The sequence below is a fragment of the Capra hircus genome, chromosome 15 (genome assembly GCF_001704415.2).
Source record: "Capra hircus breed San Clemente chromosome 15, ASM170441v1, whole genome shotgun sequence".
In the NCBI taxonomy this organism is placed as follows: Eukaryota; Metazoa; Chordata; class Mammalia; order Artiodactyla; family Bovidae; genus Capra; species Capra hircus.
The window spans coordinates 35,313,491-35,385,579 of NC_030822.1; the positions used below are offsets into that span (position 1 = coordinate 35,313,491).

A 72,089-nucleotide genomic window follows, 5' to 3' on the forward strand; every position below is an offset into this window, starting at 1 on the left:
GCCCTAGTGCTGCATTTGGCAAGTTCTGATTGTAAAAAAAAAAAAAAAAAAAAAGATAGACACAGTAGAGTAGGAGAAGGTGAGGCTTCTATACTTCTAAGGCTGTGTTGCTTGTTCAGGGCTTTTGGAGAGGCATTTGCACTGAAGATTTCCTTCTTCTCCAAGGCAAACCATTAAATATCACAGTAATCAAAGTCTATGCCCCAACCAATAATGCTGAAGAGCCTGAAGTTGAATGGTTCTACGAAGACCTAAAAGGCCTTTTAGAACTAACACCCAAAAAAGATGTCCTTTTCATTAGAGGGGACTGGAATGCAAAAGTAGGAAGTCAAGAAACACCTGCAGTAACAGGTAAATTTGGCCTTGGAATGCAGAATGAAGAAGGGCAAAGACTAATAGAGTTTTCCCAAGAAAATGCACTGCTCATAGCAAACACCCTCTTCCAACAACATAAGAGAAGACTCTACACATGGACATCACCAGATGGTCAACACCAAAATCAGGTTGATTATATTATTTGCAGCCAAAGATGGAGAAGCTCTATACAGTCAACAAAAACAAGACCAGGAGCTGACTGTGGCTCAGATCATGAACTCCTTATTACCAAATTCAGACTTTAATTGAAGAAAGTAGGGAAAACCGCTAGACCATTTAGGTATGACCTAAAATCAAATCCCTTATGATTATACAGTGGAAGTGAGAAATAGATTTAAGGGACTAGATCTGATAGATAGAGTGCCTGATGAACTATGGATGGAGGTTCGTGACATTGTACAGGAGACAGGGATCAAGAACATCCCGATGGAAAAGAAATGAAAAAAAGCAAAATGGCTGTCTGGGGAGGCCTTACAAATAGCTGTGAAAAGAAGAGAAGCGAAAAGCAAAGGAGAAAAGGAAAGATATAAGCATCTGAATGCAGAGTTCCAAAGAATAGCAAGAAGGGATGAGAAAGCCTTCCTCAGCTATCAATGCAAAGAAATAGAGGAAAACAATACAATGGGAAAGCCTAGAGATCTCTTCAAGAAAATTAGAGACACCAAGGGAACATTTCATGCAAAGATGGGCTTGATAAAGGACAGAAATAGTATGGACCTAACAGAAGCAGAAGATATTAAGAAGAGGAGGCAGGAATACACAGAAGAACTGTACAAAATATATCTCCATGACCCAGATAATCACGATGATGTGATCACTAATCTAGAGCCAGACATCCTGGAATGTGAAGTCAAGTGGGCCTTAGAAAGCATCACTATGAACAAAGCTAGTGGAGGTGATGGAATTCCAGTAGAGCTATTTCAAATCCTGAAAGATGATGCTGTGAAAGTGCTGCACTCAATATGCCAGAAAATTTGGAAAACTCAGCAGTGGCCACAGGACTAGAAAAGGTCAGTTTTCATTCCAATTCCAAAGAAAGGCAATGCCAAAGAATGCTCAAACTACCGCACAATTGTACTCATCTCACACGCTAGTAAAGTAATGCTCAAAATTCTCCAAGCCAGACTTCAGCAATACGTGAATCGTGAACTCCCTGATGTTCAAGCTGGTTTTAGAAAAGGCAGAGGAACCAGAGATCAAATTGCCAACATCCGCTGGATCATGGAAAAAGCAAGAGAGTTCCAGAAAAACATCTATTTCTGCTTTATTGACTATGCCAAAGCCTTTGACTGTGTGGATCACAATCAACTGTGGAAAATTCTGAAAGAGATGGGAATACCAGACCACCTGACCTGCCTCTTGAGAAATCTGTATGCATGTGAGGAAGCAACAGTTAGAACTGCACATGGAACAACAGACTGGTTCCAAATAGGAAAAGGAGTACATCAAGGCTGTATATTGTGACCTGCTTATTTAACTTATATGCAGAGTACATCATGAGAAACGCTGGACTGGAAGAAATACAAGCTGGAATCAAGATTGCCGGGAGAAATATCAATAACCTCAGATATGCATTTGACACCACCCTTATGGCAGAAAGTGAAGAGGAGCTAAAGAGCCTCTTGATGAAAGTGAAAGAGGAGAGTGAAAAAAGTTGGCTTAAAGCTCAGCATTCAAAACACGAAGATCATGGCATCTGGTCCCATCACTTCATGGGAAATAGATGGAGAAACAGTGGAAACAGTGTCAGACTTTATTTTTTGAGGCTCCAAAATCACTTCAGATGGTGACTGCAGCCATGAAATTAAAAGATGCTTACTCCTTGGAAGAAAAGTTATGACCAACCTAGATAGTATATTCAAAAGCAGAGACATTACTTTGCCGACTAAGGTCCATCTAGTCAAGGCTATAGTTTTTCCTGTGGTCATCTATGGATGTGAGAGTTGGACTGTGAAGAAGGCTGAGCGCCAAAGAATTGATGCGTTTGAACTGTGGTGTTGGAGAAGACTCTTGAAGGTCCCTTGGACTGCAAGGAGATCCAACCAGTCCATTCTGAAGGAGATCAACCCTGGGATTTCTTTGGAAGGAATGATGCTAAAGCTGAAGCTCCAGTACTTTGGCCACCTCATGAGAAGAGTTGACTCATTGGAAAAGACTCTGATGCTGGGAGGGATTGGGGGCAGGAGGAGAAGGGGACGACTGAGGATGAGATGGCTGGATGGCATCATGGACTCTATGGAAGTGAGTCTGAGTGAACTCTGGGAGATGGTGATGGACAGGGAGGCCTGGTGTACTGCGATTCATGGGGTCGCAAAGAGTTGGACACAACTGAGCGACTGAACTGAACTGAACTGAAACCAGCTCTCCAACAAATGCTAAAGGATATTTTCTAGACAGGAAACACAAAAAGGGTATATTATCCCAAACCCAAAACAATAAAGTAAATGGCAACGGGATCATACTTATCAATAATCACCTTAAACGTAAATGGGTTGAATGCCCCAACCAAAAGGCAAAGACTAGCTGAATGGATACAAAAATAAGACCCCTATACATGCTGCCTACAAAAGACCCACCTCAAAACAAGGGACACATACTGACTGAAAGTGAAGGGCTGGAAAAAGATATATCACGCAAATAGAGACCAAAAGAAAGCAGGAGTGGCAATACTCAGATCCAATAAAATAGACTTTAAAACAAAGGCTGTGAAAAGAGACAAAGAAGGCCACTACATAATGATCAAAGGATCAATCCAAGAAGAAGATATAACAATTATAATTATATATGCACCCAATATAGGAGCACCGCAATATGTAAGACAAATGCTAACTATGAAAGGGGAAATTAACAATAACACAATAATAGTGGGAGACTTAAATACCCCACTCACACCTATGGACAGATGAACTAAACAGAAAATTAACAAAGAAAGGCAAACTTTAAATGATACAATAGAACAGTTAGACCTAATTGATATCTATAGGACATTTCACCCCAAAACAATGAATTTCACCTTTTTCTCAAGTGCTCATGGAACCTTCTCCAGGATAGATCACATCCTGGGCCATAAATCTAACCTTGATAAATTCAAAAAAATAAAAATCATTCCAAGCATCTTTTCTGACAATAATGCATTAAGATTAGATCTCAATTACAGGAGAAAAATATTAAAAATTCCAACATATGGAGGCTGAACAACACGCTTCTGAATAACCAACAATTCACAGAAGAAATCAAAAAAGAAATCAAAATATGCATAACAACGAGTGAAAATGAAAACACAGCAACCCAAAACCTGTGGGACACTATAAAAGCAGTGCTAAGAGGAAAGTTCATAGCTATACTTCAATTAAAAAATATATAAGGAAAAAATAGTGGATGAATAGACTGAATTTTATATCTATGAACTAGGTAAACTGGATATTGGGTCTTCTTTAATCAAACAGTTTGATTTTAAGAGTTCCTTTCTCTCATCCTTTATTATGAATCTCCATTTAGCTGGATTCTTACATGGAATGAGGGTTAGCATATGTCCAGGGTTGGCCTGGAGTGTGGCTTAGGTGTTTTGACCACTCCATTAGCGGTGCTGAGTGCTCAGGTCATGTGCAATACCTTGCTTTTACTGCTGACACCCTGTTTTTGCTCCCAACTCTCCAGAAGTGACAGTTGGGTTTTTTGGTCTTTTTGTATCTTTTCATTCTGAGTTTACCCCAACTGTGCATGCATGCAGTTATTTGTAGTCTCTTATAGTTTCTTTGTATTTATTGCTCAAGGAGACATTTGTCCAGGTGCCAGCATTGCAGTGCTGCAGCAGAGTTCCAGGTTCCAGTCTATCCTGATGCTACTCATCATCTATAACCTGAGGAGAGCGAAAAATTTGTTTTTGATATCTTATAAATATAAGCTTTTGTGCCTCAGTAACAACTTGTGTGTTACTTTGTTTTGATCACAGAAGGAAAATCTCCCCATAATACAATGTCAATACTGTCCCCAAAGTCTGAGCCTCTTAGTTTTCACTGGAAGCACCTGCTTCCTTGACCTACTTGAGATTTCACTTTACAAAGCTCTGTCCATTTCCTTTTCTTCTTCATCTCACAGTAAAGAACAATAAATTGAGATTTAATTCCCCTGTTCCTTCACAACATTGGGAACTACTATTTAAACAAAAGCATGCACTTACATAATAGAAGACAATAATAATCAACATTTTAACTGGGAATAATACATTTCTCAAAAGTGAAAAAGCAATCTGTGGAGATCCAGCTAAGTTCATACAATATATAACTTTTTTCTTTGTTATTTCAAGAGGAACTCCCCAAAATCTCATACTCTCAAATGTTTTCCTTTCAATATATGAAGAATGGCTTGGTTTAAAGGTGCATAACTGGATGCCAACAGAAGTGTCTACAAATATAAAGATATAATATGCTTCCGAGGTAAATTTAAGCTACTGTCTTTTAGGAAATATTAAAAGTCTGTGAGTTTTAACAATATTATGTATTAATATCTACTCGTGTATTTATATCAAATACACATATCAGTGTAGGTAAAGATATAGATATGGGTATGGATGATGGGTATTGATAAAGATTCACCATAAACATAACATTAGAAATATTTTCATTAATTTTGATCAGAAAATTGCTCTATGTAACCAGTCCATCATACCTCTGCAAAACTCTCATCTTTTACTCTCTTAAAAAATTGATTGTCAATGCCATCTAGCCATTTTAATGCATTTATATGTGTTTAAACTTTAAACTTAATTGTTTTCTTGGCCTTTGATTTTGTTTGATACTTAATTTCTGATTCATTAAATATTCACTAAGCAAACAGACTGAAAAAATATATTCACACATGAGAAAATGAAAGATGATACATAGATGAAAAAATAACAGGAAACATTAATTGACACATTCAACAAAAATTTGTTAGCCATCTCTATGTGTCAGAATGTGCTAGGCACAAGGGATGAGGGTGGAGCAAGTGGCTTATGTCCGTATCTTCATGGATCTTATAAGCTAAATCCACATTCCTCAGAGTTTGTGGTAGAATTAACACCTTCTGTCTTTTTTAGCTCCTTAAAGACATCTTCCTCCCTGAAGTCACTGCCAAAGCTGCCTTATAGCAACAGCTCCCTCTCTACTGAAGTTTCTGAGTTCCTCCTGAACTGTTTTGTCAGGTCCCCCAGCTGACATCTCTGGCTGTCCCTGCTCCTCAGCCTCCTCTTCCTCCTAGCCATGGGGGCCAACGCCACCCTCCTGATCACCATCCGGCTGGAGGCCTCTCTGCACGAGCCCATGTACTACCTGCTCAGTCTCCTCTCCCTCCTGGACACGGTGCTCTGCCTCACCATCATCCCCAAGGTCCTGACCATCTTCTGGTTTGACCTCAGGTCTATCAGTTTCTTTGCTACTTCCTCCAGATGTTCATTATGAATAACTTCCTGCAAGCATTTTTTTCACACATTAAAAAATATTTATTGAAAGTCATTCATTTTGTACTCAGTGTAGTACTATAAAATGGGAAACTAACAAAATAAATCTCGATCTCAATACTAAAAGTACATGGCCTAGAGGGAAAAGGAAAAATATGTAAAGTTAATTATACTGCAATGTTACAAAAGTTTGATTAAAACACACAAACAAATAGGGCACTTTAGAAGACCAAAAGAGGTTTTCATTTCTCTAGGTGACACTGATCTACCTCTGTGACCTCCTCTTTCAATCCACACCATCTAAACTGCTTCCCAAGCACTTTCTCAAAAATATAAACTACATCCTGCCTTTGAGACTTCTTACTTTTGATCCTTTGTTCACATGGCTCTTCCCCTCAGGTCCATTCAGTTTCCTTGACCACAGTATTTAAAATAGTATCCAACAATATTCCCCCAAAACACAAAAGATTTCCTATTGCCCTCTGTTTCACTCTTCTGCATAAAGCTTATCACTATCACAAATTTTATTCATTCATTTGTTTATTCTGATTACATTATCTAAAATTTATTTCTTAAATTAGTTTCTTTAGGCAGAAGAAAATGATGTCGAATGTAAATATGGATTGACACAAAGGAACAATGAGCATCAAATTTTGCTACTACATGGATGAGCACTTTATATTTTTATTCTATAAGGATATTTTGTTTAAAATTCTCTGTTTAAAGAAAAATAATCAAAATGGAGTTTGCTGTTTATAAGACATGAAAGAGCAAAATGTATACCAGTAATAGTACAAACAAAAAGGGAGAAATGAAAGTATATTAGAGTAAGGTTATTATGTTATATATATATTATATATACATATATACATAATGATATATCACTTGATGGTAGGTTGTAATTAGTTAGAGATGTGTATGATGATCTCTGAAGTACTGCCAAAAATAATGGGTATAACAAATGGGGAAAAAATAGACTGATTTTTTTTTAATTACTGTTTTCAACCCAAAAGAAGGAAGAAGGAACAAAGAATAAATGCCAAAAGGATAAACCCAAGCATAGCCATAGTCACATTAAGTACAAATGAGCAGACTAAACACCTTAAATTTCAATTAATGCAGAACTTATTGGATTAATTTTTTTAAAGACCCAATTAAATGCTGCCTACACAAAATACACTGCAGATATAAACACAAATAGTTTAAAAGTAAAGAAATCGAAATATATACTATATCAATACTAATCTAAAGAAAAATTGAGTGACTATATTAATGCCAGAAAAAATAACTTTCAAGTCAAGAACATCAGTACAATACACAATATTTCAAGTTGACCAGGTGGTCAACAACTGAACTCTGATTGATTATTTTCTTTGCAGCCAAAGATGGAGAAGCTCTATGCTGTCAGCAAAACAAGACAAGGAGGTGACTGTCGCTCAGATCATGAACTCCTTATTGGCAAATTCAGACTGAAGTTGAAGAAAATAGGGAAAACCACTAGACCATTCAACTATGACCCAAATCAAATTCCTAACGATCATACAGTAGAAGTGAGAAATAGATTTAAGGGACTAGATCTGATAGACAAAGTGCCTGATGAACTATGGACGGAGGTTCATGACATTGTACAGGAGACAGGGACCAAGACCATCCCCAAGAAAAAGAAATGCAAAAAAGCGAAATAGCTCTCTGGGGAGGCCGTACAAATAGCTGAGAAAAGAAGAGAAGTGAAAAGAAAAGGAGAAAAGGAAAGATATACCCATTTGAATGCAGAGTTCCAAAGAATAGCAAGGAGAGATTAGAAAGCCTTCCTCAGCGATCAGTGCAAAGAAGTAGAGGAAAACAATACAGTGGGAAAGACTAGAGATCTCTTCAAGAAAATCAGAGATACCAAGGGAACATTTCATGCAAAGACGGGCTCGATAAAGGACAGAAATTGTCTGGACCTAACAGAAGCAGAAGACATTAAGAGGGGGCAAGAATACACAAAAGAACTGTACAAAAAAGGTCTTCACGACCCAGGTAATCATGATGGCATGATCACTCACTTAGAGCCAGACGTCTTGAAATGTGAAGTCAAGTGGGCCTTAGGAAGCATCACTACGAACAAAGCTAGTGGAGGTGATGGAATTTCAGTTCAGTTCAGTTCAGTTCACTTCGGTTCAGTCGCTCAGTCGTGTCCGACTCTTTGCGACCCCATGAATTGCAGCACACCAGGCCTCCCTGTCCATCACCAACTCCTGGAGTTCACTCAGACTCACGTCCATCGAGTCCGAGATGCCATCCAGCCATCTCATCCTCGGTCGTCCCCTTCTCCTCCTGCCCCTAATCCCTCCCAGCATCAGAGTCTTTTCCAATGAGTCAACTCTTCCCATGAGGTGGCCAAAGTACTGGAGTTTCAGCTTCAGCATCATTCCCTCCAAAGAAATTCCAGGATTGATCTCCTTTAGAATGGACTGGTTGGATCTCCTTGCAGTCCAAGGGACTCTCAAGAGTTTCTCCAACACCACAATTCAAACGCATCAGCTCTTCTGCACTCAGCTTTCTTCACAGTCCAACTCTCACATTCATACATGACCACTGGAAAAACCATAGCCTTGACTAGACGGACCTCTGTTGGCAAAGTAATGTCTCTGCTTTTCATTATGCTATCTAGGTTGGTCATAAATTTTCTTCCAAGGAGTTAGCGTCTTTTAATTTCATGGCTGCAATCACCATCTGAAGTGATTTTGGAGCCCCCAAAAATAAAGTCTGACACTGTTTCCACTGTTTCCCCATCTATTTTCCATGAAGTGATGGGACCAAATGCCATGATCTTCATTTTCTGAAAGTTGAGCTTTCAGCCAACTTTTTCACTCTCCTCTTTCACTTTCATCGAGAGGCTTTTTAGTTCCTCTTCACTTTCTGCCATAAGGGTGGTGTCGTCTGCATTTCTGAGGTTCTTGATATTTCTCCCGGCAATCTTGATTCCAGCTTGTGCTTCTTCCAGCCCAGCATTTCTCATGATGTACTCTGCATATAAGCTAAATAAGCAGGGTGACAATACACAAAATTGACATACTCCTTTTCCTATTTGGAACCAGTCTGTTGTTGAGCTATTTCAAATCCTGAAAGATGATGCTGTGAAAGTGCTGCCCTCAATATGTCAGCAAATTTGGGAAACTCAGCAGTGGCCACAGGACTGGAAAAGATTTGATTTCATTCCAATCTTTAAGAAAGGCATTGCCAAAGAATGCTCAAACTACTGTACAATTACACTCATCTCACACACTAGTAAAGTAATGCTCAAAATTCTCCAAGCCAGGCTTCAAAAATATGTGAACCTTGAATTTCCAGGTGTTCAAACTGGTTTTAGACAAGGCAGAGGAACCAGCGATCAAATTGCCAACTTCTGGATCATTGAAAAAGCAAGAGAGTTCCAGAAAAAAAACATCTATTTCTGCTTTACTGACTATGCCAAAGCCTTTGACTTTGTGGATCACAATAAAATGTGGAAAATTCTGAGAGAGATGGGAATACCAGACCACCTGACCTGCCTCTTGAGAAATCTGTATGCAGGTCAGGAAGCAACAGTTAGAACTGGACATGGAACAACAGACTGGTTCCAAATAGGAAAAAGAGTATGTCAAGGCTGTATATTGTCACCATGTGTATTTAACTTCTATGCAGAGTACATCATGAGAAATGCTGGACTGGAAGAAGCACAAGCTGGAATCAAGATTGCCAGGAGAAATATCAATAACCTCAGATATGCATTTGACACCACCCTTATGGCAGAAAGTGAAGAACTAAAGAGCCTCTTGATGAAAGTGAAAGAGGAGAGTGAAAAAGCTGGCTGAAAGCTCAACTTTCAGAAAATGAAGATCATGGCATCTGGTACCATCATTTCATGGGAAATAGATGGGGAAACAGTGGAAACAGTGTCAGACTTTATTTTGGGGGGCTCCAAAATCACTTCAGATGGTGACTGCAGCCATGAAATTAAGACACTTACTCCTTGGGAGAAAAGTTATGACCAACCTAGAGAGCATATTAAAAAACAGAGACATTACTTTGCCAACAAAGGTCCATCTAGCCAAGGCTATGGTTTTTCCAGCAGTCATGTATGGATGTGAGGGTTGGACTATAAGGAAAGCTGAGTGCAGAAGAACTGATGCTTTTGAACTGTGGTATTGCAGAATACGATTTAGAGTCCCTTGAACTGCAAGGAGATCCAACAAGTCCATCCTAAAGGAGATCAGTTCTGGGTGTTCATTTTAGGGCCTGATGTTGAAGCTGAAACTCCAATACTTTGACCACCTGATATGAAGAATTGACTCATTTGAAAAGACCCTGACGCTGGGAAGGATTGAGGGCAGGAGGAGAAGAGAACGACAGAGGATGAGATGGTTGGATGGCATCACCGACTTGATTGATGTGGGTTTGGGTGGACTCCAGGGATTGGTGATGGACAGGGAGCCTGGCGTGCTGCAGCTCATGGGGTCACAAAGAGTCGGACACGACTGAGCGACTGAACTGAACTGAACTGAAAATACTAAAAACACATAATTTTAAACTTTCATGTGGCCAAATTAAAATAAAAATGAAAAGTTACATTAATTTTAATAATGTATTTTATTTAATCCAATATATACAAATAAATATTTCTACAAATAAAATAAATAATTTAATAATGAACATTCTTTTGCTATGATCTGGATCTTTGAAATCCAGTATATTTTACATCCAAAGAATATTTCAGTTGGGACTATCTGTATTTTGAGATAACCATGTGTGGCCAATAGCTACCTTATTGATCAGAACAAGTTGCTTTTAAAGGCAAATGAAAAATGTGTAGTAGAGAAGTTGAGTTGGGGGAAATTTGTCTTTCTTTGAAAAGAATTACAGCTGTATTCTTTCTTTTGGCTATGGTTTTTCTTTCTTTATTATGTTTTGCCATGTGGAGAAAAAGGAAGCCAGGATTTTAGAAGATACATGATGACATCTTCATCTTAAAATGCTGGATGACATGAACCCAAATAACAGGCATTAATGTGTGAAGATTAAAATAAGAGAATACTCATTTGTTTGCTATTTACAACACGTAGTCCTCAAATCCTCAAAATCGGCAGTGACAGAGTTGAAATGGAGCCATGCATAAAATTTGGAAGTCACAGAACCTAATGAAAAATGTAAATAGAAATTTTACTATTTACTCATGATAAGTAAAAAACATTAGTGCTAGAATAAGCAATAGATGTAAATATCAAAGATATATCAGAAGGTAGATGATAAGCATCATCATTTGTAATTTCTGAACTTTATACTGTTTACACATGCTTATGTATATATATATATTAAATCAGCTATTTTGTGTTTTATTATTGTAATAAATATATTTTCTATGAAATGTTTAATAGTGAAAATATTATAATTTATTATTTATTCTAATAACTGCAGATGGTGATTGCAGCCATGAAATTAAAAGACACCTACTCCTTGGAAGGAAAGTTATGACCAACCTAGATTGCATATTCAAAAGCAGAGACATTACTTTGCCAACAAATGTCCATCTAGTCAAGGCTATGGTTTTTCCAGTGGTCATGTATGGATGTGAGAGTTGGACTGAGAAGAAAGCTGAGCGCTGAAGAATTGATGCTTTTGAACTGTGGTGTTGGAGAAGACTCTTGAGAGTCCCTTAGACTGAAAGGAGATCCAACCAGTCCATTCTAAAGGAGATCAGTCCTGAGTATTCATTGGAAGGACTGATGCTAAAGCTGAAACTCCAATTCTTTGGCCACCTCATGCAAAGAGTTGACTCACTGGAAAAGACTCTGATGCTGGGAGGGATTGAGGGCAGGAGGAGAAGGGGACAACAGAGGATGAGATGGCTGGATGGCATCACTGACTTGATGAACTTGAGTTTGAGTGAACTCTGGGAGTTGGTGATGGACAGGGAGGCCTGGCGTGCTGCGATTCATGGGGTCGCAAAGAGTCAGACATGACTGAGCAACTGAATTGAACTGAACTGAGTATGAACAGGAAACCTGTCTCTTCAAACCAAATAAGCATTATCCATAAAATTCAAAGCTCAGATTTTGTTGATGAGAACTTGCAGTTTGCTTATACATTATCCATAGTTAGACCTTTCCTCATATATCCAGAAAGAGTGAGATAGATAAATATTTGAGACCAGACCCAACTGACACAGGATATTGATCTTGAGCTGGGAGAACAATGCAGAGGGCATACAGACAATGGTGATGGCCCTTCAGGCCAACATTTTAACATCACATCATCTATCAAATATGCATTTATGTCTAATTTAGTCAAACCCTTGTTATGGTGCTAAGGTTTCAGTAATGAGCAAATTGGCAAGGTCCATATGTATAAGAGCAAAGTCTCTGAATTTGGAAGAAACAGAAGTTCAAGAAGTAGTGAGAAATATCAATAGGTAGGAAGAATATAGCCAAGGAGAACATAATATATGGGTACAAAGCCATGGCCACTTGCAGAGAGAACATTATAAACAGTTTTTTGCAAATAAATTTGACAGACATTTGACAACTAAACAAAATGAACAGATTTCTTAGTGACACAAGTTATTAAAACTGAGATTGATAATTAATATTATATGTCAAATTAGCTGGGCCATGAGATGCACAGATAGTTGGTCAAATGTTATTCTGGCTATCATTCTCGATGTTTCTATGAGGGAGTTTTGAATGAGATTAACATTTAAATCAGTGGACTTTGAGTAAAGCCATTCATAATGTGGGTGGGCCTCATTCAATCAGTTGAAGGCCTGAATAGAACAGAAAGATGGTGTCACTCTGAGCAAGAGAAAATTCTCCACCTGACTGTTCAGACTTCTTCTGCAACATCAGCTCTTCCTGGTTCTGCAGCAGATGTCCTTCAGATTAAAACTGGAGCATTACCTCTCCTGGGTCTCCAGCCTACCTGCTCACTCTGCCAACTTTGAACTTTCCAGCCTCCATATTGATATGAGCCAATTTTTTTACATATATAAAAGTATATATATATATATGTGTGTGTGTGTGTGTACATACACACATATATATACATATATACATACACATACACTGATGCAGGAATAGAAAATCTGAATAGAATGACACCTACTAAAGAAGTTCTATTTTATAACCTTTCCATAAAGAAAATTCTAGTCACAAATACTTCCATGATGAATTCTAATAAACATTTAAGGAAGAAATAATATTAATTTCCAAAAACTCATAAAAATAGAACAAAGGAAATGTTTAGTCATTTTATGAGACCAGAATTACTCTGAAAACAAAATGAGGAAGAAATATTGTAAGAGCATTTCTAATCAATTTCATTCATAAATGTACATATAGAATCTTAGCAAATCAAACAAGTAGTATATTTAAAGGGTAATATAGTATGACCAAGCAAAAATTGGCCTAGAAATGCAATATTGACTTAACATTCAAAAATCATTCATTGTAATTATTTGAATTAAACTAAAACAATTTTGAAAAACAGAGTGAAATTCAATTCACCTTGCCAGATATTAGTATAAATCACAAAGCAATTGTAACAAAACATTGCAGAACTGATTCAAATGTGACCAGATATTTCAACTTAGAGGATATTTTGGACATGAGATTCTTGTATATAAGAATATAGCAAATGTCATCACTGACAACATAAATCACTACTGTAGATATTTATTACTTAGTATATTGTGTTAATAAAATTGCACCCTCATTTGCAGAAAATGAAGCTGGTTATATATGTTAGAATAACCACAGAGGCGGTATTCAAAGTCTTTTTTTTTTTGCATTCTTTTTTTTAAATAAATTTATTTATTTTTATTGAAGGTTAATCACTTTACAATATTGTATTGGTTTTGCCATACATCAACATGTATCTGCCACAGGTATACACGTGTTCCCCATCCTGAACCCCCCTCCCTCCTCCCTCTGTGTACCATCCCTCTGGGTCGTCTCAGTGCACCAGCCCCAAGCATCCAGTATCATGCATTGAACCTGGCCTGGCGACTCGTTTCATATGAGTAGTACATACAGCGTGAACGCTAACAGACCAGAGTGAATAGGCATTTACATAACTAAAGGCCATCTGCTTGCCAAATATTTAACCCTTAACCAGGCAATGGCATCCCACTCCAGTACTCTTGCTTGGAAGATCCCATGGACGGAGGAGCCTGGTAGGCTGCAGTCCATGGAGTCGCAAAGAGTCGGACATGACTGAAGCGACTTAGCAGCAGCAGCAGCAGCTTGATCCTAAATAAATAGGTTAGTAGGACAGTGGTCACTTCAGTCGTGTCCAACTCTGTGAAACCCCATAGACGGCAGCCCACCAGGCTCCCCCGTCCCTGGGATTCTCCAGGCAAGAACACTGGAGTGGGTTGCCATTTCCTTCTCCAATGCATGAAAGTGAAAAGTGAAGTGAAGTCGCTCACTCTTAGCAACCCCATGGACTGCAGCCCACCAGGCTCCTCCATCCATGGGATTTTCCAGGCAAGAGTACTGGAGTGGGGTAGGACAGTGGTGGTAGCGAGTGGGAGAGGGATAGTCTCTCTCATGGGCCTTTGAATGGCAGTTGTTTGTAAACAAATGATATCTTAATGAACAAAAAGAAATGACTGTACTAGAGTAGGCAAGTGAGTATCAGCCTCATGATATACAATATAAACCATAAATAAAGACATAAAAATTAAAGATAAGACGAGAGCTTATAGAAAATATAGAAAAATGACTTTGCAAACTTGATGAGAGTTTTAACTAATCATCCAACAGTAGAAACTACTAGGAAAGCTCTAGTTAAGATTGCCTATATAGAAATTGAAGATTTCTATTTAACAAAAATATTGTATTCAAAATTAGACTGCTGATCAGGAGAGGCTATTAGCAATCTCTAAAGATAGAATTAAGTGTTCTAAATCTTCAGTCTTAAAATATACAAGGAACCATCAAGAAAAAAAAAAAGAGCAAAAAAAGGTAAAGAATATATGAGAAGGAACACCAGAATGATTTAAATTTTTGTTTATAAAAGCTTAACAATCCAAAAAATTAAATTAAAATGGTGAGGACTCTTTTCAACATTTTATCTTTTTTTAATTGGACAACAGCTAACACTGCTGTGGCTATAAGAAATCAAGGAACTCAATCCAATTCTGAAAGGAGTGCACAGGCATCATAGAGAAATCTGGTCTCCTAGGTTTATACCACAGGGAAATTTGCACACATACATTTTTTAGAAATGGTAAAGACAACATTCCTTGTCATGTAGTGATAGAAAGGCCCTGATCTAAATGTTGGCTTTGTTAATAAAAAGTATACATACAATAGAATACTACTCAGAGTTAAAAGAAATTATTTGGATTTGCATATTTTACTTTTCATAGTTTTTTTTTACATAGTTGAATGAAAAAATAAGGAACAGGATGAGATTTATAATATAATACAATATATAAAAATTAAACATGACCACTGAGAAAAATTCTTTCTTATGGATAACTTATAGATAAATAAACAATGAAGCTGAATGAGCAAGGACATGTATTAATTAAATAAGGCTTATGTCTTTTGAAGGGAGCAGAAATTAGGATTGAGATTGCATGATGAAAGTAAAATAAAGTGTTTCATTATTAATATTAAAAAGCAAAAACATTAGCATAAAGCTAAATCAAGGTCATGATATTAGTGTGTCACAATGTGAAGAGATCCTCAACTCTAGGACCCAGAAATCCCAAAGGAAAACAAATAAATAAATAAAGGACAACTTCATTTTCCATAACAATTATGAGTTAAAATCAAATCACCAGAGTTCCTTGCAGTCCAGTGGTTACAACTCTGCACTTTCACTGACGTGGCCTGGGTTCAATTCCTGGTTGTGGAACTAATAACCTGTAAGTGTCCAGCATAGCAAAAAGAAAAAAAAAACTTGCAATTAAAAATATTGTATTGCATTGGGTAATCTTTCATATCAGTAAAAATGCAATGAGAGTCTTCTCTGGAGAATGCATCTTATTTCTCAATAACTAAGTTTTCATTTGTTTCATTTCACTTTTTTCATTGTAACATTATAGTTAAGGTCATAATAAGAAATCATCTATCCATTCAACAGCGTTTATATGTGTGTTTAGTTGCTCAGTTATGTCTGACTCTTTGCAACCCCAAGAACTCCTCTCTCTGTGGGGATTCCCCAGGCAAGAATACTGGAGTGGGTTGCCATGCCCTCCTCCAGGGGATCTTTCCAATCCAGGGATTGAACCCAAGTCTCCCACATTGCAGGCATATTCTTTACTGTCTGAGCCACCAGGGAAGCCTTCAATAACATTTATGGACAGTACTTATTCTCTACTGAGAATGAACTTGAAGCCCACAGTTACTTGTGAATGAACTTATTGCATCTCTGGAAAGGAATGAGAGCATTCCTATATATAAATGTGTGAATATATGGGTGTAAATATGTGAGTTCTTGATATTCAGAGAAATAACTCATAGTATGTCTTATATACAACATAGCCAGTAGGTCTGAGCTCCCACAGGCTCTTTTTCTCAGGCTGAGACAGAAACATTATCTTCCTTAACTGCGTTCCTATCTGCCCTGGAGGGCCTTATGAGCTTGCTTGTCTTGATTTCTACCTCCACCTCAAGGGAAAAGGAATGGACAGTTACTCCAAGGTAGAGTCCCTGAGGCCAGTGTGGTTATAACAATCTCAAATTATATTTGGTTAGAGTCCCAACGTCAGTGGAGCCAGAACCCATGATTGTACATCCTCTGAAAGTGAGTCTGGGAAGCAAACCTGGAGGGGGGCTGAGAGGCATGGACACCAAGATCAGCCAGAAGGCAGAGGGGCCCTATGTCTTCAGCCCAGATGTGTATTCCTGTCCTTCCCTGAGTCAAGAGTGCTTGAGGGGTTTGAACAAAGGTAGTGAAACTGTGTCCTGTGTGACAAGAGGACCTTTCTTAACTGCCTTGGCACATCTAGGGGCTTCATATACTAAGGATGAATGTAAGCTGGATCTTGTCCATGGAAAATTAACTAATGTCTTCGAATAGCTAACAAATCAGAGAAGGCAATGGCACCCCGCTCCAGTATTCTTGCCTGGAAAATACTATGAACGAAGGAGCCTGGTAGGCTGCAGTCCATGGGGTGGCTAAGAGTCGGACACGACTGAGCGACTTCCCTTTCACTTTTCACTTTCATGCATTGGAGAAGGAAATGGCAACCCACTCCAGTGTTCTTGCCTGGAGAATCCCAGAGACGGGAGAGCCTGGCGGGCTGCTGTCTATGGGGTCGCACAGAGTCGGACACGATTGAAGTGACTTAGCAGTAGCAGCAGCTAACAAATAGTACCTAGTAGAACAATTCAGCTGTTTTCAGTCTGAAGTCTGGAAATCTAGAAACCCGACAAGAGAAAATCTGTGCATAAATACTTGATTAATCAGAGGGGAGAAAGATACTCTACACAGCGACAGACCAGAAAACAAGGGTGTGTATGAGAAGGAGTAGAGGGAGAATAACATATCTCAGTTCAATCCAAAGAGTGGTTAAGACTCCGTGATTCTCCTGCGGGGGTATAGGTTCGATCCCTAATCGGGGAACTAAGGTGAGGGAACTAAGATCCTGCTGCTTGAGGGTTGAGTGGTGAAAATAGAATTTATAAAAGCTAAAATGCTAATACTAGAAAATCTAGTAACTTTTCTGTCTCCAGATCCACCCCATAAGTTTAAAAGACAGACTGATGGTAGTATTTCACATTTATCCAAATAATATGGAGTGGGCAATCCTTTTCATCCCCTCCAAATTTCAAAGTCTATGCTTCCAGGGTGCTGTGACATAGTTCCATACTGGACTCTAAACTTGAGTTAGTTTCCTGCATTGGTCTCCAGCTTCAGCTGGCTTCCTCAGCTTGACCCTGATGGAGACAAGAAATGATTAGCTCTGGGGTCTCAATCCTATCCTTGCCATAGGCTATCTCTGATTACAGAGGAAATTGAAGAAAGGGAAAAGGTATATGCATATCTAAGTAATCCAAGTACTTTAGTCCTATAGATGAGTAGATAGATACTCAGTGCTTATTGAATAAAGCATTGGTTGAAGGGAAAAAACAGAAAGAATGAGAGAAAAAAAGGCAAGAAATCTTTAAAAAGAAAGAATAGAAAATAAAATGGGCAATTCCTCATTTCTGCTCTCTAGAAATTCTATTGTAGTACTAGAAATAATCTTTCCAAAACTATCCAGGAACTTTTAAAATACTGCATTTCTTGTAGGTTTCCTTATGGGTCCTTGTTCCCTGTGGCTGAGATGTTTTCATGTGACTAGATCCTCCAGAAATCAGGCAGGATTATTTAATGTAGTTTAACTATGGTGAGATTTGGGATTGTGTTAAGAATAAAAATGCTGTAATATTACTACATGAAGGTATGAGCAAAGGAAGAGCTAAAACACAAAATTCAGTACAAAATGACAAGTCCTGTTTGAAGGAAAGTGTGTCAGAATTTGACATGGAAATTTGCATGTGTTGTGGCAAAATTAACTGGTATAAATACAACTCTTGCTTTGTGTACTGTCTCAGAGGCACAGATGAGACCATTTTAAAACCACTTTGTAATTTACCAAGATCGTGTAAGCATTGCTATTCTTAAAAGCTGTAAAAGAACTGAGATTTAATGTAAACTCCAATGGATCTTGAAATTACTTTTGCCCCAAAGAGAGGGACAGTTCCTGGCAGACCCTATTAAGACAGACCTCCCTTGATATTAAATCAGAACATAAAAAGGAATGAAGAGAAGAGTTGAGGAAGAGGAGGATAAAGTCCAGTATCTTTGCTAACCCAGAAATTTCCCAGGGCCAATTGGTAGGAAGGTTGGAGTCTAACAAAAAAACAAAGTGAACAGGATTGGAAGTGTGAGACCAAGGACATGCATAGGTGGAAACTAATATGTGTTTTTAACATTTACATCAAATTAGGTATTTTTGATTGAATAATCTTTTCAGCTTTGGGTTCATGCTTCTATTAAAAATCCATTCCTATCTACTGAGTTCTCATTCCAAAATTACCTACTACTATATTCAACTTTCAAAAATTATATTATCCTAGAGGAATAGTTGCTCTATTTGAGGACATTGAGGAACCAAATACATTATCATAGCATTATAGGTGGAGAAGGCAATGGCAACCCACTCCAGTACTCTTGCCTGGAAAATCCCATGGAGGAGGAGCCTAGTGGGCTGCAGTCCATGGGGTTGCTCAGAGTCGGACATGACTGAGCGACTTCACTTTCACTTTTCACTTTCATGCATTGGAGAAGAAATGGCAACCCACTCCTGTGTTCTTGTCTGGAGAATCCCAGAGGCGGCGGAGCCTGGTGGGCTGCTGTCAATGGGGTCACACAGAGTCAGACACGACTGAAGCGACTTAGCAGCAGCAGCAGCAGCAGCATTATAGGGCTTATTATAATAGGAATCCTGACTTTCCAACCAATGTTCTTTAACTAATTAGATGTAGTACAGCTAAGAACTGAGTTGAAAATCAAGTAGAAATTTGCATCTAGATTGAAAGTTTTCCTGTCTGTGTGGTCTTGGTATTTTCTCAACCTTTCTGCCTCTCCTTCCCCCTCATTTGTAAAGTTACATAAGACATGCCTCCTGGGTCATTTTAATAATTGAGATAATGCTCCTAATATAGAGAGAAGAGTTTGATCCTGGGCTTTCCAGTTTGGCTCAGGGGTAGAGAATCCCACCTGCCAATACAAGAGACTCACGAGACACAGGTTTGATCCCTGGGTCCAGAGGATCCCCTGGAGGAGGAAATGGCAACCCTCTCCAGTATTCTTACCTGGAGAATCTCATGGACAGAGGAGCATGGCAGACTACAATTCACTGGATCACAAAGAGTCAGATACTTCTGAGCACACACACACATGCACATGTATTTTAGCACAATGTCTAGTAAGTATTTGAAGTCCACTTGACTCACCGCAAACAATATTTGCATTTTACCAGCTAGCTAAACACATGTAAAACAGTGAAGTTGATATATTTATGAAACAATTTATACCCATGGGATGACACTGGAGCAGAATCTTTGTAGACAGATAGAGGGACTATATACAGCATGACTTTAAAGACTCCAGGAATGCTAATATCAGACATTTTGTAGGCATTCCTCACTGCAACAAGCAGCTCATTTTTTGCAGCTTTCTTTGAACTTGCCTTTAAAATTCAGCAGGAGAGTAGTCCTGGGAACACTTTACCTTCATGTAAGTTTAGTGAGCTTGCTCAGTCGTGTCCAACTCTTTGCGACCCCATGGACTGTAGCCCACCAGGCTCCTCCATCCATGGGATTCTCCAGGCAAGAATACTGGAGTGGGTTGCCATTAGTCCTCATCTACTCTCAAAATATTCTGCACATTACTCTGTTATTATCTTATCATTTATAACTGACAATCCCAAGGGAATTTTCACCTGAGAACAAGGATAATACTTAATCTTTTTGTTCCCTCTTTATAAAGAGCTTTTTAAAAAAAAAAAAGCTAAATTAGAAGAAAGGAGTGACAGCACTGGACAGTGTATGGTATGAATGTAGGAGGCATTATCTGGTCAATTGGGCAAAGAGATTCAGAGAGGAATCACTAAAGACCTCCACACTGCTAAAATCTGGGGACCTGATCTGTAACAATCCTCAGTTGTAAGAAAACATCTTATAGCTAACTGTTCATAACTCATTCTACTTTATAAGATATTTTCATTGAAAAATAGAACTATTTCATAAATGAGGAGACACAAAAATTGCAGAAGATGAAATGAATTTATTTTCTGTGTGCAACATGAAAAAATCTTCATTTAAAGCAAAATAATCTGATAGAAACCATAAGTTTGCTCCTGAACTTTTCTCCCATTGTTAGCATAATCAGAGGCTAATTTTGATCTTAACTTTTTAGATCATAAAAGGAAGTCTGTAGAAACAAAATCCACAAGATGACATCTCACAGAAATGGCTCCACTGAGGTTTCAGACTTCCTCCTGAATTGCTTTGTCAGGTCCCCCAACTGGCAGCTCTGGCTGTCCCTGCCCCTCAGCCTCTTTTTTCTTCTGGCTATGGGGGCCAACGCCACCCTCCTGATCACCATCCGGCTGGAGGTCTCTCCACGTGAGCTCATGTACTACCTGCTCAGCCTCCTCTCCCTGCTGGACATGGTGATCTGCCTCACCGTCATCCCCGAGGTCCTGGCCATATTCTGGTTTGACCTCAGGCCCATCAGCTTTGTTGCCAGTTTTGTTCAGATGTACATCATGAATTACTTTCTTGTCATGGAGTCCTGCACATTCATGATTATGGCCTACGAGCGCTATGTGGCCCATCTGCCATCCACTAAGATACCCATCCATCATCACTGAGTAATTTATAGTCAAGGTGGCCATTTTTATCTTAGCCAGAAATGCACTTCTGACTATGTCTGTTTCCATCCTCTCTGCTCAACTCCATTATCGTGGGAGAAATGTCATTGAGAACTGCTCTGTGCGAATATGTCTGTCTCCAGACTCTCCTGTGATGATGTCCCTATCAATCGTCTCCTCCAGTTTGCTGGAGACTGGACTCTGCTGGGATCTGACCTCATCCTCATCTTCCTCTCCTACACCCTCATACTAAGGGCTATTCTGAGACTCAAGTCAGAAGGAGCTGTTGTAAAGGCCTTAAGCACATGTGGCTCCCACTTTATCCTGATCCTCTTCTTCAGCACCATCCTCCTGGTCTTTGTCTTCACTCATGTGGCAAAGAAGAAAGTGTCCCCTAATGTGTCAATGTTCTAAGTTCTAGCTCTAAGAGTCTATGAAACCATGCCCTGCTTTAAGACAGGCACTCATCTTATCATTTTCATCTCATCATCTCTCTTATCACTCATCTCATCCAGTCTCTTTTCTTCACTTTTTCCCTTTAAGCTATTGGCATGGACCTTCATACACACCCTCATGACAGTTGAAAGGAAATGGGAAATTCAAACATCGTATCAAGGGTAACTTCCAAATACCACCACGTATGATTTTGTTCAAATCATAAGGTCAAATGATCAGGCCAAAACCCAAGATCATTTATATATTCACATCATTTATAGGTCCCAGCCTACATTCATCTGCTCAGAGAAGCTTATGGCTTTCTCTATTGGTAGGGCTCCATGTATGTTTGCCTCTTGGTCTAAAAGCCAGGAGACCCTAAGAAACAAAGAGCATTTTCCTCTGAAAGCCCAAGTCATACTATGTAAATCTTCATCTTTTCTTTAGGACTGACATGTTCTCAAGATTACCAACACAGGAAAATATCAATTTGATTCAGGGAGTTTCTGCTTTCTGACCCCCAAATAAAAATGCTTAAATTCCACTATCAGTACAGTTCCCAAAATCTGGACCATTTAGCTTGGAGTAAAATATTAGATGAATCGCTAATCAATTTAAGGTATAGTTTTCCATACTTTGTCAATTTCTTGACTCCTCCATCCAGTGTTGCCAAGAAATAAATCTTTAAATTTTTCTTTGGTTTCATGACTTTTGAACTTCTATTAGTAACTATTTGAAAATGAAAATGTGTTTGTATCAGCCTAAATTGGGCTTACCAGGTAGTTCAGTGGTAAAGAATTGGCCTGCCAATGCAGGAGACACAAGTGAAATGGGTTCAATCCCTGTGTTGGGAAGATTCCCTGGAGAAGGAAATGGCAACCCACTATAGCATTTTTGCCTGGAAAATTCCATAGACAAAGGAGCCTGGTGGGCTACAGACCATAGGATTGCAAAGAGTTGGACACGACTGAGCATAACAAACAATAATAAACAATAATTTCAGGTGCTATTAGGTTCAAATTCCATTTTTACAAGACACTCTCTATTATATAAATGAGTATGACTAACTAAAGTCTCACTCTTACAAACTTTACTATTTCAGAAGAAGGTCTCAGTTCAACATGTTTTTTAACTAAATATCAATGAGAAGGGTTCTCAAAAGAAAAAGGAGATCTACTTCTAAAGCAAATTTAATTAGCAGCTATTATGAAATAGATAATTCTTGCAACCTCTAACTGATTTTTTCCAACATCTTCCCACTGATGGTCTAAAAATTTATGAGATTTTATGACTCACATCAGCTTAAAGTAAACACAGACTTTCCAATAAAATTGCAGACTGAAACTTAGATGAAATGAATTCACAGAACTGAAGAATTTACCACAAGCTATATCTACCAAAACAGAGTTTAAGAATTTTTTTTGTTTTATTTAAAACTCTGCTTTATTTTGCCTACTTACAGATTATTTTAATGTGAGAAAAGAAATTCTGTATAGCTTAAGAAATCTAAGCCAAATATCTATGTGAAAAACACAACAGAGAGTAAGAATGGCTATATCCCATTCAAAATACATAATATGAATTAAGATTTTTTTTTTCCAGTCACTGATGTGAAACTCAGGGAAGTGGATAGGAAAAGTTAGCTAATCAGACAAAGAAAAGTTTACTCTCAAAAAATGCCCATAATGATAAATGATGTGTCTGTCATTTGTTTTTGCTTTACCACAAATAGAAAAGGAAGCCAGTGAATCAGGCTTCTTTGTGCTAAAATAATGACAGAAGATAGAATATTAGAAAATAGAGTGAAAAGACTAAAACAGGGAAAGTCTTTTGTATTAGCATTATGCATATCAGACACGCTCAAATCCTGCAGTGACAGCCCTGAGGCTGAAGATAAGCTGTAAATAAATCCAGGAGACAGTTATTCCTAATTAGTTTTTATTGGTGAATAATAAGGATTATTAACATTAGGATAAGCAATGGAGAAGGAAATGACAATCAGTGTTCTTGCCTGGAGAATCCCAGGGACCAGGGAGCCTCATGGGCTTCCGCCTATGAGGTCACACAGAGTCGGACATGACTGAAGCGACTTAGCAGCAGGAAGCAATGGTTGTTCATGTTTAAAGACAATTCTCATAAAGGAAACATGTATTTTTATCTCGTTTAAATCTTGCTTCATCAGATTTTCATAATCTTATACATCAGTATTTGAAATTGGCTGATTTTAACTTTTTATAATCTAATGTTTGGAAAAAATACAAATAGGAAATGAGGTCCTTTGAACCTTAGAACAAATATCCAGGTAATGTTAAAATGAAGGCTATATTGGCAATTTTAACATTACTAATAATTTAAAAGTCTTCCCCTATACTGATATATGTATCAAATGGATATCTTAGAGCATCAGTCCCTAACCTTTTTGGCACCAGGAACTGGTTTTGTGGAAGACAATTTTTCCATGGCTAAGGGATAGGAGATGGTTTCAGAATGATTTAGGTACATTGTATTTATTTTGCACTTTATTTCTATTATATTTATATCAGCTCTACCTCAGATCATCAGACATTGGATCTCAGAGGTTGGGGACCCCTGTCTTGGAGGACATGCCAACTGACACTGGAGACTGATCTAAGCATATATTTCAGAATGTTTCCAGAACATGACAGTGACCATACACACCAAATTTTGAGATTAGTTGTTCCCTTACCTATGTATTCAACACCTGAAATATTGTCAGATGTATCAGGATCTAGGATTTGAGGATAAGGTCATGAGCAAAAGAGACTTAAATCTAAGTATATTTACAGGGAAATTAAAGAAATAAATAAATTCAGAAAATGATAAGTGCTATAAAGAAAAAAGGTAATACAACATGTTAGCATGATCTATGAGAAGTATGCTACCTTGGATGTAATTATTAAGGAAGTATTCCCTGTATAGGTGGTCTTTGAATTGAGATTATGAATGTTGGAAAGTTCATCATTTGAACATAAGGAGAATACTGTTCCAGTTAGTTGGAGCAATTAGTACAGAGTACTAAGCAAAGAAAAAGCAGAAGTCTAAGAAGTAGTAGAAGTCCTAGTGGGGGATACAGCCATGGGGAGGATAAGGCAGAGATGACAGGGAAGACCTGTTCACAAGTAGCAGAACTTCTGGCTCTAAACAAACAAAGGAAGATTGACTATGAGAAGGTGACTATCGTTGTAGGCCTGTCAGAATACTGGAGATCTTTTCAAAAGTAGAGTCTTTTGGAGAAATTTGGTATGGAAATAGGGTTCAGTCTTTAAAGCCAAACTTCTGATAGCATATGTAAAGAAAAAAAAAAGCTCTGCCATTGATGGCAATTCTGCTTTTCCAATTGTTCTTGCAAAAAAACTTTGGTGTCACCTTTTATTCCTCTCAATCTTTTATAACCTTCTTATGGACTCTCGGTAAATCTTGTGACCCATAACTTCAATTTTCACCTTAGTTCAAAAATCATTATCATTTCCTACCTGGATTATTGAAGTAAACTCCTCATTGGTTTTTCCAGTCCTGCCCATACTCCTCATGTTCTATTGGAAGCACTGTTCCATCCCTGCTCTGGAAATTACATGTGAAGGGATATGGATTGTAAAGACTGAGTAGTATGTGGAAGGCACTAAATACTTATTTAATGAATGAGTAATTGAGCTATCACAATGGCAAGAGGTCAGAATGAAGAAAATAATGGATACCAAAACATATATTCAATGAGGGTTTCAGGAAAGGGTTACTGAGGGTAAATATTGTGATAGTGGTTGAGGAAGGTTTAAATAAAAGATAAGGGTAGCAGCACGGATGTTACATGGTGTTCCTTGTGGTCTTCAGTTGAAACCATCACTGACACACTCAAATTTCCATAATCCTTGATCTTTGACTCACATCTCTCAGAACTGGTACTTGAATAGCTTGATAATCCCTTGCTTGATTTCCTGGGTTCGTACTCCATAAACAATGGGGTTCAGGGCTGGTGGGATGAGATGGTGCAAGACATTGAGAAGAATGGGTACCTCTGGGGACACTTTTTTCCCTGCCTTATTTGTGAAGATGAAGACTAGCAGCAATGTATAGAAGAAAAGTATAAGAATGAGATGGGAACCACAAGTACTCAAGGCTTTGGTGGATGCACCTCCTGACTGCAAATGCATAACAGCACTCAAGATGAAGCAGTAGGATAGCAAGATAAGGATCAGATCAGAACCCAGTAGGCACCAAACACTCACAAATTGGTAGAGCTTATTTAGGTGAATGTCTCCACAGGAGAGCTTTGCTACAGAAATGTTGGCACAGATACAGTTTTCCACTACATTGCTGGCACAGTAATTGAGTCTCGCAGCCAGAACTGGTGTAGGCAGCGTGGCCAGCAAATTGCGGAAGATGATGAAGATGGCTGCATTGATGACAAACTGTTCCGTGATGATGGATGGGTAGCGCAGTGGGTGGCAGATGGCCACGTAGCGGTCGTAAGCCATGACCAGAAAGGTGGAGGACTCCATGGGAAGGAATGTATTCATGATGAACATCTGCAGGAAGCAGCCCATAAAGCTGATGGGCTTCATGTCGAACCAGAAGATGAGCAGGACCTGCCAGAATTATTATTTTCAAAAGCAGTACATTCACTCCCACCCTAGGGTACCTGACTAACCCTTGGATAATCCTTTGATGGCTTCAACCACTCATATCCCTAAACCACAGTCTCATAATCCTAATGGGGACAGTGTCCTAATTCTAAATGCCTTCTACATGCATCCCAACTTCCAGAGCCCGATTTATACACTTTTCAACTATAGATCACACCATTTTGTTTAAAAAAATTTATTTCTAGTCTGTCTTCTCTTGATCTCTATAGTTCTTACCCAAGCTTCATATGGACACATCTGCTCATCTAAATGTATCACAAGGACGTCAAATCCAATAAGCCTAATACTTATATTTGGACACCCACCAACCTCTCCTTATACATAAGAAACATCTTCCAATTATGCCTCCTACCTCAGTATATGACAAAAATATACATCTAGTTACATTTTTTAAGTTTTTTAAATGTTGATCAGTTTTAAAGTCTTTATTGAACAATAAGTATTGTTACAATATTGCTTCTGTTTTATGTTTTGGTTTCTTGGCCTTGAGGCACATGGGATCTTAGCTCCCCCAACAGGTATCAAACCCACTCCATCTGCACTGGGAGGTGAAGTCATAAGCACTGGACTGCCAGGGAAGTCCCTAGTTATGTTTTAGAAAGAAAAGTCTTGAGCCCTTGAATATAAGGGTGGGGTGATTCAGAGTCAAGGAGAATCTCCTTAGAAGTAAAGAGAAAGTCAAAACTTGGAATATCACTGACTCAGACATTGAGAGAGGGCTTCTCAGTTTGAAAAAAAAATGTGAAACCTTAAAAATCATAGGCATTGAAAATGAGAGGAGACATATCTGGAAGCTGTGATAGACCTAGTATGATACTGTTGGCAACTCATTGAAAATTTTACAAGAGTATTTACATCTGCAAAGCAAGGTAGTGTTTAGAGAAAGATGATTGAATACCCAGGAGTAAATCCAGGGAGGGTCTGACCTTAGGGATGACTGTGAGGCAGAGGATGACATCCAGCACAGAAAGGATGGCAAGCAGGTAGTACATGGGCTCGTGCAGAGATGCCTCCTGCCAGATGGCAAGTAATAACAGAAAGTTGGCCCCAAGGGCCAAAACTAGGAGAGGAGCCAGGACTAGAGACAGCCAGTGCTGGGTATCCTGCATTCCTGGAAAGCAGATCATCAGGAATTCAGTCACCTGGGTCCCTGTGTGGTTGAGAGATAACACCATGGCTGGCAGGTAAGCCTGAAACTGACTGAAAGAAAAGAGATATGAATTCAGGGTTTGATTGTTACATTAGTAATCCCCTGACTGATTTATCTGCCTTCATTCTAGGCCATCAAGTTTCTCCATAATTCTATTGACATAAAATCTGTCTAAAATTTAAATTGGATAAAATCACTCTTTGTTAAAACATTTTCCTTAGCATTCATGACTTTACGTATCAAGAATAACTCCCTTCACATGAGTATGCTCCAACTCCACACATATAGACACAGCCCCTTATAGAGCATGTTTTGTTTTGTCTCACCTCCGTGTTTTAGCACATATCATATCCTTCTCCTAGAATTAACTCTCTTGCCCTTAAATAAATAGCTTCTGTTTGCCTCATTCTATCTGTGCCATGAGTTACACCTCTTAGAAATTTAAGGAAAAGACAATGTTTTTTCTTGTTACTCTTTGCACATATATATATAATTAAATGCTTCTTCCACTTCTTGTTCTCTGTGACCCTTAAACATCCTGAGCATGCTACTATTAAAGCATTAACAAAACTTCCTCATATTCCTTCACATTTCCTATTTGTCTTCCAAAAACTCTGTGTTCCATCTGCCAGCAGTGGAATCTTATCTCTTTATTATAGCACAAATAAAAATACCACATATCTGGTAACACAGTTAGCACTCAATAAGTACTATTAAGATAGGAGACTGATAGACTGTTGAAAGCATCATAACACCTTGCACTCATTTAACTTATTAATGCTATCTCCACATCTTGCTCTACCATTAACCACGGGCATTGTTGCTTAACACTCATTAAAAATCTGAACAAAACAAAATGGGTAAATATTTTAGTGCTGAGAGGAAAAAGAGAACAATAAGTACAAAAGACAGCTGCACAGTGTCTTATTTGCATGAGTCTTTGGTAAGTAACTGCTTAAAACAAACAAATTGTTTATCATTTCCTGAAAAAAGAAGAAAAATTAAAGAAATGAGGTTCTAAGAAAAGGGAAGAACTGAGGAATACTTAAACATGCCCCAGAATAAAAGCTCACAGACAGAAGGGTCAATTCCTTTAGAGTATCTTCTTAACCATCCAGGATCCTGCTGGTAAAGTAGTTTCCAGGTTGGGCTGTTCTCTCTCCTGAAGCAATAGATGGATTTCGGAGCACACACACACTAAATCTCCCTATCAAGGTTTGGAGATGTTTATTTTTCTTGACCCTGTAGTATGGGCATCTCATCAGGACTCTCTTTTATCTAGACCAGCAGTTCCTCAATACTAGTGTGCGTCAGAATCACCTGGAGAGTTTGTTGATGCACAGGTTGCCTGACGCACAGAGGATAGTCTGCAGAGTTACCAACTTTGTAGGTCCATCTGCAGGGAAGCTCTGCTCAGCTTTAGACACCAAACTGATTATTTCTCCCATTAACTTTAGACATTTAAGTACAATTCTGACCAATCTCTACTCTCCCTATTTGAAAATTATCTTCCTCCCATGGACTCTCTGGGAATTCTCTAGGTTTTTTTAATGGTTTTGTCTCTTCCTGGACCTACAGTTCTTAGCCACCTCTCCTGGTGGTTCATTTAGGTCATTAGGATCAGGGACAATTTTTTTAATTAATTTATTTATTTTAATTGGAGGCTAATTAGTTTACAATATTGTGGTGGATTTTGCCATATACTGAGATGAATCAGCCATGAGTGTACATGTGTCCCCCATCCTGAACCCCTCTCCCACCTCCCTCCCCATCCCATCCCTCAGGGTTGTACCAGTGCACCAGATTTGAGTGCTCTGTTTCATGTATCAAACTTGGATTGATGATATATTTTACTTATGGCAATATACGTGTTTCAATTCTATTCTCTCATATCATCCCACCCTCGCCTTCTCCCACAGAGTCCAAAAGTCTGTTCTTTAAATCTGTGTCTCTTTTGCTGTCTTGCATATAGGATCATCATTACCATCTTTCAAAATTCCATATATGTGCGTTAATATACTGAACTGGTGTTTTTCTTTCTGACTTACTTCACTTTGTATACTCAGCTCCAGTTTCATCCACCTCATTAAAACTGATTCAAATGAGTTCTTTTTAATAGCTGAGTAATATTCCATTGTGTATATGTACCACAGCTTTCTTATCCATTCATCTGCTGATGGACATCTAGGTTGCTTCCATGTCTTAGCTTTTGTAAACAGTTCTGCAATGAACATTGGGGTACATGTGTCTCTTTCAATTCTGGTTTCCTCAATGTGTATACTCAGCAGTGGGATTGCTGGGTCATATGGCAGTTCTATTTCCAGTTTTTTAAGGAATCTCCACACTGTTCTCCATAGTGGCTGTACTTGTTTGCATTCCCACCAACAGTGGGTTAGGTTTCCTTTTCTCCTCACCCTCTCCAGCATTTATTGTTTGTAGACTTTTTGATAGCAGCCATTCTGACTGGCTTGAGATGTTACCTCATTGTGGTTTTGATTTGCATTTCTCTGATAATGAGTGATGTTGAGCAACTTTTCGTGTGTTTGTTAGTCGTTTGTATGTCTTCTTTGGAGAAATGTCTGTTTAGTTTTTTGGTCCATTTTTTGATTGGGTCGCTTATTTTTCTGATATTGAGCTGCTTGTATATTTTTGAGATTAATTCTTTGTCAGTTGCTTCGTTTGCTATTATTTTCTCCCATTCTGAAGGCTGTCTTTTCACCTTGCTTATAGTTTCCTTCGTTGTGCAAAAGTTTTGAAGTTTAATTAGGTCCCATTTGTTTATTTTTGCTTTTATATCCACTACTCTGGGAGGTGGGTCATAGAAAATCCTGCTGTGATTTAAGTCAGAGAGTGTTTTGCCTATATTCTCCTCTAGGAGTTTTATAGTTTCTGGTCTTACACTTAGCTCTTTAATCCATTTTGAGTTTATTTTTGTATTTGCTGCTAGAAAGTGTTCTAGTTTCATTCTTTTACAGGTGGTTGACCAATTTTCCCAGCACCATTTGTTAATGAGATTGTCTCTACTCCATTGTATATTCTTGCCTCCTTTATCAAAGATAAGGTGTCCATAGGTGCATGGATTTATCTCTGGGATTTCTATTTTGTTCCATTGATCTATATTTCTGTCTTTGTGCCAGTACCATACTATCTTGATGACTGTAGCTTTGTAGTAGAGCCTGAAGTCAGGTAGGTTGATTCCTCCAGTTCCATTATTCTTTCTCAAGATTGCATTGGCTATTCAAGGTTTTTTGTGTTTCCATACAAATTGTGAAATTATTTGTTCTAGTTCTGTGAAAAATACTGTTGGTAGCTTGATAGGGATTGCACTGAATCTATGGATGGCTTTAGATGGTATACTCATTTTCACTATATTGATTCTTCCAATCCATGAACATGGTATATTTCTCCATCTATTTGTGTCATCTTTTGTTTCTTTCATCAGTGTTTTATAGTTTTCTATCTATAGGCATTTTGTTTCTTTAGGTAGATTTATCCCTACAGCAAATTAGCAAAGAAACACAAACTTTAAATGATACAATGGACCAGGTAGACCTAATTGATATCTATGTTTTTTCTTCATGGCAGTTGGCACAAATTCAGACATTAACAATATGCCTCTAATAATTCAAGAAGGACTGCTCTCTAGTCAGACTCCCAGACTTCCATGAGCTCAGTTGACCCACACTCTAATGTGCTCATGCTCTTCTGATATCAGTGATCTTCAGGGTCTTCACATACTAACAGCTGCAGCTATAATAACATTCTCTGAAGTAAACAGTAAGTAAAGTTGAGGACCAAACTGCAAGTGTCACTTATGCTTGGCTTTCCAATGTACTGTTCCCAAAAATACTTACAGAGAGAGTCTGTGCCAAATAATAGTAACCGTTCGACAACCCAGCTGCTTTCAGACAATGTGTGACTCCTCCTCTTGGCCTCCCACTCTGGCTTTACCCAGATGAAGATGCTGTGTCTATAACAGTCACTGTTATGCAGCTGGAAACATGAAGAGTTGGTTTAAGAATACTGCTCCCTTGGGTTCCTGCCTCCCTGCAGATACACACACACTTTCAGTATAAAAAGAGAGAATTTTGCATTTAAACTCAGATGAAATGAGAAATCAGTGACCAGCTTACATTTTCTCTTGAGATGTCTGAGAGTTACATAAACTGAGATATTATTGGTGATGGAAAGAAGTATCACTCAGAGACTTGGAAGATGTATTTAAGAGATCCTTTAAAAAGACAAATGTCATTAGATAAGAAATGACTTCCTCCTACATATTAGCTACATTCTAGAAAAACTGTTTTTTTTTTAAATAAGTACTTTATGATGATTTATTTTACTATTGAGTGAAAGTGTTAGTGGCTCAGTCATGTCTGACTCTTGGCAACCCCATGGACTGTATAACCTGCCATGCTCCTCTGTCCATGTAATTCTCCAAGCAAGAATACTGGAGTGGGTAGCCATGCCCTCTTCTAGGGAATCCTCCCATCCCAGAGACCTAACCCAGGTCTCCTGCATTAAAAGCAGATTGTTTACCATTTGAGCCATGAGGGAAACTATTAATTTTTAGTTATTAAATTTTATAAATATCTTTTTTAATTTATTTATGTTTTAATTGAAGGATAATTTCTTTACAGAATTTTGTTGTTTTCTGTCAAACCTCAACATGAATCAGCCATAGGTATACATATATCCCCTCCCTCTTGAACCTAGAAATATCTTTACACAGGAAAAAATATGTCACTTAAGTAAAAACAAATATATGGATAAATAGAAACTTTCTATTCTCTAGTTTCACAAAATTTCACCCAAAAAATGAAACAGCAATAGTAAGGTGAATAATTGCAGGGATGTGTAGTAAATCTGTAAGCACACGTAGAAGGACATATCCTGAAAATAATGAGCTCGGAACAACTGGAAAAGTGGTCATATAGGAGAGCACTTGAGAAGTTTTGTACTGGGTTAGAATTAGTTTTGGGAATCGTGAAACAGAGAAGAGAGAGCAGTTTAAAGCTATTGTTTTGATGAAAGACAATACCATGGAAGTAAATTATTTGATAATTTTTTAAAGAGTGACTAACTTCATCATGGGCTTCCCAGGTGGCTCAGTGGTAAAAGAACACCCCTGCCAATGCAGGAGACACAGCAAATGTGGGTTTGACCCCTGGGTGGGAAGTATCCCCTGGAGTAGGAAATGGCAACCCACTCCAGTATTCTTGTCTATAAAATTTCATGGACAGAGAAGCCTTGCAGGCTATAGTCCACAGAGTTGCAATGAGTTGGACATTACTGAGCCACTGAGCACACAGCTTCATCATAGACCAGCTATACTAGAGAATATCCTCAAATGATTTATAAAATAACATATACTGCTGTTGCTGCTGCTGCTGCTGCTGCTGCTGCTGCTGCTGCTGCTGCTGCTGCTAAGTCACTTCAGTCGTGTCTGACTCTGTGCAACCCCATAGACGGTAGCCTACCAGGCTGCCCTGTCCCTGGGATTCTCTGGGCAAGAATACTGGAGTGGGTTGCCATTTCCTTCTCCAATGCATGCATGCATGCTAAGTCACTTCAGTCGTGTCCGACTCTGTGCAACCCTATGGACAGCAGCCCACCAGGCTCCCTTGTCCATGGGATTCTCCAGGCAAGAATACTGGACTGTTCAAAAAGGGGTATGGTCACAAAAAGGAGCAAATTAATCCTAGGACTACTGACCAAAATCTGAGTCTCCACTATTTTTAGGGTGATCATGGAAGGAATTGCAAAGAGTAAAACCACTTATCTTTGTTCAATTAATCCACTAATTTGTAAGTCTGAATTCTATGGGAAGACAAGGTAGCACCAGGACAGGATATAAGAATTGACACAACAAAGCTGAAAGTAGAATGAGAAAGTCAATTTAACTATATATCCAAGATAAGCAGGTCTAATCACACTAGGACCACAGCCTTGTTCAACTCAATGAAACTAAGCCATGCCCTGTGGGGCCACCCAAGATGGGTGGGTCATGGTGGAGAGGTCTGACAGAAGGTGGTCCACTGGAGAAGGGAATGGCAAACCACTTCAGTATTCTTGCCTTGAGAACCCCATGAACAGTATGAAAAAGCAAAATGATAGGATACTGAAAGAGGAACTCCCTAGGTCAGTAGGTGCCCAATATGCTACTAGAGATTAGTGGAGAAATAACTCCAGAAAGAATGAAGGGAGGGAGTCAAAACAAACAAGCAAACAAACAAAAAATACCCAGTTGTGAATGTGACTGGTGAGAGAAGCAAGGTCTGATGCTGTGAAGAGCAATATTGCATAGGAACCTGGAATGTTAGGTCCATGAATCAAGGCAAATTGGAAGTGGTCAAACAGGAGATGGCAAGAATGAACACTGACAGTCTAGGAATCAGTGAACTAAAATGGACTGGAATGGGTGAATTTAACTCAGATGACCATTATATCTACTACTGTGGGCAGGAATCCGTTAGAAGAAATGGAGTAACCACCATGGTCAACAAAAGTCCGAAATGCAGTTCTTGGATGCAATCTCAAAAAGGAAAGAATGATATCTGTTCGTTTCCAAGGCAAACCATTCATATCACAGTAATCCAAGTCTATGCCCCAACCAGTAATGCTGAAGAAGCTGAAGTTAAACAGTTCTATGAAGACCTACAAGACCTTTGAGAACTAACACCCAAAAAAGATGTCCTTTTCATTATAGGGGACTGGAATGCAAAAGTAGGAGGTCAAAAAACACCTGGTGTAACAGGCAAATTTGGCCTTGGAATGCAGAATGAAGCAGGGCAAAGACTAATAGACTTTTGCCAAGAGAATGCACGGGTCATAGCAAACACCCTCTTCCAACAACACAAGAGAAGACTCTACACATGGACATCACCAGATGGTCAACACCAAATCAGATTGATTATATTTTTTGCAGCCAAAGATGGAGAAGCTCTATACAGTCAACAAAAACAAGACCAGGAGCTGACTGTGGCTCAGATCATGAACTCCTTATTACCAAATTCAGACTTAAATTGAAGAAAGTAGGGAAAACCACTAGACCATTCAGGTATGACCTCAATAAAATCCCTTATGATTATACAGTGGAAGTGAGAAATAGATTTAAGGAACTAGATCTGATAGATAGAGTGCCTGATGGACTATGGCAAAGGTTCATGACATTGTACAGGAGACAGGGATCCAGACCATCCCCATGGAAAAGAAATGAAAAAAAGCAAAATGGCTGTCTGGGAAGGCCTTACAAATAGCTGTGAAAAGAAGAGAAGCAAAAAGCAAAGGAGAAAAGAAGAGATATAAGCATCTGAATGCAGAGTTCCAAAGAATAGCAAGAAGAGATAAGAAAGCCTTCCTCAGAGATCAATGCAAAGAAATAGAGGAAAACAACAGAATGGGAAAGACTAGAGATTTCTTCAAGAAAATTAGAGATACCAAGGGAACGTTTCAAGCAAAGATGGGCTCGAAAAAGGACAGAAATGGTCTGGACCTAACAGAAGCAGAAGATATTAAGAGGTGGCAAGAATACACAGTAGAACTGTACAAAAAAGATCTTCATGACCAAGATAATCACGATGGTATGATCACTCACCTAGAGCCAGACATCCTGAAATGTGTAGTCAAGTGGGCCTTAGAAAGCAGCACTACAAACAAAGCTAGTGGAGGTGATGGAATTCCAGTTGAGCTATTTCAAATCCTGAAAGATGATGCTGTGAAAGTGCTGTACTCAATATGTCAGCAAATTTGGAAAACTCAGCAGCGGCCACAGGACTGGAAAAGGTCATTTTTCATTCCAATCCCAAAGAAAGGCAATGCCAAAGAAAGCTCAAGCTACTGCACAATTGCATTCATCTCACACAATAGTAAAGTGAACTTCCTGATGTTCAAGCTGGTTTTAGAAAAGGCAGAGGAACCAGAGATCAAATTGCCAACATCCATTGGATCATTGAAAAAGCAAGACAGTTCCAGAAAAACATCTATTTTTGCTTTATCGACTATGCCAAAGCCTTTGACTGTGTGGATCACAATCAACTGTGGAAAATTCTGAAAGAGATGGGAATACCAGACCACCTGACCTGCCTCTTGAGAAACCTATATGCAGGTCAGGAAGTAACAGTTAGACATGTTGCTTGGATGTGGAACAACAGACTGGTTCCAAATAGGAAAAGGAATACGTCAAGGCTATATATTGCCACCCTGCTTATTTAACTTATATGCAGAGTACATCATGAGAAACGCTGGACTGGAAGAAGCACAAGCTGGAATCAAGATTGCCAGGAGAAGTATCGATAACCTCAGATATGCAGATGACATCACCCTTATGGCAGAAAGTGAAGAGGAACTCAAAAGCGTCTTGATAAAAGTGAAAGAGGAAAGTGAAAAAGTTGGCTTAAAGCTCAACATTCAGAAAATTAAGATCATGGCATCTGGTCCCATCACTTCATGGGAAATAGATGGGGAAACAGTGGAAACAGTGTCAGACTTTATTTTTTTGGGCTCCAAAGTCACTGCAGATGGTGATTGCAGCCATGAAATTAAAAGACGGTTACTCCTTGGGAGAAAAGTTATGACCAACCTAGATGGCATATTGAAAAGCAGAGACATTACTTTGCCAACAAAGGTCCGTCTAGTCAAGGCTATGGTTTTCCAGTGGTCATGTATAGATGTGAGTGTTGGACTGTGAAGAAAGCTGAGTGCCGAAGAATTGATGCTTTTGAACTGTGGTGTTGGAGAAGACCTTTGAGAGTCCCTTGGACTGCAAGGAGATCCAACCAGTCCATTCTGAAGGAGATCAGCCCTGGAATTTCTTTGGAAGGAATGATGCTAAAGCTGAAATTCCAGTACTTTGGCCACCTCATGTGAAGAGTTGACTCATTGGAAAAGACTATGATGCTGGGAGGGATTAGGGGCAGGAGGAGAAGGGGACAACAGAGGATGAGATGGCTGGATGGCATCACCGACTCGATGGACATGAGTTTGAGTGAACTCCAGGAGATGGTGATGGACAGGGAGGCCTGGTGTGCTGTGATTCATGGGATCGCAAAGAGTCAGACATGACTGAGCGACTGAACTGACTGACTGAAGATAAGCAGGAGAGAATGGGAATGCACATGGTGCCTGAAATATGATAGAAAAGTCAGGTAGGACAAGATGAAGTCAGAAGTTGACAAAGTACATCTGAAAAAAGAATACTCATTTTCGCTTAAAATATGCCCATACACACACACACACACACACACACACACACACACACACACACACACGAGCCATTGTTAATTTTCTTTTATTCATTAAAAAGAAGGAAAGAACTATGAGACATTCATGTTCCAGAGAAATGACATTAGATAAGTAACGAGATCTGGCAGAACTAAGGGAGACAGCTCTATTCACTCAACTATAAGAATCGAAGTTTCGGAGCCAGCTTCTACATCACCACAAGAGATACATCCATGGCACAAACCAGTTTGAACTGTGTCAGGTGGAACTAAGAGATCTAACATATAGCAAAGTATTAAGCAATTAAAGAAACTGAGAGCCATTGAAAATGATTACAGTAACATTTATTTCTCTTTTTTCTTGTAACTGAAGTACAATATTAGTTTTAGGTATACAACATAGTGATTTGCTATTTTTACACATTACAAAATGATCACCATGGTAAGTCTAGGTACCATCTGTCACCACGCAGAGTTATTACAATACTATTGGCTATATTTCCTACACTGTGCATTACATTTATTTTATAGATGAAATTTTTTATTTCTTAATGCCCTTTATCTATCTCACCTGTTCCTACCCTCACAAACACACACACACATATACACACACGCAACACACACAACACACAATGCTCATCCCTTCTGACAGTAACCAAAAATCAGATGTTGGCAAGGATGTGGAGAAAAGGGGACCCTTGCACACTATTGGTGGGAATGTAAATTGCTGCATCTACAATGTACAAAAGTTGACAAGTCCCTCTCAAAAATACTAAAAATAGAACTACCATATGATCCAGAAATTCCACATCTGGGTGTTTATCCAAAGAAAAGGAAGACACTAATTCAAAAAGATACATGCACCCTTATGTACATTGAGGCATTATTTACAATAGCCCAGATATGGAAGCAGCTTGAATGTCCATCTATACATAAATGGATAAAGAAAATGTGGTTATATATAAACAACTATTATGCAGGCATTTTTTAAAAGAATAAAATTTTGCCATTTGAAACAAAATTAGACCTAGAGGACATGCTAAGTGAAAGAAGTCAGACAGAGAAGGGACAAATACTACATGATTTCACTTATATATGAAATCTAAAAAGTAAGACCAACAAACAAAACACAATAGAAGCAAACTCATAGAAACAGTTTTTCTTTATTTGAAAAATAATATCACTCTAGTTAAGCTCTTGTAACTATGGCTTGATAAGTCCCTCTTACATAGATAAGGCCAGGGGAAACATTCAGGTAACTCCAGAATGCAAAAGACTAAGTTTCCAGTAAGTGAAATAGAAAGTAGGAACAAAGTTACGGATATCTTCATAATCAACTCTAACACTGGAGAAAGCAACATCCAAACTTATTCCCGCAGTCATGCCTCAGGATAATCATTGACTGTTAGCAATTTCTGTTCCCAAGATTAGGACTCTCACATTTTACCTCTTATAACCTCCTGAGCAGTTTCTGGATTCCCTGCTTGATCTCCTTGGTTCTCACACCATAAACAATGGGGTTCAGAGCTGGGGGGATGCGGTGGTGCAGGATGTTGAGCAGGATGGGGACATCTGGGGGAATCCTCTTCCTGGCCAGGTTAGTGATGACCAGGACCAGCAGGACTGTGCTGAAGAAGAGGATGAGGATGAAGTGAGAACCACAGGTGCTCAGGGCCTTAGCAGCAGCTCCCTCAACCTTGATCTTTAGCACAGCTTTCAGGATACAAGAGTAGGAGAGAATGATAAGGATGAGGTCAGAGCCCAGTAGGGTCCAGCCTGCCACAAACTGGTAGAGCCGATTGAAGGTGATGTCATCACAGGAGGGTTTGGACACAGAGAGGTTAGTGCAGATGCAGTTCTTGATGATGTTCTCTGCACAGTATCTCAGTCGGGAGGAAAGAATGGGGATAGGCATAGTAAGAAGGCCATTCCGGGCCACTACAAAGATGGCAGCGCTAGCTACAAATTGGTTAGTGATGACAGACGGGTAATGCAAAGGGTTGCAGATGGCCACATAGCGGTCATAGGCCATGACCATGAATGTGCAGGACTCCATGGTCAGGAAACTGTTCATGATGAACATCTGGAGGAAGCAGCCTGAGAAACTGATGGCTTTATTGTCAAACCAGAAGATGGCCAGGACCTTGGGGATGACGGTGAGGCAGAGCACCACGTCCAGCAGGGAGAGGAGGCTGAGCAGGCAGTACATGGGCTCGTGCAGAGAGGCCTCCAGCCGGATGGTGACCAGAAGGGTGGCGTTGGCCCCCATGGCCAGGAGGAAGAGGAGACTGAGGAGCAGGGACAGCCAGTGCTGCCAGCTCTGGTAGTTAGGGAAGCAGATGAGGAGGAATTCGGAGACTGGGGGAGAGGGAGTAGTTGCTGAGTGATCCCATGTAATTTTGATCACAGCTGACCCTTTGGAAAATCTGAAAGACAAGAGAAAATCCATTCCGACAACATGACTACCTATGGGAAAGTAACTTATTTTCCAAAGAAGCACTGAAAAATGATAATAGTGGAGTGAGTATTTCATAAGTATAAACACATCACTTTTAAAATATAAACTCATTTATTCTATTAAAATTCTACAAATAAAATGATAGTAAAATGACCATATTTCCGCTTTAGCTTGAATAATTCCCATTTTTCCCCTTCTCATTGTTCACAGTTTCCCAACTTCTGAATCTCAAATCTGAATTTATAGCTGAAGCTCTTAGCCACTAAAATTTCTGCCTCTATTTGCAAAAACACTTATATAGGCCTTGAGGCTGTATCAGCATAGGCCCTGCATGAATGCCTATTCTTGTTCTTCCAGCAAGAGAGGACAATACAGGCAAAGCAGAAACCAGGCCTATGTGCCTCGCCAGAAAATACCAGACTTTAGAATTATGACTATCATTTTACAGAAAATTGCACCTTAAAGAGTTCTAAAAAGAAAAATTTTGCAATAAGATGTTGTGGGGAGGGAGGTGGGAGGGGGGTTCATGTTTGGGAACGCATGTAAGAATTAAAGATTTTAAAATTTTAAAAAAAATTAAAAATAAATAAAAATAAATAAAAATTTAAAAAAAAAAAAAAAAAAAAAAGAATGTATGGAAAAGTCTCCTAATGCAAGCAGTTGGGAGAAGAAAAAGAAATTTTAGGCGTCAATGTATGTGCATGCTAAGTAAGTCGTGTCTGACTCTTTGCGACCCCATGGACTGTAGTACTCCAGTCTTCTCTGTCCAAGGGATTTTCCAGGCAAGAATACTGGAGTGGGTTGCCATGCCCACCTCCAGGGGATTTTCCCAACCCAAGGATGGAAACCAGGTCTTCTGCAGCTCCTGCATTGCAGGTGGATTCTTCACTGCTGAGCCACCAGGGAAGCCCCTTAATAGTCAACAGTTTGGGTTTACAGGTACTATTATAGGAGTGAGTGATAGCAGCTCGTGCTGTATTTATCTGACCACACATGGATTCCCCATCATTCACAAACACAGATAAACAGATTTCCACATGTTCCTGGCCTGGTTCACTATAACCACTTATGAATAAATCTAAGATACTTATGAAATCACCTTATAAATGGTTGTCATACTAAAACTTAGAACATTGGTTGATGGGCCCCAGTGACATTTTGTTTTTGTTTTTTTGTTTGTTTGTTTGTTTGGCTGTACCACACAGCATGCAAGTGTCCAGGGATGTAATTATGTAATTCTCTCTCCAGGGATGAAAGCTGCGCCCCCCTACAGTAAGCACAGAGTCTTAACCATTTAATGGCCAGGGAAGTCCCTGTTTTTAATACTCTGAGGAATCCCAAACTCAGCCAATTTTTATCAACAATGGCAGTGGTCCTAATGAGTTTTGGACCCTCCTAGATTCAACTTCCTTCTCCTTTCTGAGAAAGTAGAAGCCTGTTCCTCCAAACTAAGAAGTAAGTGTGAATATCTGAAGGCAAATTTCAAAGTTGGAAGAAACAAATTTGCTCTTCTGTTTTGCCTCATATGTTATCACTTTCCAGACCGCCTATAGCAGCACTTCTAACAGAAATACAATGCGGGCCACATGCACAATTTTAAATTTCTAGTAGCCAGCTTAAAAAATTTAAAGGAAACATGTGAAGTTAATTTTAATAATATGTTATTTTACTCAACATATCCAAAATATTGTTACTTTAACATGTAATCAATATAAAAAACTGTTAAAGAGATGTTTTACATTCTTTGTTTTTTGTATGAAATATTTAAAATTAAGTGTGCATTTTACACTCACAGCACCTCTCACATCTTCTGACTGGGTACTGGCTACAGGATTGAACATCAGTCTCTAGAGTTTGGGGAAAGCTGAATGTTTCTCTCTCTCTCTCTCTCTCTCTCTCTCTCTCTCTCTCTCTCTCTCTCTCTTTTTCTTTGCTTGAACTATGGTTTGCTCTTGGTGTTGGTCACGTGGCATTTACGATTCCTGTATTACATATGGGAACTCCTTTCATTTGGTTCTATTTCTGGGTCAGCTCAAAATTATAGTTCTTATTTTCTTTTTCAGTACACCCCATCAAGTTTCCTTTAGAAATTTCCTAGCAAAGTGATCCTTCAGCTTCATGATGGGAACACCTCCTTTAGGACAGAGATAATCCATACCTCCAGAGCTCTCATCTTAGATAAAACAGACATACCAGAGACTAGGGCTTCCCACCAACACTAACCTCCCTGACTCAGACTAGATATCAACTTCCTCCCATCCTCCCTAAACCAGTGATGTTATTTGATTTTTTTTAGAATCAATGTAACTATTCAGTAAAGAATGCCAAAATGTCCAGATATCTCCAAATCTGGTCCTAGGAACACCATTCTTTCACATAAGATATATTTGGAAGCTGGAACTAGGTTTTGTTAACAAAGCATGGCAAAAGAGCTAAGGTTCAAAAGGTAAAATTGGAACCTTAAAACAGCTGTAACTTCAGACATAAATCCAGATAAAAACTCTTTATTGTGTTCATCAGACCATACGAACTTACCAGATTCCACTTACCTTAAGGAAATACATAGATTTCTACAAACTCATCTGCTTTCTTTCCAGCTGGTTATTGTGTTCTTTTCCCTGGATCAGTGAACTGAAAATATTGACTCTGCACACAGAGCCAAGTCCTCTGGAGAGCATGAAGGCTCGAGCAATAGAAAAGCTCTTCTGTCTTAGCTAGAGAAATAGTAAAAAGCACTGGGGGGACACAGCAGGATGAAACAGGAGGGCAAGGCAGGGGTAATCAAGGCAGCTGAGATTACTGGCACTTTCTCTTCTGGTGCTTCTAGAGCAATCTTCAAGAGCAGGGGCTGAATTACAGTTGAAAATATAAACTCTTGCTCTCCAGTTGCCACAGGAAATAATGAATGTATAAATTTAGTTCAAGAACACTTACTCAGACAACTCAGTGGATAATACACAGCTTACACTAGAAACACTTTGCTCCCATTTGAAAGCTGTGATGTACCACGTTTTTGGAAAGTGGTAGACTGATTATGCAGAACCAGACCTGCTTTAGTTCTGCTAGAAGAATTTATTCTCTCTGTTTATAATGAATACCTGAAGCTCTACATGCCTCATCATCCCATCTTAATTATTTTCCAGGATACAAACCAGACCTACCAGCTTGAGGAGACTGATCTGTGAGCTACTGTGATTTATGACTGTTTGCTGCACCTTCTGGTCCAGCCCTCCAGAGGATCCAGAGGCTATTTTTATCTCCATGGACTCTACTCTGTCCCTTCTTTCCCACAGCCCACAGTGGGGCTAAGACCATTTTAGACATCTGAACCTAGAGCATAGGCCCATTTCTTGTGAAGGTAAGGAGAGGAGGAGAAAAAGAAAGTGGTGAGGGAGGAATGGGGTAAAAGGAAGGGGAGAACATGGAGTGGAAAAAACACATACACACACAAAAAAATTCAATGTGGAAGTTGTGACAAATAGGTAGAGAGTTGAACCAGGAAGACTTGTGGGGAAACTGGGGCAGTCTACATAAGGAGTATAAATGTTTGAATAATAAATATTCAAGACTGAGGACAGAGAGAAATTTATTTCAGACATTAAGTGTACGCTTAGAAAAGTCACATTTAGATGAGGATTTAACTTTGTTGTCATTGTTCAGTCACTAAGTCGTGTCCAATTCTTTGTGTCCCTATGGACTGCAGCACACCAGGCTTCCCTATCTTTCACTATCTCCCAGAGTTTGCTCAAACTCATGTCCATTGAGTAGGAATATTATCCATTCAGTTCAGTTCAGTCGCTCAGTCGTGTCCGACTCTGCGACCCCATGAATCGCAGCATGCCAGGCCTCCCTGTCCATCACCAACTCCCGGAGTTCACTCAGACTCATATCCATCGAGTCAGTGATGCCATCCAGCCATCTCATCCTCTGTCGTCCCCTTATCCTCCTGCCCCCAATCCCTCCCAGCATCACAGTCTTTTCCAATGAGTCAACTCTTCCCATGAGATGTCCAAAGTACTGGAGTTTCAGCTTCAGCATCATTCCCTCCAAAGAAATCCCAGAGCTAATCCCTTTCAGAATGGACTGGTTGGACCTCCTTGCAGTCCAGGGGACTCTCAAGAGTCTTCTCCAACATCATAGTTCAAAAGCATCAATTCTTCAGTGCTCAGCTTTCTTCACAATCCAACTCTCACATCCATGCATGACCACTGGAAAAACCATAGCCTTGACTAGACGGACCTTTGTTGGCAAAGTAATGTCTCTGCTTTTCAATATGCTATCTAAGTTGGTCGTAACTTTTCTTCCAAGGAGTAAGTGTCTTTTAATTTCATGGCTGCAGTCACCATCTGCAGTGACTTTGGAGCCGTAAAAAATAAAGTCTGACACTGTTTCCACTGTTTCCCCATCTATTTCCCATGAAGTGATGGGACCAGATGCCATGATCTTAATTTTCTGAATGTTGAGCTTTAAGCCAACCTTTTTCACGCTTCCTACTTTCACTTTCATCAAGAGGCTTTTGAGTTCCTCTTCACTTTCTGCCATAAGGGTGATGTCATCTGCATATCTGAGGTTATTGATATTTCTCCTGGCAATCTTGATTCCAGCTTGTGCTTCTTCCAGCCCAGCATTTCTCATGATATACTTTGCATATAAGTTAAAAAAGCAGAGTGACAATACACAGCCTTGACGTACTCCTTTTCCTATTTGGAACCAGTCTGTTGTTCCACGTCCAGTTCTAACTGTTGCTTCCTGACCTGCATATAGGTTTCTCAAGAGGCAGGTCAGGTGGTCTGGTATTCCCATCTGTTTCAGAATTTTCCACAGTTGATTGTGATCCACACAGTCAAAGGCTTATTATCCATTAAAGAGGGTCATTTCCTTATGGTGAGTGCATGCAAAATGAGCATGAAGTGTAATGTGCTACAGATGTATTACTTTCCCTTATTATCTACTGCGCAGTGGCTTAAATGGACGTAGGAAAGGACAAATGAAAGATTTAGTATTAATGATAGGACAATAAGGGCATTAAAATCTGACTCACTCACTGGGTTGGAGAAGGCAATGGCAACCCACTCCTGTACTCTTGCCTGGAAAATCCCATGGACAGAGGAGCCTGGTAGGCTGCAGTCCATGAGGTCGCTAAGAGTCAGACACGACTGAGTGACTTCACTTTCACTTTTCACTTTCATGCATTGGAGAAGGAAATGGCAACCCACTCCATTGTTCTTGCCTGGAGAATCCCAGGGATGGGGAAGCCTGGTGGGCTGCCGTCTATGGGGTCACACAGAGTCAAACACGACTGAAGCGAGTTAGCAGCAGCAGCACTCACTGGGTGACTATAAGCTTCATCTGAATACACGCAGAAACAAAAGGGAAATGCCTTAGAAAGCTTCTGGGTGCCAGCAAGAAGACTGAGGGAGCTGGACAGGATGCTGAGACACAATTTGTCTTTCCCACCTTACCTGAATTCCAGGACTATGCTTGCAACTGTGTATTTCAGATGACGGAGTATAGCTGGACAAGATACTATGTCTCGTACTTTGAACCTAACTCTATGTCTTCTGAAGGGAACCTTGGATTGGATATCAGCTTCATCCTATCTGACAATGCTAGTAACTGACCATAAGTAAAGTGTAGGGGTAGAGATAACCCTGCTATACTTTATTCTTCCAACTTTGCCACCTCTTTCTGAACAGAAACAGGGATCCCAGGGGCATCTGCTACTACCTGGTTAATGTATTGTCAGCATGCCAGAACCAAAAATCCTCACTCAGGAAGAGTCTAAACTAGGAAGGATAATCAATCAACGAAAGGAGAAATCATGACAGGCAGGATGGAGGCAGACAAAAGTGACAATAGCAATGAATGATACCGTCACTCTTTTCTACTGAGAACATTTCACAAGCAAAGAATAACATCTTAACAGCTTTTCTCAGAGGAAGCACCAAGTCATAGATGGTTCTGAGAGAAGTTGCAGGAGCTATTCTTCCCTAAGAAGGAAAATTACACTAAATTAAGGACTCCATGGGATCTGAAGAAAACATGATATATAGCATTGTGAGCTCTATTTATCTCTTTGGTTATTTTACAGATAAACTGATAGGTATACTCTTTTGTACTGCTCTAGGCAGGGCTTGCAAAGCTGTCAAGTATCTACACACTCTATAGCCATAAATTAGTAAGATAATTTACTAAGGTAGCTGCCTAGGTCTGGTGAAAGCAGATTGCTGTTTCATGATTGGTGCATCAGAGACTGTTTTGATCCCTTGACTATACCAGATGGGAAAGTGGAGAGAACTGGGGCAACCAAGCAACACTAGAAGCCAGAGAGCTTCAAAAGGTATGAGCACTGGAGTGGCACCACTGCCACTCATCACCAGAGACTGCCTCTTGGAATTCAAGAAGATATGCTTGTAGGAGCCTCATGGCGTATTCAGACTGAAATGGATATGAATATAGTATGCTCAATTCATAGTTTTAAGTGGCATTCAACGTTTTGGGACCCAGTGGTTTGAACCTTCATGTAAGTAAAATTTTCTCAAGAGAATAAACTCATGGTAGAAATGACCGTAGGGACAGAGGAGCACTACAATGGTATGGATATCTTCTACCCCAAGGTAAATGGGATGTATGATAATGATTTTCCTCCTATTCAGAGTGCAGCAGGAAGCAGTGTGCTTAGGAAAATGGTAATAATTAACCACTCACTTAACGTCCAAATAATTTAATGTATGTACATGCAAAGTGGGCTTCCCTGATGGCTCAGTGGTAAAGAATTACCTGCAATGCAGGAGACACAGGTTCTGTCCTTGAGTTGGGAAGATCTCCTGGCGAAGGAAATAGCAACCCACTCCAGTATTCTTGTCTGGGAAATTCTGTGGACAGAGGAGTCTGGCGGGTTACAGTTCATAGGGCTGCAAAGAGTCAGAGTTGACTTAGTGACTAAATGACAATAACATGCAGAATGTTCATACTTACTCATTCTGCAAAGTGATGGTAAATATATATATATATGGAGGTGTTGCACAGATGGAAAATTTTATCAGGTCTGAAATGATCTGAGGAGCCGGAAGATGTCACCTCTGCCACAGGTGCCAGAGAGGAATGTCAGGAATGCTCAGGGCAAAGCGCTCAACGCTGAGATTCAGAGTAACGTCTGTAGTCCAGCCCAATCCACCCTTCACAATGCACAAGTCGTGTGGGGCTCTGTCAGGCTGAAACTGGAGACAGGGAAGGAAGGCTTCCACATCCTTTGTAAATCAGGGGACAGGCAGATCTTTTTAAAGTTATCATGTATATTCTGTGTCTTTAGCGGTCAAACACTCCTAATCTAATCCTACGCCATTGACTAGGCTTGCCATGCCTCTCATTTAAAGATTCTGCCACGAAAAATTCCCCAGAGCCAATTATACAGAGTGAAGTAAGCCAGAAAGAAAAACACCAATACAGTATACTAACACATATATATGGAATTTAGGAAGATGGCAATGACGACCCTGTATGCAAGACAGGAAAAAGGACACAGATGGGTATAACGGACTTTTGGACTCAGAGGGAGAGGGAGAGGGTGGGATGATTTGGGAGAATGGCATTCTAACATGTATACTATCATGTAAGAATTGAATTGCCAGTCTATGTCTGACGCAGGGTGCAGCATGCGTGGGGCTGGTGCATGGGGATGACCCAGAGAGATGCTGTGGGAAGGAGGTGGGAGGGGGGTTCATGTTTGGGAACGCATGTAAGAATTAAAGATTTTAAAATTTAAAAAAAAATTAATAAAAAAGAAAAGAAAAAAGAAAAAAAAGAAAAATTCCCCAAAATATGTAACAAAGAAAGAATTCCTTTGAAGCAACAGGAAACAAAGATTAATGGAGGAATATTTTCATTCTTATCTAAGATATTAAGGCAAAGAAAAATCAGAATTCATTTCAGGATTAAAAAGTGAAATTCCCTTTCCAGTATACAAATAATTCCTGACTTTCTTTAACAATTTCAGGAGTTGGGTCTGATTCTTTTTACCCCTTATAACCTCTTGAGCAGTTTCTGGATTCCCTGCTTGATCTCCTTGGTTCTCACACCATAAACAATGGGGTTCAGAGCTGGGGGGATGAGGTGGTGCAGGATGTTGAGCAGGATGGGGACATCTGGGGGAATCCTCTTCCTGGCCAGGTTAGTGATGACCAGCACCAGCAGGACTGTGCTGAAGAAGAGGATGAGGATGAAGTGGGAACCGCAGGTGCTCAGGGCCTTGGCAGCAGCTCCCTCAGCTTTAATCCTTAGCACAGCTTTCAGGATACAAGAGTAGGAGAGAATGATAAGGATGAGGTCAGAGCCCAGTAGGGTCCAGCCTGCCACAAACTGGTAGAGCCGATTGAAGGTGATGTCATCACAGGAGAGTTTGGACACAGAGAGGTTAGTGCAGATGCAGTTCTTGATGATGTTCTCCGCACAGTATCTGAGTCTGGCAGAAAGGATTGGAACAGGGAGGAAAAAGAGGCCATTCCGGGCCACTACAAAGATGGCAGCCCTAGCTACGAATTGATCAGTGATGATGGAGGGGTACCGTAGTGGGTGGCAGATGGCCACATAGCGGTCATAGGCCATGACCATGAATGTGCAGGACTCCATGGCAAGGAAGCAATTCATGATGAACATCTGGAGGAAGCAGCCTGAGAAGCTGATGGACCTGAGGTCAAACCAGAAGATGGCCAGGACCTTGGGGATGACGGTGAAGCAGAGCACCATGTCCAGCAGGGAGAGGAGGCTGAGCAGGTAGTACATGGGCTCATGCAGAGAGGCCTCCAGCCGGATGGTGATCAGGAGGGTGGCGTTGGCCCCCATGGCCAGGAGGAAGAGGAGACTGAGGGGCAGGGACAGCCAGTGCTGCCAGCTCTGGTAGTTAGGGAAGCAGATGAGGAGGAATTCGGAGACTGGGGGAGTGGAGTAGTTGCTGTGTGATATCATGTAATGTTTTCTGATCACACTGAAAACACACAGTCCTTAAAATATAGGACAGAATATATTACCACAGAAAGTATGCATTCTAGATATGCTCTTAACCTGTCCCAATGAAGTTTTCAAACCATCATCAATCATTGCTGACATTTACCTGAACAAACTTTATGCTATATTATGCTGAATGTTTATATTCATTAACTCATATCATCCTTTTAAAAGCACTTAAATGTAATTAATATTGTTATTCTAACTTTGCAGATAATGAAAGTGTACAGATAAAGGGGAGCAAGATACTTTGATCAGAATTAAAAAGTTAGTATGTGAAGCCAGGACTGAGAACCAAGGAATTTGACTCTAGAGCTCTTTCACGATATTTAGCCTCAGTAAGCACAGTTTAATTAAGGCTTTCCTTCCCTCAGAGTTTAAAAGGGACAGCTACACAGAGGGCTGTGTTCAGCTGACCACATGGAAGTCTTAGAAAAGCCCAGCCATTTCTGTACAATTGGACAGGGACTGACTTCAGGATTCTTTATTTTCATAAAAGATTAGAGGTACATATTCCTTGACCCCACCGAAGAAGAATATGTTCTTCCATCCTCAAAGAGGATTTTATTTCAAGGCATAATGTTTATCATTCTCTTACTGGATTATTTGCTGCTATTTCTCTTTGTGAAACTGGAAGAGTGCTTTCTTTGGTTTGAGTCCTTTAGAAAAGACTGTGAATTTCCTATCCTAGTGACAGAGACAATCAGTATTGAGGGATACCAGGAGGTTGTCAGTATTGAGGCATACCAGGAGGTTACCAAAAATAAAATAGAAAACTAGTTAGAGAGTGAGATTTAGGCATATGAACTTCAATAGGAATTCATATACCTGGTTAGCAAAATTATCTGTGATTTCTTGTGGCCGGACCCAATGATCCCAGCATTTGGAATCTGTTCTGTAAACTCACCTGCTTTGATTCCATTTGTTTCTTGGATTGGGTACTGTCTTATCCCCCTCACTGCTAAACAGAGATGAGGGTGAACCAAGTACTAAGAAGGATGACAACAGCGGACGCACCAGTCAAAGAACAGGAAAGAGCCAGAGAATCACGGCAGGATGAAGACGGGAGCCCAGGCAGTATGTAGTCAACAGAGCTGAGGTTCTTAATGATGCTTATGAGTACTGTCTGACAAGTCTCTTGCAGGAGGGTGAAGTGGGTGCAAGGAGGTATCAGACTTTTGCTGTCAGATAAGAATTGGAAAAAGGACTTTCACTTTGAATGTCTCAGACTTCCCAAATGCAGATTTTATCAATATAACCCACACACACACACACAATTTCTACCCATTGTAAGGCTTTTAAGACAAACCAAGGATTCTGGGATTAAAACAGCAATAAGGAAAATGATGTATCAACTCTGTCCTGTATTCCCATTTGTGATTAAGAAAATTACCCTATGTGAATCGGAGAAATAAGAATAGTAAACATACTCACCTTTCCTGAAAAGGTTTCTCCTTTCCAGTTACTTCAAGTTCTGAATCCTCAGAGTGGTTTGATCTATTTGAACAAATGAGAAAAGAGTCAGTGCCTTCTCAGTACTCAGTTTTATCGTAAAGCATACAAATGTATAACATGGATTAAGGAAAAACAGTTATCTTCCGAGAGCTTAATTAATAGAGGAAAATTAACCTATCAATACTTACAATACAGTATGGTTGCGGCCCAGTAAAGATGATCTTACAAACAACTGGAAAGAGACAGAAGTACAGATGAATGAAACAATGTGTTATGCTTGAAATGTGGACCTTAGATGGAAATGAATTCCAATTCTGGCTTTTATACTCATTGTACCACCCTGACAGCTATTTAAACTCTTTGGTACCTAGTTTTCTCATTTATAAAACAGATAAATGATATTTAGCTTCAGCGTTGTTGTGGGGACAAAAAGGATCATTTCCTGAGATTCTGTTAGCCCAGGGATATGACAAGCTAAGAGCATCAGAATAGGAAACAAAAAGGGATAACATTCACCTGGGGAGAGGAGAGGGTCACTCTTATAGGTAATGGCAAGAGAAGAAAGGTCTGCCTAGGTGGGTGCTCAGTAATAAATAATGATACAGTTTAGTGGGCTGGTAGATCCCAATTTCTTTGGGGAGAGGAGATGGGGGAGAAGAGTGTCAGGAGACAAACTTTACAGGCATGAAGGAGCATATGCCGCCATTCACAGCCCACCTGGCAGTAGGCATTGTCAGGTACATCCTAAGGTATCAACAGAGAATTTCACACAGGGAAGTGCCATGCTACAGACGAGACAAAGGATACTTGCACACAAGCCTTTTAGAGAGTCCCAAATAGTTCAGAGGAAAAGTGATCAAGATCTGAACACAGGCATGTAGATGGAGAAGAAAGGATGTATTAGAGGGATGAGGAGGACTCTTGAATTTGGTGTAAGAAAAGACGAGATGCAGGGAGACTGGAGTTATAGAACATGACCAAAAGTCTTTTAAGTGACATGGGAAAGAAATGTCCCTTTCAGACCTCCAATAACACTGATATAGTACAGCAATATACTTTCAGCTCCATCTTATAGTCTCTCTTAAATTCCTTGATAGCCAGAACCATTTTTTTCTCTGTATATGTATTCTCCTCATTGAAAGTAAGGCCTCTTATTCTAAGAAGTGAGGACTTGTTGGCCATCTGGGCATAGATTTGATCGCCAATACTCCAATTCCATTAGTTTTTACTCACAGGCTGATGTTTATAAAGGAGTGGCTGCTATGATTCTTTGTTCCAGGTACTAACAAAGAAATCGTGTTCTCTGACCATGATATATTGGATCTGGAAAGGTCAGATAAGTCTTAAATAACCAAAAATATAATAGAATATATCAGTCCATTCTGAAGGAGATCAACCCTGGGATTTCTTTGGAGGGAATGATGCTGAAGCTGAAACTCCAGTACTTTGGACATCTCATACGAAGAGTTGACTCACTGGAAAAGACTCTGATGATGGGAGGGATTGGGGATAAGAGGGAAAGGGGATGACAGACGATGAGATGGCTGGATGGCATCACTGACTCGATGGACGTGAGTCTGAGTGAACTCCGGGAATTGGTGATGAACAGGGAGGCCTGGCGTGCTGCAATTCATGGGGTCGCAAAGAGTCGGACACAATTGAGCGACTGAACTGAACTGAACTGATAATAGAATATCCAAGCCCAGAAATGGCTGCCTAGAAAAAGGAATGATCATCTTGGCTCACAGATGGATTTAGACTAGGTTGGAAAGAAAGATTCTGACCCAGCTAGGCGCACAGCCTTAGTCTCCCAGCCATGATATGGGTGAAGGGCTTTGAGCCTAGAGTTGTTTGAAGCCCATAAACCTTATACAAGATTTATATGGCCACAGGATCTAAGTATCTTCACAGGATCAACATCTGTACTAGGCCCTCTTGAAAGCATTCCATCTCCTTTTTATTCCTGTACTCACCTCCTTTCTTCATTGCCTCCTTCTTCACAATTTTCCTGGCCCCAGCTGGGACTTACCACCTCCAGAAGTTTGCACTGCTGCTCCTTCTGGTTGTTGGGGAAAGTACCTGAACTGGCCCTTCCAAAGGCTCTAGAGGCTGATTTTATGGGCTCCAGCTTCACTGTGCCCCTTCCATCCCCATTGCTCACAGGGGTTGGTGCCCTTGTCAGACACCTGTACCCCAAGGCCCTGTGGTCTATTTCCCAATAGAGTATATTAATTCAGCACTGTGAGCAAAGTGAGAGAGAAAGAGATCAAAAGCTCTTGGGGAGTCTGAATAAAGAAAAAAAAAAAAAAAACAAGAAAAGAAGTGTAAGGAAACTGAGGGATGAGAACCTTCTCAGAAAAAAATTTCTATAGTTGCACCTGTGGAGAAAGACAGAATAAATTACCCTCAACAACTGTAAGTCTGTGTAGGGAGGTGACAGAGGAATACCCCCAGTGATCAAAAGAGCAGGGATCTCAGAGGAGCATGGACCACAGGCAACTGTGGGGGCCAGGAAGCACTTTCCAAGTGTCCCATCTCATGCGATGGGAGGATCAGTGGTTTGGACCCAAGCAAATACCTGGGAGTGGCCCTCTTTGCAAGTGGATGGACTCTTGTCCAAGATTTCACCTTCAAGACTATTCTTTGTCTGAACCATCACTGTGGTTTCAGGAAATGCTAGTTAACAATCCACATCTTATACAGAGCACCACTTGGCATTGCTTTCTTGGGAAAACAAGAGGGATTGCCACCAGTACAGCCACCACACTGAACTGAAAATCAGGCCTAAAAATAGCCTCTCCTGTGAAGGTCTTCAAATGCTTCTTAGGATAGGGACACTCAGGCTAAATGTAGGATCTTTGGGACCTTGTGCACAGGAATCACAGAGAGAGGAGTCCAGGTGGAGTCTGGTTCTAGGTCTCACACTCTCCTACACACAACTGCTGGAGAAGGAGATATCAGGGCAGAAGGAAAAAAAGGAGCAGAGAAAAAGAGGAGACGAAGATAGGAAAAAAGGGAAGGGAGAGAAGGAAAGAAGACAGGAGTTTAGTAAGGAAACTTAACAAAGCTATTGAACGATTGTAGTTAATGTTTTTATGTATGCAATTGAGTTTACAAAATCACACAGTTAAAAAATTGATTTTGTCCATGTTTGTGAGAAAATGAAACTAAAATATGGCAGGTTTAAATTATCTACCCAATTCATATAGCTAACCATAGCCTAAGCAGGATAATAAAGGTGATTTCCAAACATTAAAATTCAAGTCTCTTTAGAAAAAAGTGAGTGTCAGGAGGTTCTTTCTCAAGAGTATATGGGACATTGATCATTCCATCACTCAGTGAAGAGTAGGAAAAATGAGACATGGTGATCACTATATTGTGTTTATTATTTGGTAAAGTATGCAATCCATTTAGTTGAGGGAAAAAGACTGGTGCAGAAGAAAATCAAAGTTTATGATTCTAAGTAAGGCAGAATTTACCCTATAGCAGGAAAAAGAAATGAAAAGTTATAGTCTCAAGAATGTCTTCTAGCTAATACTAGTCAGCTGGATAATGTAGTACAGAGCTCCTCAGACTTCTCTCAAGTAATCAACATACCTAGGAAGTCAGGGAGCCTGCGCCCACCTCACCCGTGGGGAAACAAGATACATGGACCCATAAATATTCCTCTTTTGGCTGAGTCTGCAGACAAGTCAATACTTACTTTTACAGGAGTGATCATAGGTCTTCGGAAACTCTCAGCCTATTTTTCAAACGGGACACAGTTCTTATTTCTATTATAAACATCCAAGTAAATGCAACAAATTCAGTGACTTTGTTGAGGAAATCCATCAAGGTCTATCTTCCCTAGATATAAACACCTCTAGTTCCTCTTCCCAGTTAGGTCCCAACAACAGTGTCTCCTGACAGACAACAAACTACGTGAACTCAAAGACTGAGCAGAAAATCATCATTTGTTTTAATTAAATGTTGAACTCCTGCGGTCACCATGGCAGAGTGGCAAGGAAGGTCTCAGGAGAACATTTAGATGGTCCTGAGCTGGGGGCTGGGTCTGGGGAGGGATTCGGATCTCTGCATCACATCCATTGGACTTCTATCCCTGGCACGCAGCTTACCTATGCTCCACCCAGTGCCTTCTCTTCCTTCCTACTACAGGTGATAGGGATGACAGAAAACCATGGAAGGGATCTAAGTGTGTCCCTCTGCTTCTCTCTCTTATGTCTAAAATAAAACATGGAGAATTACTTAATAAATCTTCTGGAAGAATCAAACAAGAGGTAGATCAGGCTGTAGGGTAGACAGTGTCTCAGAGAGACCAGAAGAGCCATAGAAATTTCCGAAGATTCTCCTACCACGTCTCACCTTTCTCACACCACAGTTGGATTTTTGCTTGGTCATCAATGTATATAAATGATAGTTCAGTTCAGTTCACTTCAGTTCAGTTCCATCGCTTAGTCGTGTCCAACTCTGCGACCCCATGGACTGCAGCACACCAGGTTTCCCTGTCCATCACCAACTCCCGAGCTTGCTCGAACTCATGTCCATTGAGTCGATGATTCCATCCAACCATCTCATCCTCTGTCATTCCCTTCTCCTCCCACCTTCAATCTTTCCCAGCATTTGAATCTTTTCAAATGAGTCAGTTCTTCACATGAGGGGACCAAAATATTGGAGTTCTAGCTTCAGCATCAGTCCTTCCAATGAATATTCAGGACTGATTTCCTGTAGGATGGACTGGTTGGATCTCCTTGCAGTCCAAAGGACTCTCAAGAGTCTTCTCCAACACCACAGTTCAAAAGCATCAATTCTAACATGTATACTATCATGTAAGAATTGAATCGCCAGTCTATGTCTGATGCAGGATACAGCATGCTTGGAGCTGGTGCATGGGATGACCAGAGAGATGTTATGGGAGGGAGGTGGGAGGGGGTCCATGTTTGGGAATGCATGTAAGAATTAAAGATTTTAAAATTTAAAAAAATAAAAAAATAAAAAAAAACAAAAGCATCAATTCTTCAGCACTCATCTTTTTTTATAGTCCAACTCGCACATTCATACGTGACTACTGGAAAAACCATAGCTTTGACTAGACAGACCTTTGTTAGCAAAGTAATGTCTCTGCTTGTTAATATACTGTCTAGGTTGGTCATAACTTTTCTTCCAAGGTGCAAGAATCTTTCATTTTCATGGCTGCAGTCAACATCTGCAGTGACTTTGGAGCCCAAAAAAAATAAAGTCTGTCACTGTTTCCACTGTTTCCCCATCTATCTGCCAGGAAGTGATGGGACCAGATGCCATGATCTTAGTTTTCTGAATATTGAGTTTCAAGCCAGCTTTTTCACTCTCCTCTTTCACCTTCATCAAGAGGCTCTTTAGTTCTTCACTTTTTGTTTTGGCAGCTGCCACGTTATCCTGATGCTTTTGAACTGTGGTGTTGGAAAAGACTCTTGAGAGTCCCTTAGACTGCAAGGAGCTCAAACCGGTCAATCCTACAGGAAATCAGTCCTGAATAGTAATTGGAAGGACTGATGCTGAAGCTGAAACGCCAATACTTTGGCCACCTGATGTGAAGAACTGACTCATTGGAAAAGACCCTGATGCTGGGAAAGATTGAAGGTGAAGAAGGGAATGACAGAGGATGAGATGGTTGGATGACATCACAGACTCTATGGACATGAGTCTGAGTAAGCTCCAAGAGTTGGTGAAAGACAGGGAAGTGTGGCATGCTATGGTCCATGGGGTTGCAAAAAGTCAGACATAACTGAGCAACTGAACTGAACTGAGTAGCAAAGACTCATAGAAACCACCACTGAGAAGAGACTAGATGATGTGGATAGCTGTCCTCTCAAGACTGATAGTCTTGCTGCTGCTAAGTTGCTTCAGTCATGTCCAACTCTGTGCGACCCCAAAGATGACAGCCCACCAGGCTCCCCCATCCCTGGGATTCTCCAGGCAAGAACACTGGTAGTCTTAGATAGACACGATTATGCAGAAAAGGAGTATCATAGGGGAAAAGGAAATAAAGAAAAGAAAGAAAAGTGTTACATTATGCCAAAGAAAATTCTTATGTGTTTTGTGATGCTACTGCCTAAAAATGTCTGGGATGTGTGTTCAATTGCTAAGTGGTGTCTGACTGTTTGCAATTCCATGGACTGCAGTCTGCCAGGCTCTTCTGTCCATGGGATTTCCCAGGCATTCTTGGGAGTCAGTTGCCAATTCCTTCTCCAGGAGATCTTCCCAACTCATGGGTCAAACCCACATTTCTGGAATTATGGATTCCTATTCCTTGCAGGAAACCCCCAGAGATATTTTCCCAACCAGAGCCAATGCTGAAGCTGAATCAGTTCTTGTAGTTCTTACTATGATTACGAGATACCCCTCAGCCACAAACATCAAGAAACTTTGGGAAAACAAGGTTTATTGCTCACACATCCTATAGGGTAAAGAGCATACCTGAGCCATACAAGAAGGTCAGGGGTACTGAAGAGGGAGAGACAGAGAATGGACCTGAGGTTCTGCTTTTATTGGGGCCAAAGGTGAGGTCCCAAGGTTTTCACAGTTTCACTCTTTATTGGTGAATTTAAAACAGAAGAGAGAGAATTAAAGTACAAGAAAAGAAAAGCAGGGATAATCAGCAGACCATGTATTTATAGGACCAGAGCTTTCTAAACTTTCACAGGCTGGCATCCTGGTTCTTACCTAGTCATGTCACTGGTGATATGTTTATTTGAGATGAATGGTTTTGTTTCATTTTTTGGTTTTTTTGGAGTATACATAGGTGATTTACAATGCTGTGTTAGTTTTATATATATATATATATATATATATATATATATATATATATATATATCCACTTTTTTTTATTGTTTTTCCCATATTGGTCACCACAGAGTATTGAGTAGATTTCCCTGTGCTATAGTAGATCCTTTAAGTTGTGTATTTTACATATGTGGTGTTTAGCCGCTCAGTCCTGTCTGACTCTTTGCGACCCCGTGGACTGTAGCTCACCAGGCTCCTTGTCCATGGGATTCTCCAGGGAAGAATACTGGAGTGGGTTGCCACGCCTTCCTCCAGGGGATCTTCCCAACCCAGGTCTCCCGCATTGCAGACAGATTCTTTACCATCTGACCACCAGGGAAGCCCATTTTACATATAGTACTGTGTATATGTCAACCCTGATTTCAGATGTGCACAGCAGTGAACATCAGCTTATAACAAGCATCAGCAAGCAGTAGTTAGAAGCAAGGTCTTAGTTTCCCAGACCAGGAGTCCTAATCACTGAACCACATGGGACCAGCAGTTAGAGCCAGGATCCCTAGTCTTTGCCTGCCTCATCAAGAACAAATTCAGGAGAGGAGGCAGAAGCTAGAGTAAAGTAAAAAGTTTATTGAAAAGTACTTGCAGAAAGGGGCACAGGTGAGCTCAGAGAGAGGGTCGCCCCCTTGGGAAGTTTAAATCCCTTATAAGGGGGCAGCTTTCTGGGTCTTGGTCCTCTCTCAGGCCAACCATCTTGCTTTGTCCCCCTCCCCTGTTAACCTGTTTTAGGACCCTCCCCTGGGGTGCGCATGCACACCTTTACCAAGATGGATCTCAAAGTGAAGGCTTCTGGGAAGAGCAAGACTCATTATGGCCTAGAATTATTCTCTGACGTTTGACTCCAGGGAGACTTTCTTCACATGTATAGCATCTCCCTTGTCCCAAAAGAGGAGGAAGGGGAGATCCCTCAATCCTTTACTCAGACAGTTTTTGCCTCTCTTTGTCCTTGCCTTGATTATTCCCTTGACGTGTTTACAGGAGACAAAGACTGGCTATTTACTCTGTTTCTGTGTTACTTCCATTTTGAAGAACAAATGAGAGGCTTGCTCATTGTAAATTTCTCAACTGGAGCCCACCTATCTGTTGCCCCAGGAAATGCAAAAGGAGGCTGGCTGATTGTAAATGTCCAACTTGGAGCCCCTCTATCTCCTATCTCAATCCCAATCTCCCAATTTATACCTACTTTCCCCCTTGGTAATCATATGGTTGTTCTATATTTAGTTTATAAAATAATCTCCATAAAGGCTATACCAATTTATATTCCTATCAACAGTATAGAAGGGTTTCCTTTTCTCCACACCCTCTCCAGCACTGATTGTTTGTAAATTTTTGATAATAGCCATTCTGACCACTCTGAGATAATATCTTATTTTAGTTTTATTTGAAGGAGATGAATATTTTTAAAGCATATGCCTCAGCAATCAGAAGCCTAATGTCAGGCACTTACATTATAATCAAAAAAGCTACCTGTCAGGTGCTTACACTACTACAGTGTGATTCTAGCATCTGGAATTGACCTAGTACTAACATATCAGAGGGCTTCCCTGGGTAGCTCAGCTGGTAAAGAGCCCGCCTGCAATGCAGGAGACCCCGGTTCAATTCCTGGGTTGGGAAGTTCCCCCAGAGAAGTCATAGGCTACCCACTCCAGTATTCTTGGGATTCCCTGGTGGCTCAGTGGGTAAAGAACTTGCCCGCAGTGCAGGAGACCTGAGTTCCATCCTTGGGTTGGGAAGATCCCCTGGAGGAAGATGTGGCAACCCACTTCAGTATTCTTGCCTGGAGAATCCCCATGGACAGAGGAACCTGGTGGGCTACAGTCCATGGGGTCGCAAAGAGTCAGACACAACTTAGCAACCCAGCATATACACTTCTCAATATAGGCTTCCCAAGTGACTCAGTGGTAAAGAATCTGCCTGCGGTGCAGGAGACGCTGGCTTGATCCCTGGGTCAGGAAGATCCCCTGGAGAAGGAATTGGCTACCCACTCCCATATTTTTGCCTGGGAAATCCTATGGACAGAGAAGCCTGGTAGGCTACAGTCCATGGGGTCGTAAAAGAGTCAGACAAGACTTAGTGACTAAAACAAACAACATTTAGAAAACAATTGCCATAAATGAGCTTGGCTTTTAGAGAAAGCTTTTGGCAAACAATTAAAATAGTTGTCGACCCTAATATTTTATGAGCAGAGAACAGGCTACAAATACAGTACCTCCGAAAGAAGTCACGTGCTCCAATGCCTGATTCATTTAATGTCACTGGGGACAACCCCCCAAACAAAGAACGAGGGGACATAGAAAACAATGGTCAGGAGATACTCTCCCAAAGAACATAACTGGTATCTAGTTGGGGATCTTCCCCAACTGTCAGGAGATTAAGATGTGATGCCTGCCCCCAAAGCATTCCAGCATTACCATTGACAAGTTCCTGTGATATGTATCCCATGCTTCACTTTCAACTTAGACTCTTAATGGCTAGTACCCAGTTTCTGCTCCACCGGTAAACATGTGATAAAACAAGGAAGATGATGGTCCAGGAGGAGCCACATCAGGACTGATGAAGATGACCACACATTCCTGGTGAACTTGGACTCTGTGCTGCATTCAGTGACTAAATGAGAGTTTGGGTAGCCTCGCTTGGAAAGAGTCAAGTATGTGTTACATGTGAGAGTCTCTCATATTATTTCTCTTAAGAAATAAATATTTAGTCACCTGGCCTCTCCTCTAGGCAGCTAGATTTATGTGAGGATTCTGGCCAATTCAATGGTAAAGAGAATGATGTAAATCTCTCCCAGATTGGCCCCTAAAATATCCCACAAGATTCTGCACACTGTCTCCCTTCATTGTGTGACACGATCATGCTCACTCATTCAGTTGTGTCCAACACTCAGTGACCCCATGGACTGTAGCCCACCAAGCTCCTCTGTCCATGGGATTCTCCAGGCAAGAATACTGGAGTGGGGTGCCATTTCCTTCTCCAGGGGATCTTCCCAACCCAGGGATCAAACCCACAGCTCTTGTGTCTCCTGCATTGGCAGGTGGATTCTTTATCACTGAGCTACCTGGTAAGCCTCACTGTGTGAAAGTCAGATGCAGAAGGATCTGTGAAAGTCTCTAAGGGCTTATAAAGCAAAATACCCAAATATGACAGAAGCATGGGTCTGTCAGAGCTACATTTTGCACCTAATATCTCTTTCCTTTGTTGTTGTTCAGGCGCTAAGTCATGTCCAACTCTTTGTGACCCTATGAACTGCAGCACGCCAGGCTTCCTTGTCCTACAGTATCTCCCAGAGCTTCTCTAACTCATGTCCATTGAGTCAGTGGTGCCATGCAACCATCTCTTCCTCTGTTGCCCCTTCTCCTCCTGCCCTCAATCTTTCCCAGCATCAGAGTCTTTTCCAATGAGTTGGCTCGTCACATCAGGTGGCCAAATTATTGGAGCTTCAGCTCCAGCATCAGTCCCTCTAGTAAATATTCATGGTTTATTTCCATTAGGATTGACTGGTTTGATCTTCTTGCTCTCCAAGGGACTCTCAAGAGCCTTCTCTAGCACCACAATTTGAAAGCATCAGTTCTTCAGTGCTCGGCTTTCTTTATGGTCCAGCTCTCACATCCATACATAACTACTGGAAAAACCATAGCTTTGACTCTGCAGATCTTTATCAGCAAACTGATGTCTCTGCTTTTTAGTACACTGTCTAGGTTTGTCATACTTTCTCTTCCAAGGAGAAAGCATCCTTTAATTTCCCCTTGTAGTTCCTCTGTTTTGCCTGCCACAAAGAAGGCTGCCGAGCTACTGAACTGCAAGACGCAATAACTGGGTTTCTGACGCCTGCCTATGACTATTTTTGAAACAATGCAAGAAGGAAACACGATCCTAACACCTTTGTTCCTCATCACGGACTCTTGACTGTGAGCTCTCATCTTATATAAGCCCCTAGACTTCTCACGGAGAGGGGGCACAGCTCTTGAGGCATGAGCCTACCCTGTTCCCCTCTTGGCAGACCAAGAATTAAAGCCACCTTTCTATTTCCTCCAAACTCAGTCTCCATATTTTTTATTTGACTTCAGTGGGCAGAGACAGCCAAGATGTAAGCCAGCAACATGAATATCTGATTCATGTGATTGATTTGATATTGTTCTTAGGATGCTTGGGTCTGGTGCACAGGGATGATCCAGAGAGATGATATAGGGTAGGAGGTGGGAGGGGGGGGTTCAGGATTGGGAACTCATGTACACCCATGGCTGATTCATATCAATGTATGGCAAAACCAATACAGTATTGTAAAGCAAAATAAAGTAAAAAAAAAAAAAAAGTCACTGAAATAAAGGAAACCAGAATGTAAATTATTATATCATTTTATTTTTTAATCTTTCAACCCCCACCCCACAGGCTTCTGAGCAGGAAGTACAGTATTTTTGTCTCAAATCTACCCTAGCCCTCCCGCTGAGTGTTGGAGATCCCAGGAATTTTTCAGAGTTGTCAGTTTCCTTGTAAGAATGAGAAGAGGTGGAGAACCAAATTCAATCCAATATTGCTATTCCTACTTGTAGCCACACGGGGGCACCGTTGACATGTCAACAACGAAGCTTTTCTTGACTCCTTGCAGTAAGGCTATCCCGTTTAGACTCGCTGGCTGCACAGTCTTGATGTCCCACAGTCCGCCTTTGAGGTCACACCTTTCACGGTTAACACCCGCATGCTCAGAGTACACCCCGAAGCACACTACAGTATCAAATGGCTATGTGCTAAGAGGCTCCCAAACGCCACTTTATGATCGTGGAAATGTAGTTTCGCTCTCTCAACAACGTTTAGGTCTTTGTTTTGAACATTGATCACCAGCATAGACTCTCTTTCCTCCAGATAATTTAATTTCAGGAAACTTGTTGCTTTCTCTTGCCGCTGAATCTTGATTTAAATCTGCTCTGTTCCTAGAGAGCAGTGTTCAGTGGTTTCAGATCTTTTCAAAAGACTCTGTTTCCTCATGTAAGTGTGACTAACCTGAGTGGCCTTGACAGGTCAATTTTCTCCCCCTCCTCTTGTTCTTAGTACACCCCCTTCTAGTACAACTGTACCACAGTTACCAAAGTGACTCTTCACAGACCTTCTCATTTAAACTGAAAAAAAAAACTATGTCCCTCCATTTTATTTATTTTTTCTCAGTTTTATTGAGATATAATTGACATATGGCACTGTATAAGTTGAAGGCACACAGAAATGACGTGACTTACATATACAGTGAAATGATTGCTACAAAATTTTAGTTAACATCCAACATCTCATACAGATAGCCAAAAAAATAAAAAACAATTTTTCCTTGTGATGAGAAATTTTAGGATTCGCTTTCTAAGCAGCTACAACACAGAGCAGTATTAACTATAGTCATCACGTTGTACATTGCACCTCCAATACTTATTTATAACTGGAAATTTGGACATTTATACTCCACCAGTTTAAAACTCCTTTAGTTTATGTCACTTCATTCTATCCACTCTAGACAGCTCTCAAAGATTTCTACTAAGTACCTTTGCAATGCTATGATTACTTTACAGCTGAGTTGTGTCTGCCCTTCAAGACCAGGCTCTTTGAGTTACTCTGTTCCTCCATTCTCTTTATCTACATGGAGATTCACCCCAAAGCCTGTCTTGGTACCACTGTGTCTCCTTCCTTGAACCATTTGCACTGGGCTTGACAATTCTGAGAAACTGTGGTCCTCTTAACCTTAATCATCTACAGAAGACTCCTATGATAATTAAATATTATCATGCCTAAAAACCAGAATATTGCAAGCATTCAAAATATTTGAGCTTTTAATTTCATTAGTATTACTATCATTATTATCAGTATATCTGGACATTGTAATTCCTAGTATCATATTGGGCCAGAGGTGTTAAAGTTGGCCCTTCTGTCTTCTAAGGAACAGTAGGAGATGATGGCGGAAAAAATTATTTGGGCAACCATGAGATGGAGAGAAGGCCTACCAAAGAATTCCTTTTTAAAAAATGACAAATACTGAATCACATCTGTGGCTCTGGCTTGAGAAAATGAGAGCTAGGTCTGGGGGTATTGAGAGCACTATCTTGCAAAGAAATGGATGTCATTTTTCCTTTCAGACTGTTATTGAGTGTGGTTTTGGAAGAATCTGCCCCTGGAGCCTGTATCAGCATTGACTTGCAGTTACTTTTATCCCCATAGGGTGGCGCAGTGGATCTCCATTCCTGTTAACCAGCTTAATACTAAATTCTTTCACAACTGAAACCTGCCCCTAGAGCATCACGTCACATCTCTTCACCTGTCTGCCCTGTAGGACTTGACTCTCTCTCCAGTCCACTAGGTGTATCCTATACTGCAGGGACTGCATAACTGTCCTTCACGTGGTCCTAAGTTTTCAGACTCAAACATTTGGAGCTGTGCCAGTAATGACCTCTTGTCACTCAGAGCTACACCCTCCCATCCAAACATCTTGTGATACTGGGGTTTAGACTCTAGGACTCTGGGTCAGCTGGATCCTTCTCAGTTTTTACCTACAGAGAGGAACAGAGAAAGACTGGAAGGTGGAGGCGGTGGGGCGTGAAGGGGGATACTTGTTCCTTCCCCTTTCATTAGTATCCCTCAGCAATGACTCTTCATTCTGGCAGTGAAATTGGTTTCAGCTTCCAGGATTGGTTGGTTGGTTGCTTTGGATTTTGTTTGGGTTAGAGTTTCAGAATTCCCAGAATCAAGTCAGCCTCTCTGAAATCCCTCAGAGATACCAGCAGCAGCATAGAGTCCTTGCTCAGAGGTCTCTGTCCCAGCTCTAAGCGCACCTCCGCTGAGCCCTTGTGACTCGACTACCAGTCAGAGGCAGCTCCCTCCTCAGAGCTGTGAAACCAGTTCAATGAGCCCCCCGCCAGCCTGCTGGCTCCTAACGCCCCAGCGCTTCCCAAGTATAAGGTTCTTCCCTCAGGTACTGTCCCTGTGTTACTTCAGCATCCTCTCCCTCTTTTTTCCTTTTTTTTTTTAATTTTCATGTGTCCAATACTTATTTAATCAAGTGCTTACTTTAAATTCTCTAAAAGTAATCTGTGAGATTCATTTCCTCCTGAATGGACCCACTTTTATCCACAAACGTGACACTTCGCTGTCTTTTCACCTCCAACTAGAGCTCCTGAGATGAATCAACCAATAAGACCTGCCTTTCAGTTCACTGCACGTGCCGCTTAAACCCAAGGGGACTTGGCCAACTTCCTGTCCTGGTTCCCCAATTTCTTACTCCGTTGGTATCGCCTCTCCCCCAACCTCAAACTGTTTCCTCATTCTCTAGACTCCCTGAGGGCAGTGAGGCTGTTGAGGACACAGTAAGAGGTTAGCATTGATTTATCATTATTACGAGTGCTCTTTTCCTGTGGTCCTGCAGGTTCTTTGTCACAGGACTCCGTCTTCTCTGAGAATTCATCCCTCTCTAAATAGGAGATACAAGCAGGAAATACCCATGGACATCCATAAGGACAAAACACAGGCAAAGGAAAGTAGGGTGGGGCATTTCTGTAGAAAGACACCAGGCTCTAGAGCCTGGATTTTAATCTCTGCTCTGTCATATATCTGCCATATATATATATATATATATATGATCTCCAGTAGTTTTTTCTCTTAAAATCATATTTTTTTCCTGCTGTGTAAAATAGAAGTAGTAGTAGCTACATGAATGTTGTGAAGATTAAATTGCTTCACTGTAACTGCCCAGGACCAAAGCAGTTGCCCAAGAAAAATGAGTTTCTTCCTCTTGCCTACCCTCTCCTGAACCAGGCAAGAACAAAGGAAGAAATCAGGGTCAGGGTTTTCTCTAGCTCATGTCTGGGGAAAATCACTGAGAAGGAAGGGCAGATAGAATTCTAAATCTGTTTTACAAATTCACATCCCTCTCTGCAGCAGTTTCTGAATTCCTTGCTTTATCTCTTTAGTCTGAACCCCATATACAACAGGGTTTAAGGCAGAGGGTATGAGGTGATGAAAGACATTGAGCAGGATCAGGATGTCCATGGGGACCATCTTTCTGGCCACATTTGTCAACACCACAACCAGAAGGATGGTGCTGAGAAAGAGAATGAGGATGAAGTGAGAGCCACACGTGCTCAGAGTTTTGACTGCAGCTCCCTCAGCCTTGAACTTGAACATAGCTCTTAAGATGAAGATGTAGAAGATGAAAATGAGGGTGAAATCTGAGCCTAGTAAGGTCCAACCAGCCACACACTGGTAGATTGTGTTCTGGGTGAAATTGTCACAGGAAATCCTGGACACAGACAGGTTGGCACAAATGCAGTTCTCAGTGACATTTTCTCACAGTAATGAAGCCTGGCAGCAAGAATGGGAATGGGTAGAATGAGAAGGGCATTTTGTACGGCAATGAAGGTACTAGCTTGGCCACAGCATGGTTAATGAAGATGGATGGGTACCTCAGTGGGTGGCAGATAGCCACATAGCGGTCATAGCCGTGACCAAGAATGCACAGGACTCCATGGGGAGGAAGCTGTTCATGATGAACATCTGGAGGAAGCAGGCTGAGAAGCTAATGGACCTGAGATCAAACCAGAAGATGGCCAGGACCTTGGGGATGATGGTGAGGCAGAGCGCCACGTCCAGCAGGGAGAGGAGGCTGAGCAGGTAGTACATGGGCTCATGCAGAGAGGCCTCCAGCCGGATAGTGATCAGGAGGGTGGTGTTGGTCCCCATGGCCAGAAGAAAGAGGAGACTAAGGGGCAGGGACAGCCAGTGCTGCCAGCTCTGGTAGTTAGGGAAGCAGATGAGGAGGAATTCGGAGACTGGGGGAGAGGAGTAGTTGCTGGGTGAGGTCATCCAGTGAATCCTGAGCTGAGAAGTCTTGTCTTGACTATTTGCTTGGTCAGATACAAAAGGTAATTTTGTTTAATTGATTTCTAAAGTATAGCTCTCGCTCTGTAGGTTGCTAATGATATACAGAAGAAAGAAAATTCCAGGCAATATCCTAAAGATAGAGTGGTGGGACTTGACAATTAATGTTGCTGCTGCTAAGTCACTTCAGTCATGTCCGACTCTGTGCGACCCCATAGACGGCAGCCCACCAGGCTCCTTTGTCCCTGGGATTCTCCAGGCAAGACCACTGGAGTGGGTTGCCATTTCCTTCTCCAGACAATTAATGCTACAGTCTATGAAAGAGAAAAAAAGGATCAGTGTAAACACTAAGGTTTGAAAAGAGAATAACAATAGGTAGTAACCTCACAACATTAAAAATGTGCAACAAATTAAGTCAGTGTAGTACCAGTTTAAGAAAAGCAAAATGATAATAGTATGAAGGAGAAGTTGCTTTCTCCATGAAAATTTTAAGGAACATAGGATCAACTTGTCAGCTAAGCAAAAATCTAATAATATGAGAATATGAATGGTCATTAAATTTTATTGAAAGAGTGTCATTAGTGATCTGAACATGGGTAATTCATTGGACTGGTGGCAATAGAGACCAGAATGAAAGGAGCTGAAGATTCAGTAAGTGAGAAAGTGTAGCTAGAGAAGGCTGACTACATAGCTAAAAGGCTCATTCAAGCTTGCAGGCAAAGGAAAAGGCAAGACAAGAATGAAACACATTGTAGCATGCTTATTTGGGGAAAGATTACAAATTCAGATGGAAAGTAAGATAATTGAAGTAGTTGTTCATTAAGAAAGCAACTTTTTTCTTTACTATTATCATTTCTTTGTAATTTTTTACACATAGATTTTTTACCTCTCTGTCTCCCTCCCTCTGAGGACTGACAACATGCACTTTTCATTGATACACATCAACATTCTCTACCACATAGATTCTTAACAAAAACCTATTGAAAAATACTGGACCTTAGTGTTTTACACAGATGGAAAATTTCAAGGAAGGAGAGTGAAAGTGGAGAATTAGCCAGGGTTTCAGTGCTGAAGGAACTTGGAGGAGGGGAAAGGAGAAGCTCTGATCAATACTACAAACGGTGGCTATATTTAAAATGGATAACCAACAAGGACCTACTCAACAGCACAGGGAACTTTGCTCTGTATTATGTAGCAACCTAAATCGGGAAAGAATTTGAAAAAGGATGCATGTATATGTATAATTTGAATTGGCTCAATGTTAAAGAACCTGCCTGCAACACCAGAGACATGGGTTTGATCTCTGGGTCGGGAAGATCCCATGGAACAGGAAATGGCAACCCACTCCAGTTTTCTTGCCTGGAAAATCCCACAGACAGAGGGGCCTGGTGGGCTACTGTCCATGAGGTCATGAAAGAGTTAGACATGACTGAGCATAGCACACACACATAACTTGAATCACTTTGCCCAAAACTATCACATTGTTAATCAACTATACTCCAGCATAAGATAAAAAATAAATTAAAAATTTTTAAGGAAAAAATGTTTTTTAGAAAATACTACAAATGGTGGTCACTGAGGGTTTGTATGGTGGACTTCAGGGGATGGACAGAGCATGCCACAAAATGTATGTTGAAACCTGGAGGCTTATTCATGTTACTGTCTGCAGGTGCTGCTCAAGAGCCTGTCCCTTGGTGAACGGTAAAACCCTAGGCTAGGTCTCGACTTAAATCTTTTGCCCTTGCCCTAAAACAAACTCAGAATCACTCTGTTGTTCCTGCTATGTTAGTACACATTTTCTTGAATTTCCTTCAACTTAAAATATTGCCAACTTATCCATACAAAATCTCATCTCTCTGTACTCAGCTTTCCTGTTTTTCTTGACCTTCATCCTCCTCATCTTCTGTTTTCTCATCCCTGTTGAGTGCCCTTCTTTGCACTTTGTCCTTTTCTAGCATTGTTTGACATAATATTTATACCTGTTCATGCACCTCCTCAAAGGCTACTTGCTGATCAATTCTCCTGTTTATATGCTTCCATTCATCACTTGTTCACCATGTACTTGTGAAAGGGTTATTGCCCAAAACTCATTAAGTTCAAGGTACTTGCCTTCAGCCACCCAGTGTTATCATTTGGACTCTAAGGTTATCCAATTCAATTTCTTCACTGTTTAAATTGGATAGCAGGTAGGAAGAGAGAAAATCTGGAATGGGAAAGAAGGAAAAGGAAACAAATTTCTAGATGTTCTAATAAGTGTTAAGTATTGGTACATGGAATAAAAAATAATTTAAGGACTCTAAAACTGGATTGACAATATTCACTGGTATATATCAGGCATCTCATATATACCAGGCCTTCAATGTTTAGGATGGACTGGTTCTTCTGAGAATATCATATCTATTCATTTATTTCACAGAAGCACAATGTCAAAAACAAAACTGAGAATCTTTCTCAACTCTGTTTCAATTAGCCCTCTGGAATATCTTATCCAATTCAGGGCACTATGTATCAGGAAATTCCTTGTCAGACTGAGATAAAGTCATAGAAAGTTAAAACATAATAAAAGGCCTTGACCCCCTTTGTGGGGTCAAGTAATTGTTACAAAATATAGATGTGTGAAGAGTGAAAAAAGTTGGATTAAAGCTCAACATTCAGAAAACTAAGATCATAACATTTGGTCCCACCACTTCATGGCAAACAGTGGAAACAGTGAGAGACTTTATTTTGGGGGGCTCCAAAATCACTGCAGATGGTTATTGCAGCCATGAAATTAAAAGACGCTTACTCCTTGGAAGAAAAGTTATGAGCAACCTAGATAGCATATTCAAAAGCAGAGACATTACTTTGCTGACTAAGGTCCGTCTAGTCAAGGCTATGGTTTTTCCAGTGGTCATGTATGGATGTGAGAGTTGGACTGTGAAGAAAGCTGAGCGCTGAAGAATTGATGCTTTTGAACTGTGGTGTTGGGGAAGATTCTTGAGAGTCCCTTGGACTGCAAGGAGGTCCGACCAGTCCATTCCGAAGGAGATCAGCCCTGGGATTTCTTTGGAAGGACTGATGTTGAAGCTGAAACTCCAATACTTTGGCCACCTGATGCGAAGAACTGACTCACTGGAAAAGACCCTGATGCTGGGAAAGATTGAAGGCAAGAGGTAAAGGGGACGACAGAGGATGAGATGGTTGGATGGCATCACCCACTCAATGGACATGAGTTTGGGTGGGCTCTGGCAGTTGCTGTTGGACAGGGAGGCCTGGCGTGCTACAGCTCATGGGGTCGCAAAGAGTAGGACACGACTGAACGACTGAACTGAACTGAATTGATAGATATGTGATCTGCAAAGGACATCAGTGATAAATTCAAAATATTTGAATGGTTATCTTTGGCAAAAGGGTAAAACTAGAACCATTAGAGAAAAATCACAGAGAAACTGAGTTTGGTTAAATGTGAAAGATAGAGTTCTATCAGTCTAAAGAAAGTTATCTGTCTGTAATTTAAACTGCTCTATGGAGACAGTTTGGGGAAAACTTCTTCATCAGTGTTTTTTTTTTTTTTCCTGAGTCCATGTGCCAAATGTCCAGTGATATACTAATTCAGCATTTCTACACATTTATCCCACTGTAGGATTTATAGACCTCCTTTCTTTTCTGGTCAAACAAGATGAAGGCCAATTCTCTGCTTTCACTAAGTCTCCTAACCAAGAAATGAAATGGGGTCCTCTTCTAGGAAGGCAGAGAGAAGAAAGAAAATTAATTGGCTCCTTATGGATCTGCCTAGGGTTTCTAGATGCTAATGCATCCAAAGTTACCATACCTCTCACCTTGTCATTGCCTTTTTCTTCCTATTTATTGGAAGCTATTAGGAAAGGATCCTTGACTGCCTTGTCATTCTTCCTATCTAGATCCAATACAGCCTGTGATATCTGCCCTTAGCCCTGGAATTTATAGAAGATGTAGAGCAATGAGTCTTTTATGATGTATCAGCTGTAGTAAAACCATGTTGGGAATTTGCTAAATAAATCTTGAGGGTTTTATGAGCTCCTATTCTTCTCCTACCCTTTTTCTTAGACCCAGATGGGAAAAGGTAACTTGGGAAGCAGAGACTTGATGGGTAAAAAGCTGAGTCCTTTGGGAACTGTGTCATATGATGCTCCTGCAGGTAGGGACTTAAGATGTGAAAAATGGACTGGTTTGAAACTAAGGTAAGAAATTGCCCAGAAGCCAAGGATCTGGTGCATAAGCCCTGACATACAAACCAGGTTGAAAATGGAGAAAAAGAGATACAGAGTCTTTATTACAATAAGTCCAATGTTTTGAGTGCTTTCTGAGTGACCTACACTACTTAAATTCTTTATATAATTTTTCTCATTGAATCATCTCTCTTAGATATGGATGAGCAACTCTTTGGAGTAGAAACTATTATCCCTACTGTGTGTAGGGGATAGATAAAGAGATGGAAATGTGCCCAAAGGTACACAGTTAGCCTACATTTATAGCTACATCCGTCTGACTTCAATGTCTATGTTCTAAATGACCCTTTCCCACTGTCACCACTAATCTGATGAGTGTGACTGTAAGTATTGAAATCCAAAACAAAATCTTAGCACGTCAAGTTCAGAAAACTGTTAAGATTTATTTAACTAATAAATATATTTATCCCCTAAAGAATGCAGAGAAATAAAAGGAAATCTGACAATCTGATTTAAGACATTAATGTTGTGAATTAAATAAAGGAATAAAATCATTCAAATCACAAGCAGATTTGAATCACAGCTCTGGCATTTGCTGTTTGCGTGACCCACCCATTAAACAAACACTAACTACATCCTGTGATCCACAAACTGTATTAGACACTGTATATTGGATTGGCCAAAAACAGCTTGTTTGGTTCTTCCCTATAGCATATGGAAACCCAAACGAACTTTTTGGCCAACCCAATACAACGGTAAATAAGCAAATGTGGCCCTTGCCTTCACCAAGAATACATTCTAATTATATGGTTGTTAAAAGAAAATAGCATCTCCAAATGTATTTATTTGAATAATTTCTAAGACACATTGTTTAGCAAAGAAGCAAGAGGCAAAGACAGTATGTAGAATGCTATACAAAATAATTTTGCAATGCTATATCAAGAATATAATATAAATAATTGTGTATATATATACACATTTTATTATATGTTCTTAGATGAAATCAAATTACCTCTGAAAGGATACACAACAAACCTGTAAGAGTAGTTCTTTCTGAGAAAGACAAATTTGTCAAATTTGGCAGATGGGTAAAATGGTATGTTAGAGATTACTGGTTACTTACCCAATACCTCCATTCTTCCTTAGTAACAAAAAACGTAATTTTATTTGGGTACCCACATATACTACCAAAATACTACACCTCTCAGATTTCAAATGTTAGTGGATGTAATTTGGCAAAGTTTCCAAGAAAACTCTCTAAAGTAAACTAATTTAGCTGAGGAAAGAAGGTCATTTGCCCTCTCTCCTTCCACAGAGAACAGGCACAGGATTGATGTCTGAATTTCTAGTAAGCACCTTAAACTATCAGTAACATTGAGGATGAACATCAGATTCTAAGCATGGTAAAGCAGAAATAGAGAAACCAGTGAAGCCCTGGTTTCAGTCCTAGATGTCCATTTCTGAGACTGTTCTACATGGAAGAAAAAGTATTTTCTATTTTGTTTAGGCCATAATTATTTAGGTTTTCTAATATATACCGTCATAAATAAAACTGATATAGAAAATTAACTATTTTTACTGAATACCTTTAACTTTTAAAACTTTGAACTATGTGTATATATTTTCTATTTTTTAATTAAAAATTCTTTTAATTTTATGCTTTTGATCATTCAATTAAAATGTAGAAAGCTTTGGTGATTTTACAAAAGAAAATATACAGAATCCTGTCAAAAGCCATCCTAGAACACACTGTGGGAACATTACTTTAGATAAGTTGTTGAATCAAAATGGCCTTAAGGAAAAGAGGTATGAATGGGAAGAAAAACGAGAGTAGAAGCAGAGAAGCCAGTCAGAAGACAGTTACTTGCCCAGACAAGATGGTGGCCTGGACCAGACTGGTGGCAGAGGAAATGAATTTGAGTGGACAAATTTTGGGAGAATACTCAATAAATATACTGATGAATTAGAAAATGAGGCATGCAGTGTAGAAATCAAATATAATTCTAGGATTCTCTTTGATAACCTAGTAGACATGGACCCATTTACTATAATGGTATCACATAGTGAGATTTCTGGGTATTGTTGAGCTTACATCTGAAGTTCATAATGATACATTTAATGTGAAATCAACAAGTTTACTTGAGGGATTCTTTTCTAGAAAGCTTCAATCTTCCACAAAGGAGACAGATATTTAGATTTATTCAGTGTTTGGGTTATTTCAAACAACTACAATTGAGGAAGAAAAAAAGGAGGTCAGATTATTTCCAAGAGCATAATTGAATGATGGGCCATAGATGCTCAGCTTGAGAAGGAATAAAGTCAAGAAAAAAGAAAAATAATAAAATGAAGGTGATTTTTTTCAGTGGCTTGGTAGTCTTGATGTTCAACAATTGTGACTGCATTAAGGATGGTTAAAAATTTGAACCTGCAGTTAGAAGGTGATAGTCAGAAAGCAGGATATTTCAAATCTAAGTTTTAGAGATGAATCAGCCACTTTCACTTTTCACTTTCATTCACTGGAGAAGGAAATGGCAACCCATTCCAGTGTTCTTGCCTGGAGAATCCCAGGGACAGGGGAGCCCAGTGGGCTGCCATCTATGGGGTCGCACAGATTCGGATATGACTAACATGACTTAGCTGCAGTACTCTT

At 40.2% G+C, this 72,089-nt stretch overlaps 3 protein-coding genes and 2 pseudogenes across 3 annotated transcripts; 1 reads left to right on the forward strand and 4 right to left on the reverse strand.

Moving 5' to 3' along the window:
• LOC102189886 lies at positions 20,790 to 21,623 on the forward strand (annotated as a pseudogene).
• LOC102189605 (olfactory receptor 56A4-like) lies at positions 25,553 to 27,480 on the reverse strand. The gene is made up of 2 exons (XM_005689793.2): positions 27,232 to 27,480; positions 25,553 to 26,248 (listed from the first exon to the last, which is right to left on the reverse strand). Exons 1-2 carry the CDS (start codon positions 27,478 to 27,480, stop codon positions 25,553 to 25,555), a joined length of 945 nt encoding a protein of 314 aa, XP_005689850.1.
• Positions 38,127 to 39,125, reverse strand: LOC108637613 (olfactory receptor 56A4-like). The gene has a single exon (XM_018058915.1). It carries the CDS (start codon positions 39,123 to 39,125, stop codon positions 38,127 to 38,129), a length of 999 nt encoding a protein of 332 aa, XP_017914404.1.
• LOC102181615 (olfactory receptor 56A4) lies at positions 47,108 to 48,176 on the reverse strand. Its single transcript, XM_005689775.3, has one exon. The coding sequence runs from the start codon at positions 48,096 to 48,098 to the stop codon at positions 47,157 to 47,159; it is 942 nt and encodes a 313-aa protein (XP_005689832.1). The 5' UTR covers positions 48,099 to 48,176; the 3' UTR covers positions 47,108 to 47,156.
• LOC102189330 lies at positions 64,296 to 65,237 on the reverse strand (annotated as a pseudogene).

Coding starts and splice junctions, on each gene's coding strand:
- LOC102189605 (XM_005689793.2), bottom strand. CDS start 27,480: ATGGTGTTATCTCTCAACCACACAGGGACCCAGGTGACTGAATTCCTG. Junction 26,249..27,231: donor GCCTCACAGTCATCCCTAAG/GTCAGACCCTCC, acceptor TAATTCTGGCAG/GTCCTGCTCATCTTCTGGTT.
- LOC108637613 (XM_018058915.1), bottom strand. CDS start 39,125: ATGGATTTTCTCTTGTCTTTCAGATTTTCCAAAGGGTCAGCTGTGATC.
- LOC102181615 (XM_005689775.3), bottom strand. CDS start 48,098: ATGATATCACACAGCAACTACTCCACTCCCCCAGTCTCCGAATTCCTC.